Source organism: Apium graveolens, chromosome 11 (genome assembly GCF_009905375.1).
Source record: "Apium graveolens cultivar Ventura chromosome 11, ASM990537v1, whole genome shotgun sequence".
Taxonomy (NCBI): domain Eukaryota; kingdom Viridiplantae; phylum Streptophyta; class Magnoliopsida; order Apiales; family Apiaceae; genus Apium; species Apium graveolens.
In genome coordinates, this window is record NC_133657.1 from 141,609,080 (window position 1) to 141,672,867 (window position 63,788).

A 63,788-nucleotide genomic window follows, 5' to 3' on the forward strand; every position below is an offset into this window, starting at 1 on the left:
ACTTACTCATCTGATTTATCTTGGTCATTTTCACTTGATTTATTTTCTGAATATTAATGTTGCAGTGAAAAATAATTTGAATAAGTGGGAACAGTTTCAATTTTGCATTAAAACTGATTCACCTTGATTAATGGAATATCTGGGTAAGTGGAACGGTTTTTCCTTGAAAAACTGCAAGTGGGTGGTAATTATTGCTTATTTACCGTGCCCATTACTTCTTGCCTTATCTATGTATGATAGTTGTCAAGGTATGCTCCACTACTTTTAAATGCATGTATGCCAGGTGTCCCAACGGTTACTTTTTGTCTATAAGTAACAGAGAGAAAAGATTGTCAAATCTTTTATTTACTTTTCTCTTTTATCTCTCTCTCTTTACTTTTCTCCATTCTCATCTATTGACGATTTTTCATATAGACATTTTCTTAAACACAATACAGGCAACCGCATTTCTCTCAAATTTTAATGGCACCCAAGGACATAATCTTCCATGGAGCAAAGTTTGTTCCTAATAACTTCTCTGTTATACTTAACACGTCAGAGGCACCCTCTGAACTTCATTTCATTCAGGATTTTCTCACTAGTTCTGATATTGGGTATGCTCTAACTGAGCCTGAATCAGTCTCTGGAGTTCAAGTACTGGAGTTCTGGAGGAGTGGAGTATATGATGATGGTGGTGCTCAATGGTCCCCGAGTATTATCTTTTCATCAGGGGGAAATGAGTATGTTGTGACTTTGTCTACGGTTCGACAAGCACTGCAGCTACCTGAGAACTGTGTTTATTCTACTGTTGACGAACCAGTTTTTCAGAACATGATGGCCAGTCTAGGATATGAAGGAATATTGGCAAAGCTTGGCAAGTTGAAGAGATCTTTCATAAGGAGGGAATGGAGTTTCTTCTTTGACTGCATTACCAAGGCTTTTGCCAACAAATGCTCAAATTTCGATGCAATTCCCATATTCAGCCAACAAATCGGGTATGCTCTTATAAATCAAACTGATTTTGATTATGCAAGTGCTGTCTTAGATTTTATTGGGGATAGGATGACAGAAGATCGAAATACTGTATATTTTGCCAGATTTTGTCAGCTTATTCATAGGTTCTGTTATAATCAGCCCCAAAGTTTTGGTGATTTAATTCCATCCTTCAGAATAGCTAAAAGAGTTTTCACTGATTTATTATCTACTGATAATAAGAAGGATGTGTTAAGACCCCTCTTAATACCTTTATCTGTCAAACAAGCCTTAATCACCTATGACCCTGTTAAGTACATTGCACTTTATCCTGTTGTTCAACCATCAGAACTTCATCCCTCAACACCTACTGTGAAGCCTTCATCTTCCAAACCTAAGAGGACAACGACTGTTCCTCAAACACCTCAAAAGAGAAGGAAGATTGCTTTGAGCGATGAATCTGATACTGAGGAACAGGTTCCTTCTTCAGAACCTGTTGTTAAAGAAGTTGAGCAAGTGACTTGTCAGAAGGATTCTGGAATTGGGGGATCTAGGCTTCTCAAGAGGCTTAGAAGAATGACAGTTCCTGAAACTACCAAGAAATCAAAATCTTCCAAGAGATACAAGAAACAGAGGGCAAAAAGACATGTTTCAGATGATGAAGAAGAAGCAACTCAGGAAGGGGATCAGGAATCTCCGATCTCACAAGAAAAGGAATTTCCTAAAATCGCTTCTTCTCCATCAACTCCATCTCAGGATGCTGTTTCTGAAAAGGTCAACACACCATCTATATCTCCTGTTGATCCAGGCACAAGTGCTGATATTGATGTTCAAAACTTGGTTGTGCCTGAAGTAATTTTCTTAGAAGCTCCAATAGCAACTAATCCTTCAACAACACCTGTTACTGATGATGTTCAAACTCCAGAGTTATCTACTACACCTTCTCTGCATCTAGATGTTGATGATCAGAATTTAGGTGAGCATCAGGATATGGCTGTTGATCAGAACTTAGAACCAGATCAGCAATTAGAGGATGCTGAAGCCTCCATTGCTACTCACACTGTTGTTTTATCAGAAGATACTGGTTCTGTGAGTTCTGATGATGCAAATGCTGGAGATACTGGTGATGCTGCTCCAACTACAGATGCTGATGAAGCAGGTCCTTCAGGACTTGCTCCTCAACAAACTATTCTTAAGTCTGAACTTGTTAAGAAGTTTGTTACCAGAGAAGCACCAGTGCCTTGGAGTGAAACTCCTGCAGGACAGGAGTGGACTAAGGAATGGAACTCAGTTTCCTGTGTTCCAAATGAAAAGCATCTTGCTGAGCACTTGACTAAAGCTGATGAAATGTTAAATTCTGATGATTTCAAAACCCAGCTTAGAGTCACTGCATTGAGTACTAAACATCTACAAGGTCTTCATTTAACTACTCATGCAGAGCTATACAAGATTCAGGAAGAATTTATCAAACAGGAACAAGTTCAAAAGATTGATAAGAAAAAGTTCTTCCAACCTACCTTTGACAGGATTGCTTATATTGAGAAGACTCAAGATACTCAACAAGCTCAGATTGATGATATTCTGAAAAATCAAGCTTCTCAGCAATCACAACTTAATGAAATCCAAGCCTCAGTGGAATTGCTTGTCTCTCTTCTACTACCTGCTGATGCCAAAAAGGGGGAGAAAGTAATTAAGTCCAAATACAAGACTGACAAGACACTGAAAGGGAAGGATGATGAAAAGGATGATCAAGGAAACTCTGGAATGGGTAGAGGTCATAGTCAAGGTAAAGGTTTCACATCAAGAAAAGCTGAAATCACAAGTCACAGGACAAGTTCTGATACTGGAAAAAGAATTAGTTCTGCTACTGGTAAAAGGATAAGTTCTGATGAACTTTTAGATTTTGATGAAGAAATGTCAAGACAGTTATTTATTCAGGAAAATCCAGGAATGGACTTGGAGAGTTTAATGGAAGAAGAAGCCAGACTTAAATCAGAAAAAACCATATCTAAATCTGAAGCTTCTGGTAAAAAGATACTTCCAAAACTCAAAGGCATTGTGATAAAAGAAAGGACAAATGCTGAAGCAACATTGTCTAAATCACAACCACAGATAGATCCAAGATCCAAGGGTAAAGAAAAGGTTGGTGAACCTATCAAGGTTTATGTGCCTCCTGAGAATGAAAAAATCACTGATGAAAATGATGATCTTGCTCTGACTTCAAGAAAAGTTCTAAAAACAACCTCTGACATGGCTCAAGTTGTTCAGAGTCAAGATACTGTAAGTTCTGATATTCCAAAGAAGCAAGTAACCTCTGACACAGCTCAAGTTAACTTGATATCAGAAGTTAGACCAAAGACACTCCTACCAGGATTCACTAAAGCAAAACAGACTCAACCTTTGAAGACTGCTGCAAGTGGTTTTGAAGCAAGAGTAGTTACTGGAAAGGAAGCAAGAGATACAACTGGATTGGGAAGTGCTGATGAAAGAAGAATACATAACACTACCAATGATCCAACTTCCTTGAGTGAACCAGGTATTGGAGCAACTCCTGAGAGATTGCCATACCTACTTGAAAGAACACATCTTGTTGTACTTCATGACAGATGGTAGGGTTTATCATATAAGGCAAAATGCCATTCCATTGAAGTATTTTGAAGAATTGGAGCATGTACTGTTCTTACTTCAAGTGGATGACAGATTGACAGGAACTGCTGCAAACTATTTGAAGGATCAGATTCAGAGACAGAAAACGCTTTATTCTGTTAAGTCTGACAGCACATATGTTCCAAAGTACAGAGATCACAAGGGTGATATAGTTGAAATGAAGCCTAATTCTGCTCAAATTATAACTACCTTTCTAGGTTACAGGGCTGTGGAATTCAATCTTGAGTCTGATAAAGCTTATTTGATCAGACTGGATCAGGATATAAGAAAAGCAAAGATTAATGATCTCAGGGCTGCAATCTTTCAAATTGGTGAAGATACTGCAGAGCTTAAAGATGCTAAAAGTACAGAGATCACAAGGGTGATATAGTTGAAATGAAGCTTAATTCTGCTCAAATTATAACTACCTATCTAGGTTACAGGGCTGTGGAATTCAATCTTGAGTCTGATAAAGCTTATTTGATCAGACGGGATCAGGATATAAGAAAAGCAAAGATTAATGATCTCAGGGCTGCAATCTTTCAAATTGGTGAAGATATTGCAGAGCTTAAAGATGCTAAAAGGAGAATGATTGATGAACTTAGATATGCTGAGACATGTTTGTTGAAGAACTATCTCAGAACAACTCCTGACATCAGAGAGATCAGAAGATGAAGCCAAGTCAAGATCTACAACTGCTTAAATTCTGATATTTGTACAGACTGAAGCTGTTATCAGAAGTTAAATGTTGGTAAAGCTTTAAGGACTGTAAGTTGTAGTTATCTAGTCTAATTCTCATGCATTTGTACTTAATGTTTTTGACATCATCAAATATCTGTTAAACTTGTATATTATGCTAATTTACAAGTTGGGGGAGATTGTTAGATATATTTGATAATGTCATGGCTAATATGATTTATGTTTAGTTTTCAGATCTTACTTAAACAGGACAAATCAGTACTTAACTGGGAATCAGTACTTATACTGGAAGTCAGGACTTAAGGATATCAGTACTTATATTATCAGGAGATAATCATCAGAAGATAGATATCAGAACTTAAGTGATGAAGGACGTTCAGATAAGGACAATAGCTGATTAAAGGAAAGAAGATCGAGATAAACATAAGAAGAGATATGCATGAAGAAGAAATTCTATGAAGAATAGAATACTTGGAAGAAAAGATATCTGATTGATATATTTTAGGAAGCAGAATTATATTCCATATCAATTAGCGATTATCTTGTAAATGTGTAGTATATAAACATAGACATAGGGTTTACACTATAAGTGTTATCATATTCGAGAAGATTATTCATTGTAACCCTAGCAACTCTCGTGATATTTGTTCATCACTGAGAGGTAACAGTTCCATACTGTAACAGAGTTTATTGTTTCAATAAAGTTTATTTTCTGTTACTTAAGATATTAAAGTTCGATTTGATTGTATTTTACACTGTATTCACCCCCTCTACAGTGTGTGTGACCTAACATAAAGACATACATTAACTTCAAACGGTTAGATTATAAAGAAATAAAGACAAACACTAGCCTCCAACGACTAGATTACAAAAGAAATAAAGACAAACACTAGCTTCCAACGACTAGATTACAAAAGAAAAATAAAGACAAATACTAATTTCTTGCCATAATCTTCTCAAGCATTTTTGAATGAGCCTTCCGTTGAGCATCAGTCATTTTGGTAGTATCAGCCAAAATGACTTGTAAATCCATCTCACTTTGTTTTGCCTCAATCTCTTTTTGTCGAGTCTCAAGTTCTAGTTGTCGAGTTTCATTTAATTCTTGCATCAGGTTCAACTTTCGGCATGCATTAGCGCGTAACTCCTCATACTCTTCATCTGCTTCTCCTGTTCTTGCCTTCCCTTTTCCCCTCCTTTTAGCTGCTTTTGTACCTTGAGGGTGAACCGGAGATTCAACAACATTCTCATTTGTTGGTGTTTCATTATTTCCCGATGATGAGTAATTTCCGGAATTACTTAATTTAGTTCTTTTCGAACTTTCAGTACTTGAAGGAGTTTTCCAGTTAGGATATCTACGGAGTTCAAACCAGTGTTTGTCAAAGTTAGACTTCTTTTTGTATGTAGTTAAATGATATGCATGAGCTTGGTCAGATATAGTAACCAAATTTGAACCGCTCCCGACTACCTTGACTGCCTTTTCAAAACACGCTCCAAATTTTTGAGCACCTTCGTTTATCCGGCTCCACCATTTTTTCGTCGCCACAACTCCTCTCTTGATAACACCGGGATTATCTTCTTCACAATATTGATGAATTCGTTCCCAAAATGCTTCAGCTTTTTGATCCGTACCAACCAATGGATCAATTGACACATTTAACCATGCACTTATTAAGAGTTGATCTTCAACCCATTTCCACTGACCAGTATTTTCTCGAACATCTTCACTTTCTTCACAATCATCATTTAAATCAATAAAATTCGGGTTATTAAAGGCCGGAACTTGCAAACGTGGAGAATTTTGACTATCGGGGGTTGTTTGTTGGGTTTCAAATTGTGGATTTGAAAACGAAGGAAATGAAAATTGGTACGGGGAATTTTGAGGACATGAAAATGGAAATTGAGAATTATGAGAAAATGGAAATTGGTATTGAGAATTTGGATTTTGAGAATTAAAATTAAAATTTTGTGGGTTTGAGAAATAGGAATTTGGATATGGGTATGGAAATTGTGAGTTTGAATTTTGAGAATTTGAAGGTGGAGGATTGTTGGAATTATTTGGATTCATCTTTTGCTAGATAATATTATTTTGAAAATGTAAAATTATGAATGAGAATTAAGTATTTATAGAAAAAAATATTACCGTTTTTAAGTTTACGTTATAAATATATACGTTAATGTTAACGTTACTGAAGCAAAGCAATAAAGTCAGTACAAAGTTAAAAGAAACACCTGCCTGTTCTGTTTGTTTAGACAAAAAGTAACGAAAAAATTATAAAATAATGAAATGGGATGGAAATGGTCTAGCCCACCACGGTGGGACTGGCCACTTTTGTAAGCTTTCGTCCAGTGCATTTTTTGTACAAGTAACCTGCCCAGCTCCATTTTGCTAGTCCCTAGGTGGAAAGTGACCCCCCACTGGGGGTGCTCTTATACCCATCTCAAATTTCTCCGGACACTTCTCCATTCACACAATATTCACACAATAGCTCTTCTCTTAGGTAGCGTTTTCGAAAAAATTGATTACACTTCAAATTCGGAACTTCAATTCTAAAATTTGAAATTTAAAATTTCAATTTTAAATTTTTTATTTGAAAACTCAAGAAATTGAATTTCAAAACTTTGTTTTTATAATTTTTTTAACTTGAAATAATTTTTTTATTAATTTTTCTGTCGGAGAATTGAAATAAGTTTTCATCTGGAAAAATTTTCGAAAAATTCGACCAATAAACAATTTCATTCGAAAAATGTTTTCACGAATTTCTTTTTTTATTATAGATAACCCACAGCCGCTACCATTCGGGTGCGCACCGGGTAAACTCTACGGGTTCACGCAATAGTCTGCAAACCACGTGAATAAAGGTAAACCGCATTTGAGCGACAGATTTTGACTTAGGAGGCATAATCATAAATTCTCTTCCCATGTGATTCGAACATGTAACCAAGAGAATAGTTATCCCCTTCTTAACTAACTGAGCCAACCCTTCCAGGCACGAAAAAGAATTTGAAAAATATTTCTCGGAAAAAAATTCTCAACAGAAAATATTCCCGAGAAACGTTATCGAGAAATAAATTCCCGAGAAATGTGAAAAGTCTATCCCGAGAAAAAAATTCCCGAGAAAGATTTATCGGGGGAAATTTTTCCAAAAAATGTTAACCGGAAAAAATTTATGAGAAAAAATTCTTCGAAAAAATTTCCGAGAAAACATTCTCAGAAAAAATTTCTCAGGAAAAAATTCTCGAGAAAAAGTTCTTGGGAAAAAATATTTCGAAAAAAAGTTATCGGGAAAAAATTCCGGAAAATAGTTCTCGGAAAAAATTTCTTGAGAAAAAATTCTCGAGATAATTTTCGAAAAAAAGTTTCTCGGGAAAAAAAATTCCGGAGTATTTTTTTTTAAAAAAATAATCCTCAAGGAAAAAGTTCTCAAGAAATGTTTCCCGAAAAAAAAATTCGACAAAAAGTTTCTAATAAAATTTTGGGGAAAAAATTCCCGAGAAAAAGTTCTCGGAAAACATTTTCCGATAATTGTTTCTCTGAAAAAATTTCCCGATAAAAAATTTCTCAGAAAAAAATTCCCAACCGAGAAATTTTTTTCTCAAGAAAAAAAATCTTGGGGAAAATATTTCCGAGAAACGTTATCGAGAAAAAAGTTTCTTAGGAAAAAAATCCTGATAAAAGTTGCTTGAGAAAAAATTTCCCTCTCGAGAAAAAATTTCTGAAATATTTTCTACGAAAAACTTTTTCTGCTATAAAGTTCTTGTGAAAAAATTCCCGAGAAAAGTTTATCGGAAAAAATTTCTGAAATAGAATTCTCAGAATTTTATTTAAAAAAAATTGTAGAAGAAAGTTCAAGAAAATTTTCATTTGAAATGACATGTATTTTACTAGTATTTCAAATTCTAATTTTTAAATTTGTCCTTTGATTGTGTTGGATTTGAACAAATTCCAAATCCAAATTTCAGGTACTTGCCAAACAGGTGATTTGATCAAATTTATGATTTAAAATGAAATTTATGTATCCAAACGGGGCATTATTGTTTCTTAGTTTTCTTTCGATAAACATCCTTATTTTCTTTGTTTCTTCTTTAATAAAATTAATTTTTGTTCTACAAAACTTGACAATTTATTTAAATTCTTCACTTTAGATTTAGATCGACTAAGGTAACAGCTCGAATTTTATAATAAAATTCAATTTTTGAGTTCAAAATCTCTGGTACAACATATTAAAATTTGGTGTTATTTCGAGTTTTTTGAATTTTGGATTTTGTCGTTTAGTTTTATTTGAGTTATTATTTGTGTGTTTGACTGTCTCGGTTTGTGCGATTTTGTCTTTATGTTGAAAATGAATCTTATGGCGTATTGGGATATCTAGATATCTCGTATCAACAATGCTTTTGACATGTATATAACTGGTATTCAACATGTTTATACCTGGTGTACAACGAGTACATAACTTTGATGTATTTGGAACGGTGGTGAAAATCGCTTATGTTCACTTCTCACTGAAAATATATGTTCATAACATTAGGTGCCTAATCTCAGTTTTTGTCACCAAGTCCTTTGAAAATCGCATTATCCATAAAATTAATGTGAGGGTCAATCGTGAAATTACTATTTTCAGGAGATATGCATGATGTATTGCTCGGTAAACCATTATCTTCATTTTTAATTTTCATAATAATGGTATTTAGTTAGTTAAGCAATCTGGTAACAGAAAGTCTAATTATATAATAATCTAATTACATAATCGGTTGGGAGTTTGCCCAGATTGAGTCTCATTTAAATTATTAATAAAATCTACTCTAAATTTGACAAAAAAAGCACTAACGTTTATTTCCCGAGTTAAAATAGGATAGAAAATAGAGAACGAACGGGAAAAAAACTGAAGATAAAATTTTTGAATATTTTTCTTCAAAAATTTCGTCCAAAAAAATGATTGATAAGGAACTTCCACATACATTTGCAAAATATTTCCCTGTCACTTTTTCAAATTTTCTGTCACTTTTGTAAATAAAAATGAGCAAAAATGAGGAGCATGTTTGAGATTTTTTTTTCTTTTTTTATTTCTTTACCGTCTCTTTCATTTTCTTTCCTAAAAAAACTTGAAACCACACGTAATCAACAAATAACATTCGAAATAATTTTGAACGAGGTCAGTAGATAATGGTAGACAAATTATATAAATTATATAGGCATTATTTGATTCATAAATCTACGTGAGCCGTATCCTTAACTTTTGGGGGCCCTTGGTGAAATGATAAATTCGGGCCCTTTTAAAACTATGCTAGCTTTTATTTAGAATAGTTTAATATTTTATCAATAAATTACAAAAAGAGTTCAAAGTTTTCTCCGATTTGAAACTTAATCTAACAATTAATAAAAGTTAGGTTTTACAAGTTTTCTAGATTTCAACATTAGTAGTGATAGACTATTCAACTATAGTCATCTTTATTAAAATTAATAAATCACATTTTCATATTGTTTGGTATTCAAAATTTGAAGGAGTTTTAATATTAATAATTGCTCAATATTTTAAAAAATATTAACTTTTGAATGTGTTTAATGATAAGTGGAGATAATTTTGAGAATTAAGAAAGATTGGATTTAAAAATAGAAATATAAGAAGTGGAAAAAGTAATTATGTTAAAGTTATGAGTGTAAAATGCGTAATAAAGTGAATTATTTTTTTTTCCAATTTCAAAATTGAACAATGATAAAATTTTGAAAAATAGACCCTCATATAAGTCGGGGTCGTAGGCGATTGACCCTTCAAACTCTGAGTATATTCTTCAAACATAATAACGAGCCTTTAGATTGAGTACGACTTTCAGTTAAGCAACTATGTTTGTATATTTTGTGTACAAATATTTAAGAGTATATGACTTTTGGTTTTTCGGAATTTTGTTCATTAATATTATAATTAGATTTATACGCAAACTTTGAGCTGAATTATATATATCAAAATTCAGATAATTGGCAATCAAATTTAATATGATATCAAACACTTAATTGTTTGTGGAAGTCTGAGCTTAATTATGCACATAATCTATATTAGTTGAGAAAGTATTATAGATTTGAGGATACCTATATGGATTGTGTTATTGTATCCTTCCTCGGGCATATGGTCGAAAAATAAAATGTAAACAAAAAGTTGAACTTTAGTACAAGTAAATAAGTTGATTCAAAAATCTTAAACTAATGTTCTTAGGTACGCAAGCATAATGACCTTTTAAGCAAGTTGAAGAGGTGATGACAGAAATAATAAATTATGATTCTCTAAACAAACTTTGTGACTAATACACAGGGACAAAACTGTATTATATCATAAATATAAACTAGGGTTTAAAATAGACCTAAAGATTTATAAAAAGCCGTTCAAAAATATTGGTACCATCAAGGTTTAATCAAAAAACGTCAAAATGTTTAATCATACAATGAAGTAATCTAGTTTGGGTAAAACTAATACTGGTTCCCAATTTGGTACGTAAAAGTAATGGAGCTGAGGGAACAAATTGTTAAACCAAATATAGATGCAAACTTAGACTACAGAGTAAAAACAGTTAAGTATCCTAGTTGTATACACGTGGACAGTTGAAAAATGCAAATATGTATGACGACTTTTCAATTGTACTGAAACATATATATATCCTCGCACTCCAGCTCTACCATTGGCTATTAGTTCCGTATGGCTCAGAAGCTTGATAATGGATAAACCTTAAGTTAGACAATGCGACATGTCTCTGCACATGTGATGTCCCAGTCTTTTAACAAACCTACTGTAGTGTAGGTAGCGCCTGTAACGTGTATCACATTTTGGAGATCCATTTCTTAGAAACAATTCGTAGGTTACTACAAGGTCGAAGGTACGAGTCATGAATGACGATGAAATTATAAGTTCAATTTGATCGATCTTTTATATCACATGTACTTCTCATAATGCGTTCCTGCGAAGTATATCCTTTTCTGCTGTTGAAAAAATATTCTTCAGGATATCCTAAATATTAGAACTCTAAGTTCTTAATTAGTTGTTCTCTTTTAAATTTTGATGAAAATTTCACATACATTTATAAGTATATTATTACTTGAAAAAAAATAAAAAAATATCATCATTAAAAAGCACATTTTATCTATTTTAGTATACTATGAAATTTTCAGTTTTTTTTCAAATTATGTAAAAATAAGTTCAAAACTTCGATAAAAATGATCAATTTGACCACTAAAGAATTAAAGAGAAAAACTATATGGACGAATACCAAAATTTAAGAAACAAAAATTAAGAAATTATTAATAAACGAGAATCGTGTATCTGATCCATATAAAATAAAGATGTTCAAAATAGTATTAAACTAAATCACGTAATATTTTAAAAAAATTAAATTACAAAAAAGACAAAGGAATATTCGCTTGAGACAAAGAAGTTTTGATATTCAAAATTTTGATAACATAATGAATTATTGAATTTTATTATTATTTTATCGTAGTTAACCCGCAGCCGCTACCTTTCGGGTGCGTACTGGGTAAACCCTACGGGCTCACGCAATAACCTGTAAACCACGTGAACCAAGTTAAAGCGCATTTAAGTGACAGACTCTGGCTCATGAGATATAATCATAAATTCTCCTCCCGTGAGATTCGAACCTGTGACCGAGAGAAATAGTTTTCCTCTTTTTAACCAACTGAGTCAACCCTTGTGGGCAAAAAAGGAAAAAATTTGAATATACCGGGGAAGATTTAGTCGAAATGTATATTATCTTAACTGTTTAAATAAATTGTGCCTCTACTAAATTTAAGACATGCAGTTAATTTAAAACTTTGAAGTTTATAAGGGAATTTGGAATTATTTTTATTGATATGCTACACAAATTTTTATTTAACTTATCGGTTGATTCACATCAATGAATGTCATTTAAATTTTATGTTATAGAATTTGGCGAATATTCAAAAAATTGTTAATATTAAGAGATATGTGACCGATTGGATAATTCATATGAGTTTTTATTAATTAACTGATAAAATAAAAATTAATAATACAACCGTTTCAATTTAAGTAGTCGTGCATATATACTTGATATGAACAAAAAACCAAAAACGTCTCTGTCATTTACGTGGAAAATACACATGAAGCAAGAATTATTTTTAAAAAAATACGTCCCCATCAATTTTATGTGGAAAAAATGAGCATCGAACAAGATAGGAAAGCAGAAAGGGAAAGATAATGTAATTTATTACAATATTAAAAAAGTCATGATGAATATTTTAGTTTTTACGGTGTAAACTTAAAATCGACGAGGAGAACGTCGCCGCTTGAGATGGGGACCCACAAATGTCCTATAAATAGGACACGTTATAAGCTAACATTACATCTCATAACTACTCCATTACAATTTACAACACATCACATACACTACTAGTACTTGGTTCTCGATCTCTCCTCTCCCTGCGTCACCCTTTGCCCTTTTCTTTCTTTATATCATCTCTCCCCCATTTCTCTCTCTTTTTCTTGATTTCGGTACCAAAATAATAAATAAAATAATTAAAATTTAATAAATCATGTGTGGAATTTTAGCTGTTTTGGGTTGCTCCGATGATTCTCAGGCCAAAAGGGTTCGTGTTCTCGAGCTCTCTCGCAGGTATCGTCTTCCCACTAATTATTGTCATAAGTTTGTGCATGTCTTATATGTGTTTATATTTTGATTTAAACGAGCCACGACTTCAGTAACCACGACTTTCTCTACTAGGCTAGGATCTCGTTGATTGTTTGCAAGGGCGGAACCAAGAACATAGTATAGAGGGGACCCAAGAATAAAGTTTAGGGGGACCGGACCAAATTATTTCTTAATTTTTACACTAAAATTTGGTATATTTTGACCATCAGCTTGGACCGTGTACCATGGTATCTTAATGGTATATGGTCAGTTGTTATTAACTTAATTTACATTGAAATATGAGTTGTAAAATATTTGACGTTTAATACTGATGCTACTTTGATGTCAGGCTTGCTAATTGCTATAGGAGTTACTCAAATATTTGAAATTAAATTATTGATGTTCAATAATTTAATTTCATGTTGTATGACTTCACTTTCCATATTTTAACTATGTATACCTATAATCAAATTAAGGAAAAATATGTTGGTGTGGAGATGGGTCAATTCCTTATAAAGATGGTACAGTTTGCTTTTGGATCATTTGACTATTTGAGAATAATTCAGTAGCAATAGCGTGTGATTATTGGAGTATCATAGAAAGAGGACAAACGAGGTTGATGGTGATTTGTTAGCCAATTACATAAACCAAATTTTATACAGTAGTGTGTTGATGGTGCATATAATATGCCCCTTACTGGCACACCTATTTGCGAGTTGATGAGTAGATCAAAATCTTTAATTTAGGTAATAATCAACGTTTATGTCCGAATTGAAATTTTGAAAAAATACAGGGTCCTCGATGTATGTTAGATGTAGATCTCGACAAAAACCTTGAAGTGTTACGAGAATGGCTTAAGATTATATCATACTTGACCTTAATAAGGATTAATTATATTAGTTTTGTTGCATGACGAAACAGATTGAAGCACCGTGGTCCTGACTGGAGTGGTCTTTACCAATATGGTGACTGCTATTTGGCTCACCAAAGGCTAGCAATTATTGATCCTGCTTCTGGTGATCAGCCTCTCTACAATGAAGATGAGAAGATTGTGGTCACCGTGAGTCTTATTTGAGTAAATTAAATGAAATACCAGCCCTGTCTACATTTTCTTTTTTATCGAACTTAACTTCTCCATGTACGACTGAAACCAGGTCAATGGAGAGATCTACAACCATGAGGAATTGCGAAAGAGTTTGCCTAACCACAAATTCAAAACCGGAAGTGATTGTGATGTTATTGCTCATCTTGTAAGTTGTTCCATGCGCAAATTTATAATCTAAAAGTGAATGATGTGCAAGGGCTAAATAGAGTTAACAAACAACTCATTTTTACTGAAATATATGATATTTGGATAAACCAAAGCTTTGTTTATAGCTTATAAACAATTACAACAATTTTGGTCTGTAAATAATTAACTTACCTCCTTACATCAGTATGAAGAGCATGGAGAAAACTTTGTGGACATGTTAGATGGAATGTTCTCCTTCGTGTTACTAGATACCCGCGATAATAGCTTCATTGTTGCTCGTGATGCCATTGGGATTACACCCCTATATTTTGGCTGGGGACTTGATGGTAAACTTTCATTATCATTTTCAAATTTTATCTAAAATAATTCTTTGAACTAGTTGTTTCATATGATTTTATATGCTGTCTTCAGGTTCAATATGGATTTCTTCTGAAATGAAAGGCCTGAATGATGACTGCGAACATTTTGAGGCCTTCCCACCAGGGCATTTGTATTCTAGCAAGACAGGAGGCCTGAAAAGATGGTACAATCCTACTTGGTTCTCTGAAGCAATTCCATCAGCCCCGTACGATCCACTCATTCTAAGACGTGCATTTGAAGATGTGAGGATTTTTTATTTTTCTTAAGAATTTACATCACAAATTATGCATACTCTTAACAGCACATGCTTGCAAGGATAACTGATGTAATTTACACATTTTTGTGCAGGCTGTGATTAAAAGACTGATGACTGATGTACCTTTCGGAGTTCTTTTATCCGGTGGTCTTGACTCGTCGTTAGTTGCTTCGATTACAGCTCGTCACTTGGCAGGCACCAAGGCTGCAAAACAATGGGGAGCACAGCTTCATTCTTTCTGTGTTGGCCTTGAGGTAAACTTTTTGCCTTCAATAATAAAAGGCCGTGAAATATCAAATACCTCAACCATGATTTAGCTTTGATATATTTGTCATCATTAATTGAGCGAATATGAATGCGCAGAAATAAAAACCATCTAATTTTTAGTTCATATACATTGTCCATAGGGTTCACCAGATTTGAAGGCTGGAAAAGAAGTTGCTGATTATCTGGGAACTGTGCACCATGAGTTTCACTTCACTGTTCAGGTATTCGATCAACTACAGTCTCCTTTTTTGTCTCTAAAGTCTCTGTTTAATTGACAAGGTATGGCTGCTTCTTATGTGACAGGATGGAATTGACGCGATTGAGGATGTTATTTACCATATTGAAACTTATGATGTCACAACAATCAGAGCTAGCACTCCTATGTTCCTTATGTCACGTAAAATCAAGTCACTAGGAGTTAAAATGGTCATTTCTGGTGAAGGTTCTGATGAAATTTTTGGTGGATATTTGTACTTTCACAAAGCACCCAACAAAGAAGAATTTCATCGTGAAACATGCCACAAGGTAGTAGACTTTTGTTAAAAAAAAGATTTTGTAGTGTATAGGATCTCAACAGAAGAAATTATGTTTTGGCTCTTTTTGTACACAGATAAAGGCTCTCCACCAATATGATTGTTTAAGAGCAAACAAAGCAACATCTGCTTGGGGCTTAGAAGCCCGGGTTCCATTTTTGGACAAGGAATTCATTAATGTTGCAATGAATATTGACCCTGAGTGGAAGATGGTAAGAACAGTTATCATCGCGCTGCTCATGTTTACAATATTACTTGAAAATTCAAAAATAATCACTTGCATAATGCGTCCTTATACTTCAGATTAAGCCAGAGGAAAAACGTATCGAGAAGTGGATCCTTAGAAAGGCTTTTGATGATGAAGAGAATCCATATCTGCCCAAGGTTCGAACTAATGACTTGTGCTTTGTTCATGCAATTGTTCATTCACAAAAAGCTAACATGCATCTCTTATGTCTGGCAGCATATTTTATATAGGCAGAAAGAGCAGTTCAGTGATGGTGTTGGCTACAGTTGGATTGACGGGCTTAAAGCTCATGCTGATATACATGTAATGCATCATTCACGAATCTTTAACAATTTTCTTGTTTTTGCATCTCCGGAAACATTTCAAAATTGATTAATATTTAACTGTCATTCAGGTTAATGATAAGATGATGCTTAATGCTTCTCATATCTTCCCACACAATACCCCTGTCACAAAAGAAGCATATTACTATAGAATGATTTTCGAGAGGTTCTTTCCACAGGTGCTTTTAATGTTCTATGCTTCACATTAGCCAAGCTGATAATCTATCAGTATCTAATCGTACATTCTCTCATTTGTTTAAGCAGAATTCAGCAAGATTGTCCGTCCCAGGTGGAGCAAGTATAGCTTGCAGTACAGCCAAGGCTGTCGAGTGGGATTCTTCCTGGTCAAATAACCTCGACCCCTCTGGCCGGGCTGCCCTTGGGGTTCACAATTCTGCATATGAGAAACAACAGGCGTCTACTGCAAACAAGAATTTGGCTACTAATATTATTGACAATGTTCCTCGGTTGTTGGAAGTAAGTGCACCCCAGCTCACAATTCGAAGTTAGTATTCCCAGCATCGAGCACCAGATTCATTGTGAATCTAAGATGTGTAGAAATCGCAGCATGTTTTTTAGCTGTCACCGTGTGAACTTTGTGTGTGATATGTAAAGTGAATAACTACCTGTTTTTACTTGTAACAGTTGACAGGTATTGTAGATCGTGTGTGTTGTATTGTTCAAGTAGCAAATTCTGTTTTAAGTTTTACTATATTACAATTGTGTATCTTGTTCAAGCTTCATCGACGAAATCCTTGATTTTCACCAAGGATATGCTTCTGTAATTTGTAGTATGTTGGGGTGGTTTTGTAAGACACTGATCTTTTTATATAAACCTAAACTTCGGCTGTGCCAAAACCTAAACTAGTAGGAATCTTGATCGACTAGAATTCAAGATGATCATTTTGGCATAGCATAGAGTATGTTGAAGTTGTGATTATGTGAAGCAATACTGTGCTATTCGACTCATTGCACTATAGTAATTACGTAACTGTTAAGGACAGTTGCCTTGAGAGCAACTGTCCTTGACTTTCTCCCATGCCTCTTGCTTCTTTGATCCATCTCAAGTTCATGAGTCTTGAGCATACCATAAATTTCATCAAGGGTAGTTTCATCAACAGCATAGTTATCTCTTATAGTTGTGGCCTTCAGATCCCAACTTTCAGGAAGAGCTAAAAGGCATTTAAGATTAGTATCTTCAAGATCATAATGCTTATCCACCAGTGACAGATCATTCAAGAGTTTGACAAATCTGTCATATAAACCAGTTAATGACTCATCAGGTTTTGAGTCAAAGTACTCATACTTTTGAGTGAGTATAGTCCTTCTGTTCTTCTTAATTGAATCAGTTCCCTGACATCTTGTCTCCAATGCATCCCATATCTCCTTTGCAGTCTTGCAGTTAATTACCCTGTTTGACATGACATTATCAATGGCACTATGCAGCAAATGTATTACCTTTGCATCCTTTGCAATATATGAGATATCTTCAGCTGTATATTCACTTTTCTCTTTTCTGTACAGTCTGTGATGGCTGATCTGCAACTACAACAGAGAGCTTGGTTGGCTTATGTGGTCCTTCATTAATTCTGTCAAGGTATTTTGGATCTGTAGCTTCCAGAAACATAGACATCCTCACCTTCCATATGGGATACTCAGAAGGTTTAAGTATGGGAACCCTAATAGTCTCATATCGATTATGGATATGAGTCTTTGGAGCTTCTTCAGTTTTGGTGGGCTTGGATGGAGTTTGTGCTTCTTCAGACATGATTGTTTTTGGATCTTTACTGTATGTATGTTAACAGATTGCTCAGATACCACTTGTTAAGTCACACACACTATAGAAGGGGTTGAATACAGTGTTTACTACAATCAAATCGAATATAAGAACCCAAGTAACAAAACACAGATTTTATTCAACACAATAAACTCTGTTACAAAGAACTGTTCTCTCTCAGTGATGAACAAATTATCACGAGAGCTGTTAGGGTTAAAATGAATAATAAACTAGATTAAGATAACACATATAGTGTAAACCCTATGTCTGTGTTTATATACTACACAGTTACAAGATGCACAACTTTCTTTCTAGCTTTTTCTAACACCTGACTGAAACTCCTGGCAACTCGATTCTATAAACAAAAGTACGGGTTTAATAAACTAGACAAAATTCAATCGACGTATGTTAGATATATTTGTGATGTCATGTCTAATATGATTTGTGTTTAATTTTCAGATCTTACTTAACAGGTTAAATCATGACTTAACTGGAAATTAGTACTTATACTGAAGTCAGGACTTAAGTTATCAGAACTTAAGTTATCAGGAGATATTTATCAGTAGATAATATCAGGACTTAAGGAGGCGTTCAGATAAGGAAGACGACTGATTGAAAGGAAAGAACATCGAGACTGAAATAAGAAAAGATATGTATGGAGAAGAATTCTATAAGGAATAGAATACTTGAAAGAAAAGATAACTGATTGATATATATTAGGAAGCAGAATTATATTCGATATCAATTAGAAGATTATCTTGTAACTGTGTAGTATATAAACACAGACATAGGGTTTACACTATATGTGTTATCTTAATCAAGTTTATTATTCATTGTAACCCTAAGAGCTCTCGTGATAATTTGTTCATCACTAAGAGAGAACAGTTCTTTGTAACAGAGTTTATTGTGTTGAATAAAATCTGTGTTTTGTTACGTGAGTTCTTATATTCGATTTGATTATAGTAAACACTGTATTCAACCCCCTTCTATAGTGTGTGTGACTTAACAAGTGGTATCAGAGCAATCTGTTAACATACATACAGTAAAGATCCAAAAACAATCATGTCTGAAGAAGCACAAACTCCAACCAAGCCCACCAAAACTGAAGAAACTCCAAAGACTCAAATCTGAAAGGAATATGTCCTAAGTCCAATCATGTATGAGGATTTAGGAATAACTTTTATGTAATCTGTTTTGATTTCATTGATATTAATAAAAGACTTGTTTTGTTTTTATTACGGGCTCTATCTATTTAAGTGTTTAAATAAGATATACCATAGTTTAGAGTAAAGCTTTTATGGATTATGATGAGATCATAATAGTGAGACCTAAAAGATGATAACTCTAAACTTAAATAGTTCCTGGTCATAGGATTACTAACTGGTAATTAATAATCCGCAAAGAACGGTACATACTATGCTTGCTTCATTTTGAAGGATGTCTGTTCTCATAGATATTTGTGTGGTGACACTATAGCTAGTATGTAGGTGCTTATTATAGAATAAGTTCACTGAACATGACTCGCACAACTGAACAACTGATGGAGTTCACTCACGTGTCAGCAGTTATTCACATAGTGATAGTTGTACAAGTATCCTTAGACTTGAGGTCATCATAGTCATCTTGTGTACACTGAACTATGCTTTGGTTTAGTTCTTAGTCTCCAGGGACAATTATTAGGGCTCTACTGGGTATAGAAATTTGTACACGAAGATAGTGTATGATCAATAAAGGATCTACCCCTTCCAGTGAAGGAAGAGAATGTTCAAGGTTGATCCACTTATGCTAGTTCAGGAATCTCTGGCCAGAGTGAATGAAATTAGAAAGTAGTTTCTAATTTACATAGAACTGAGCATAGTGAATGGCAAAGCAAATAATTAAATTAGATAGGCTTGACACAAGATCCATGCCTTGTATATAATCAGGACATTGTAGGATAGAAGGAGTTTATTGTACGGTAACTATTCACTGAATAGGTTCTTGGTATTCTAAGCAGTGAATTCGTATTATCCGGATAGTCGCGATATGCTGAGAAGTATCCCTCACGATGTAGAATAAATATGATTAATTATTTAATCATATTTAATAAATTAGAGAATTTATATAAATAATGTTAAAATAGTTTTATTATTATTTATTTCTACTACGTGCTTAATATTGAACCTACAGGGCCACACCATAAAAAGAGAATGATTTAATGGTGGAGGAATTAATTAATAATGGCTGATAATTATTTATTTATGAAATAAATAATTAATTGGCAAATTTAATAATTGATTAAATGAGATTTAATTGATTATAAATTAATTAAGAAAAGTTCTTAATATTATAATTAAGAATTTAATTTTTGGAAATTAAATCAAGAGAGAGAATTATTTCTAAAGTGTTTAGAAAAAGGAATAATAATTAAAAGGTGTTTTAATTATTAATGAGAATAATAAATGGGTTAATAATAATAATATTTTATGGGAAAATTTCAGCTGAAAATTTTGCCTATAAATATACTATTATAAACCCTATTTTCATTCTAACCCTAACCCAAAAGTTTTTAGAAAACCTAATTCTCTCCACCTCCTCCTCCTTAACGTCGTTTTCTTGGTGGATACCGGTGGAGTGCTTCACGTTTGAGGAGCAGCTGCTAAGGATCTCCAATCGTTGCTTTTGGATCGCTATTAAAGGTTAGTAATCGATTCTTATGTTTTAATCACGATTTATATGCTTTTATTTGGATTTTGTATGTGTAAAAGTGTTTTACCATGCCTCCGCTTAAAAGTGAATATACAGCTGAAGATATCTCATCTATTACAAAGGATGCAAAGGTAAGACATTTGATGCATAGTGTCATTGATAATGTCATGTCAAACAGGGTAATTAACTGCAAAACTACAAAGGAGATATGGGATGCATTGGAGACAAGATGCCAGGGAACTGATTCAATTAAGAAGAATAGAAGGACTATACTCACTCAAAAGTATGAACACTTTGACTCAAAACCTGATGAGTCATTAACTGGTTTATATGAAAGATTTGTCAAACTCTTGAATGATCTGTCACTGGTGGATAAGGAATATGATCTTGAAGATACTAATCTTAAATTCCTTTTAGTTCTTCCTGAAAGTTGGGATCTGAAGGGCACAACTATAAGAGACAACTATGCTCTTGATGAAACTACTCTTGATGAAATTTATGGTATGCTCAAGACTCATGAACTTGAGATGGATCAAAGAAGCAAGAGGCATGGGAGAAAGTCAAGGACAGTTGCTCTTAAGGTTAAATAAAAGTTTATTTAACCTTCGCGCATTTTTATAAAATCATCTGAGCAAGATAACTGCATGAGATTTGTTTGTTATCTTCGTAATAATCCTTTAGACTTTCTAAAAATGATGGTCGGATTTATTTGTTGGTCGTTGCATTTTAAATTAATTTTTATGTGATAAAGTGTTATTATTAGCACAAACTTGTAAAAATCATATAAAATCAACCGTACGCTCAAAATCTTCTTATGAGTAATGGTTGGAAATCTAATTTCGAGATTCATGTTTTAAAATTATCATTCGTATCAAATTCATCTTTTCTGAGAGAGATATTTGCAGATTAAATTCGTTTTCTTTTAAGAATAAAAATTGAATCAGAATTGAGATACCTAATTACGATACTACCCCTCCCTTGGTAGTATATAATCACACCCACCTCCTCTCTTCTTTCTTTTTCACCCGATCTTCTCTTTTCTCTCTCTTTTTCTCTCATTTTTTTCATCCCTCTCGGGATTTGTCTCTCTCTCACTCTCGGTACACTCTCTCTTCAACCTCTCACTTGTTCTTCACTCTTTTTCGGTTATAGAACCATGATTGTGTGAGATTTTGTGTTATCTACCTATATACATACATGCATGTCACTATCTTCAAGTTTTTGAGAAAATCCAAAGTTGGATTTGGTGGTTTTGAATTCGGTTTTCGTGAAAACAAAAGGGTTTGTGTTTTTAAATGACTTAGAGTGAAGATATGTGTTTGCATGTGTGTATTACTTGAGAAAATTGGTTAATGATAAGATGATGCTCAATGCTTCTCATATCTTCCCACACAATACCCCTGTCACAAAAGAAGCATATTACTATAGAATGATTTTCGAGAGGTTCTTTTCATAGGTGCTTTTAATGTTCTATGCTTCACATTAGCCAAACTGATAATCTATCAGTATCTAATCATACATTCTCTCATTTGTTTAAGCATAATTCAGCAAGATTGTCCGTCCCAGGTGGAGCAAGTATAGCTTTCAGTACAGCCAAGGCTGTCGAGTGGGATTCTTCCTGGTCAAATAACCTCGACCCCTCTGGCCGGGCTGCCCTTGGGGTTCACAATTCTGCATATGAGAAACAACAGGCGTCTACTGCAAACAAGAATTTGGCTACTAATATTATTGACAATGTTCCTCGATTGATGGAAGTAAGTGCACCCCAGCTCACAATTCGAAGTTAGTATTCCCAGCATCGAGCACCAGATTCATTGTGAATCTAAGATGTGTAGAAATCGCAGCATGTTTTTTAGCTGTCACGGTGTGAACTTTGTGTGTGATATGTAAAGTGAATAACTACCTGTTTTTACTTGTAACAGTTGACAGGTATTGTAGATCGTGTGTGTTGTATTGTTCAAGTAACAAATTCTGTTTTAAGTTTTACTATATTACAATTGTGTATCTTGTTCAAGCTTCATCGACGAAATCCTTGATTTTCACCAAGGACATGCTTCTGTAATTTGTAGTATGTTGGGGTGGTTTTGTAAGATACTGATCTTTTTATATAAACCTAAACTTCGGCTGTGCCAAAACCTAAACTAGTAGGAATCTTGATCGACTAGAATTCAAGATGATCATTTTGGCATAGCATAGAGTATGTTGAAGTTGTGATTATGTGAAACAATACTGTGCTATTCGACTCATTGCACAATAGTAATTACGTAACTTTTAAGGACAGTTGCCTTGAGAGCAACTGTCCTTGACTTTCTCCCATGCCTCTTGCTTCTTTGATCCATCTCAAGTTCATGAGTCTTGAGCATACCATAAATTTCATCAAGACTAGTTTCATCAAGAGCATAGTTATCTCTTATAGTTGTGGCCTTCAGATCCCAACTTTCAGAAAGAGCTAAAAGGAATTTAAGATTAGTATCTTCAAGATCATATTCCTTATCCACCAGTGACAGATCATTCAAGAGTTTGACAAATCTGTCATATAAACCAGTTAATGACTCATCAGGTTTTGAGTCAAAATGCTCATACTTTTGAGTGAGTATAGTCCTTCTGTTCTTCTTAATTGAATCAGTTCCCTGGCATCTTGTCTCCAATGCATCCCATATCTCCTTTGCAGTCTTGCAGTTAATTACCCTGTTTGACATGACATTATCAATGGCACTATACAGCAAATGTCTTACCTTTGCATCCTTTGCAATAGATGAGATATCTTCAGCTGTATATTCACTTTTCTCTTTTGGTACAGTCTGTGATGGCTGATCTGCAACTACAACAGAGAGCTTGGTTAGCTTATGTGGTCCTTCATTAATTCTGTCAAGGCATTCTGGATCTGTAGCTTCCAGAAACATAGACATCCTCACCTTCCATATGGGATACTCAGAAGGTTTAAGTATGGGAACCCTAATAGTCTCATATCGATTATGGATTTGAGTCTTTGGAGCTTCTTCAGTTTTGGTGGGCTTGGTTGGAGTTTGTGCTTCTTCAGACATAATTGTTTTTGGATCTTTACTGTATGTATGTTAACAGATTGCTCTGATACCACTTGTTAAGTCACACACACTGTAGAAGGGGGTTGAATACAGTGTTTACTACAATCAAATCGAATATAAGAACTCAAGTAACAAAACACAGATTTTATTCAACACAATAAACTCTGTTACAAAGAACTGTTCTCTCTCAGTGATGAACAAATTATCACGAGAGGTGTTAGGGTTACAATGAATAATAAACTCGATTAAGATAACACATATAGTGTAAACCCTATGTCTGTGTTTATATACTACACAGTTACAAGATGCACAACTTGCTTTCTAGATTTTTCTAACACCTGACTGAAACTCTTGGCAAGTCGATTCTATAAACAAAAGTACGGGTTTAATAAACTAGACAAAATTCAATCGACGTATGTTAGATATATTTGTGATGTCATGTCTAATATGATATGTGTTTAGTTTTCAGATCTTAGTTAACAGGACAAATCATGACTTAACTGGAAATCAGTACTTATACTGAAGTCAGGACTTAAGTTATCAGAACTTAAGTTATCAGGAGATATTTATCAGTAGATAATATCAGGACTTAAGGAGGCGTTCAGATAAGGAAGACGGCTGATTGAAAGGAAAGAACATCGAGACTGAAATAAGAAAAGATATGCATGGAGAAGAATTCTATAAGGAATAGAATACTTGAAAGAAAAGATAACTGATTGATATATATTAGGAAGCATAATTATATTCGATATCAATTAGAAGATTATCTTGTAACTGTGTAGTATATAAACACAGACATAGGGTTTACACTATATGTGTTATCTTAATCGAGTTTATTATTCATTGTAACCCTAACAGCTCTCATGATTATTTGTTCATTACTAAGAGAGAACAGTTCTTTATAACAGAGTTTATTGTGTTGAATAAAATCTGTGTTTTGTTACTTGAGTTCTTATATTCGATTTGATTGTAGTAAACACTGTATTAAATCCCCTTTTATAGTGTGTGTGACTTAACAAGTGGTATCAGAGCAATATGTTAACATACATACAGTAAAGATCCAAAAACAATCATGTCTGAAGAAGCACAAACTCCAACCAAGCCCACCAAAACTGAAGAAACTCCAAAGACTCAAATCCATAATCGATATGAGACTATTAGGGTTCCCATACTTAAACCTTCTGAGTATCCCATATGGAAGGTGAGGATGTCTATGTTTCTGGAAGCTACAGATCCAGAATACCTTGACAGAATTAATGAAGGACCACATAAGTCAACCAAGCTCTCTGTTGTAGTTGCAGATCAGCCATCACAGACTGTACCAAAGGAGAAAAGTGAATATACAGCTGAAGATATCTCATCTATTGCAAAGGATGCAAAGGTAAGACATTTGTTGCATAGTGTCATTGATAATGTAATGTCAAACAGGGTAATTAACTGCAAGACTGCAAAGGAGATATGGGATGCATTGGAGACAAGATGACAGGGAACTGATTCAATTAAGAAGAACAGAAGGACTATACTCACTCAAAAGTATGAGCACTTTGACTCAAAACCTGATGAGTCATTAACTGGTTTATATGACAGATTTGTCAAACTCTTGAATGATCTGTCACTGGTGGATAAGGAATATGATCTTGAAGATACTAATCTTAAATTCCTTTTAGTTCTTCCTGAAAGTTGGGATCTGAAGGGCACAACTATAAGAGACAACTATGCTCTTGATGAAACTACTCTTGATGAAATTTATGGTATGCTCAAGACTCATGAACTTGAGATGGATCAAAGAAGCAAGAGGCATGGGAGAAAGTCAAGGACAGTTGCTCTTAAGGTTAAATAAAGGTTTATTTAACCTTCGCGCATTTTTATAAAATCATCTGAGCAAGATAACTGCATGAGATTTGTTTTGTTATCTTCGTAATAATCCTGTAGACTTTCTAAAAATGATGGTCGGATTTATTTGTTGGTCGTTGCATTTTAAATTGATTTTTATGTGATAAAGTGTTATTATTAGCACAAACTTGTAAAAATCATATAAAATCAACCGTACGCTCAAAATCTTCTTATGAGTAATGGTTGGAAATCTAATTTCGAGATTCATGTTTTAAAATTATCATTCATATCAAATTCATCTTTTCTGAGAGAGATATTTGCAGATTAAATTCGTTTTCTTTTAAGAATAAAAATTGAATCAGAATTGAGATACCTAATTACGATACTACCCCTCCCTTGGTAGTATATAATCACACCCACCTCCTCTCTTCTTTCTTTTTCACCCGAGCTTCTCTCTTCTCTTTTTTTCTCTCATTTCTTCATCCCTCTCGGGATTTCTCTCTCTCTCACTCTCGGTACACTCTCTCTTCAATCTATCACTTGTTCTTCACTCTTTTTCGGTTATAGAACCATGATTGTGTGAGATTTTGTGTTATCTACCTATATATATACATGCATGTCACTATCTTCAAGTTTTTGAGAAAATCTAAAGTTGGATTTGGTGGTTTTGAATTCGGTTTTCATGAAAACAAAAGGGTTTGTGTTTTTAAATGATTTAGAGTGAAGATATGTGTTTGCATGTGTGTATTACTTAGAAAATTGGTTAATGATAAGATGATGCTCAATGCTTCTCATATCTTCCCACACAATACCCCTGTCACAAAAGAAGCATATTACTATAGAATGATTTTCGAGAGGTTCTTTCCACAGGTGCTTTTAATGTTCTATGCTTCACATTAGCCAAGCTGATAATCTATCAGTATCTAATCGTACATTCTCTCATTTGTTTAAGCAGAATTCAGCAAGATTGTCCGTCCCAGGTGGAGCAAGTATAGCTTGCAGTACAGCCAAGGCTGTCGAGTGGGATTCTTCCTGGTCAAATAATCTCGACCCCTCTGGCCGGGCTGCCCTTGGGGTTCACAATTCTGCATATGAGAAACAACAGGCGTCTACTGCAAACAAGAATTTGGCTACTAATATTATTGACAATGTTCCTCGGTTGTTGGAAGTAAGTGCACCCCAGCTCACAATTCGAAGTTAGTATTCCCAGCATCGAGCACCAGATTCATTGTGAATCTAAGATGTGTAGAAATCGCAGCATGTTTTTTAGCTGTCACCGTGTGAACTTTGTGTGTGATATGTAAAGTGAATAACTACCTGTTTTTACTTGTAACAGTTGACAGGTATTGTAGATCGTGTGTGTTGTATTGTTCAAGTAGCAAATTCTGTTTTAAGTTTTACTATATTACAATTGTGTATCTTGTTCAAGCTTCATCGACGAAATCCTTGATTTTCACCAAGGATATGCTTCTGTAATTTGTAGTATGTTGGGGTGGTTTTGTAAGACACTGATCTTTTTATATAAACCTAAACTTCGGCTGTGCCAAAACCTAAACTAGTAGGAATCTTGATCGACTAGAATTCAAGATGATCATTTTGGCATAGCATAGAGTATGTTGAAGTTGTGATTATGTGAAGCAATGCTGTGCTATTCGACTCATTGCACTATAGTAATCACGTAACTATGTTATTGGACATGTGACAGAAACTGACCAAACACGTTTTCTAGTAAACAGACAGACCATCTGTTGGATTCTACAGAAGCAATTTAAACATTTGGTGGGTTATGTCAAAATCTTCATGACAATATTTTGCCACCACATTCCCGCGTCCTCCCTTAAGCAAGGCGGTAGGAGTGGGACGAGGGGCTGGAACTTTCATAGAGAAGACGGAAGAGAAGGAAGGGACTAGGGAGGGGGTTTGTAAATAATAGCTTATTAAAAAATGAACTGCGTAATTCAACGTATTGGGTCCATGAAACTAATATTTGATGTAATAAATGAGCAGAACTTTGTGATGCTCCCTAAAATCAACCAGATCGTCTGAATCTTTGGAGGCCAACTTTGTAGCCAACAGTTTTGAGATCTTGTTGAACTTGAGTCCGAAAATCAGAATACGAAAAGGGCTTATAACCTGGGCTTTGTATCACTGTATTGTCGTCTGGGAACACAAAGTAGCCTATTGATAATCTTTCTTTGTGCTTGTTCAACCTTACTCTGTGTTTCACACTCTTGTACTCGTCATCACTTATAGCCTGTTCAACACATTTGTAACGCTCAATTACACACAGTTTAATTATTGTAATTTTTGGTCATATATCAAAAGCAAAATACAACTCTTGAATCTTTTGGTTAACATAAACACAAATCTTAGTATAACTTTTTATGCAAACTGGTAGATGCTATATTTTTGTTTCTGGCTATGTCAGATAAACAATTTGTTTGACTATCTCTGTAGTGTACTCTGTCAATTTGACATTAGAACCTACGTAAATCTAAAATATGTTGCTTATTCATGCTAATAAGATGATTCTTTGGTTTTGCTGCATTCGGCCCTTCATATGGGGTAAAGCCTTGTCAAAGGCAAAGTAGATGAATGTGAGTGTACAAATTTAATCTACATAAGAGGAAAACCTCGAATCCACTCTTAATAAATCAGATAGAAACGTGCAAGCAGAAATTGTTGGAAAGCCAACTACATGCAAGTATTAATAATGAAACAAGAGTTTGGAGGGAAAACCTGCATCATATCGCCAACATTGACAATGAATGTGTTTGGAATAGGACGAACATGCAACCACTGACCCTGTCGGTAAAATTGAAGGCCACCAACAAGATCTTGATTTAATATGGAAATGAGGGAGCTATCAGTGTGGGCATCCATGCCCCATGATGATTCAGTGAGCTGTGACACTGCTGGGTACCTATAGACCCGTATAAATCCGGTTGATATTGAAAGGTACGGTGACCAATCTTCCAGCGCCTCATTTTGCTTCTCTGTAATTGATTTATAAATTGTTTCTGCTAGTCTCGACTGGTGCTTTCCATATTCTTGTATCAAATATCTGCAAACAGAGACGCAAACTTATGCAACACTGCAGTATCTCCTGCACGTGACTTGGACGCATTAAGAAAACACAGGTCACAACCACTATGTCTAGTGTCTACAACTTCATTATATATCATTTGATTTTCAGATGGAGTTGGAATATAATGATCTTTTCAACCAGCACTAAAACGAGGAAATTTCAGATATCATATCAAGCTTTTCATGTCAATTAGGTGGATATCAGTTATTCCACTTAGTTAAACGCAACCTTTATAGGGCCCATGACAACAATGTTCTAATTAAAATTTTGAGGATCAAAGGATAAGAACTGGAGACCTGGTCAGGAGAGTCCTAATAACAATTAATATTTCACATGTCACATTACAGACTCACTCGTAATTACTGTATTTCGATAATCTAAAGTTGAATGTTCAGGCCTTAACCTTAACAAAAGTACAATAAATTGTAGAAGAGATCTAACAACCCCTCTATTATTGCTGGGAAAAGTTATGGCTTTTAGTTCCATGGGATCTGTTTCTTACTGTCATATATTTCCAGCATATATTGCCACGAGAATATACAGAATTCATGGCCCTTTCTTTCACAGTATTCTTTTGTTTTCAGGACTAGGCTACTAGCTAATATCTGAAAATTTTGTCTTCAAATTTGACGCAACATTTCTACAACTACACAAAGTCACATATTTGGCAACGTCTGCTAACTGTCACTCATGCAAAAGTAGCTTAAAAAAGTCAAGAATGTCCTAACTGGACAAGAGAAACAGAAATAAATGATAAGAATGTCCTATGCCAAAGGTAAAAAACTTGAGCCTTGTTTATTTGGGCGTATAATATTTTATGTTGAATGGGTATTGTAAATATCGGTCAACTGGTATGAGTATTTGATTGAGTATATGGAGACCAGCCGAATTGAGTTAAATATCCGGTCCTTGTAAAATTTTATGGTCTCGGAGAAGGCTATCCCCTACTATTGAACAAATAAATAATACACATATGACCAACATATATCACCAAACACACAAATATAACATATACCTATATCTAATACAACTTTAATTATTGAGTAACCAACCCATCCAAAATCATAAGCAATTTAAAAAAGGGCTTAACATGATCTTATACTATTCAACATAATAAAATACTCATAGTCCCGGATGAGTACTCAGGTCGTCCAACGAGTACTATATAGGCTTTGTGAAAATTGATCGCTTAATAAAATTAACTCAAGCAAGCTAAAGAATCTATTGGATATTTGGATGCCATATAGGAGGTTTAAAAGTATGCCTAATAAACGTGAGTATGCCAATCTCAATCTAGCACAGTAGCAGTATCTGCAACTTATATATCATATACTTGGATTTATTTACCGAACGAAAAAAGTACCTGAAAGAAGCAGGCAATGAATCATCGACATCTTCGTCGACATGCGTATGCAAAGGAAGTTGAGAAAGAGGAACATTAAAACCTTCCATGCAGTCGACATTTTGTGGTTGTTGTAAAGCCAATCCTTTTGAGTTAAGTGCAGGTGTTCCCCGAAAATAAGTAATAGGGGTGCTGCTAAATAGCTTTTGTTTTGAATCAAAGCTGAACTCAAAGATCTGTTTGGAAGTTTCATGCAGTTGGTTCAACAGACTAGTTGGAATCCCATGGTTAACCAAACGAAATATACCCCAATCTGCACAAGCTTCATGCAACTTCTCTTTCTCTTCATTCATACACTGAAAATCAATAACAGGAAGAGTGTCTGCAGCATCAGTATCCTCTTCATGTTCATGATATAAGGGGCTGTTTGGCAAGTGAAATCTGGGAGGATAGGAATCAAAGGAATATGAGTGAGACATGTTTTTTTATTAGTAAAGAAACCATGTGTGGCCTTAGTATTGTAACTTGTTTCTGCACGGAGAGAAAGACCAGCTGAAAGCTTGGTTTTTGTCTTAATATTTGTTTGTTTCTGCGGAATATATGCAGTCTCTTTATAGTACTGTAATTTTTATTTGTTAACTATATATAGAACAAATTTGGCACCACTTGCTTCCAATAAAAGATATTGTAGTTTATATACTTTGTTTTCGGGTCCCCGTCTTGAGAATCTAGAGCTCTCTAAATTCAAGTTATGGGTGCTGAACACACATAACTAACAAATCTTATCAAAAGAAAAAGAGAAAACACATATAGTAAAGTTGTAGTTGAAAATATGGCCAAATATATGGCCAAATTTTTGGATTTTAAAAAATGAAATAATTTCGTTTCCATCTTTTAAAACAGTGAATACAACCAACTCCCGTAATATATTAATTATAATTTTTTTTGAAAAATACCTTTTTTTTTGCAAAAATACGATTTTGCAATCAGATTTAACCAAATACAACCTCAAATACAATTCGATGCAACTTCAAATATACCTAAAGATTTTAGTGTTTTTTAGAATATATATAAAAAAAATTACATGTGTGGTTACTTTTGGTGGCAACTTATATTTTTGCAATTATTTGTAAAAAATAGTAAAATTGTAAATAAATTTAATAAAATTAGTATTTTTTTAATTTATTTGTATAATATTTGTAACGCCCTCAAATCCGGGGTCGAGATTTGGGAGTCACTAACTGAAAAACAATAACCTGATATGCACAACGGAATAAAATAATAATTATGACCACTTAATGCAACTGGATCGATCACAGGTTATAGTATGAAACAGACACTACTACAAACCTTAAGTTATTACAAACTAAAAGTCTATTTAGTTTTACAAACTATTTCAAATTTTATTACAACACATAACTATACTAGTTCAAACGTCTCAGAAACCTCTACCTGTACAAGCATAACAAAACTAAAGATCTTCAGACAGTCTTGGTTCACAACTTTCCTTAGGTTGGTGGATAAGCCTGTTCTGGTCTAGCTGAATAATCAGAATAATAAAACAAGTATGAGCCAATGAAACGCTCAGTAGGTATATAATCTCGTAAACAAGCAACAATGATATAACTATAAATCAATATGAGATATCAAAAAGAATCTTTATCACAAATTTGTAACCGAATTCAGTTTAAGAATTAAGAACTAAAATTTCATTTAGTCTTTTATGATTATCAATAAATTAGATTATAAATCCTCAAGACGATGTGCTGTCTCCGATGATCAGTCGCGAAACAACATCGTTATGCCGAAGCATATACAAAAATAGGGGTACCCAAAAAAATAACACATTGGCCTATAATAATAAATATATATAAATTACAGTATGTCGTAATATATTCATATGTTGGACCGGCGCCACGGCCTCCTACGCAACCATCCAATCTAGAATATAAGAATTCAGAGTAATGGGAATTCTTATACAACAATAACTATTATTCCTATTTATAGCCATAAAATCAACTTTAATATTAAACAGTGTATCTCACTGTTCAACAAACAACAAAGGAAACACAGTTTGAAAATAGTGTAGGAATCTGGATTCTAGCAGAATAATTACTAGAGTTGTATCTCAATCTGTATCACAATGAAAGATGTACTGAAATAATATTGAAATGCGATTGCTAAAATATCGAGTCAAGGTAGAAATACTTGCATAATAGGATTTAAAGAAAACATCACGTGAACAATAAGTGAAGATAGTGATACTTGCCTGGTATACACAACTTGCTTTCTAGCTTTTTCTAACACCTGACTGAAACTCCTGGCAACTCGATTCTATAAACAAAAGTACGGGTTTAATAAACTAGACAAAATTCAGTCGACGTAACTATACTGTTAGGTCACACAACACTGTAGAAGGGGGTTGAATACAGTGTAGAATACAATCAAATCGATTTCGAACACAAGTAACAGTAAACAGATATATTCGATATAATAAACTCTGTTACAATGGAACTGTTCTCTCTCAGTGATGAACAAATATCACGAGAGCTGCTAGGTTATAATGTATGATCTTCTCGATAATGATAACACATATAGTGTAAACATATGCCTGTGTTTATATAGTACATAGTTATAAGATAACTTCTAATTGATATAGAATATAATTCGGTCTCCTAAAATATATCAATCAGATATCTTATATAATTCTTTAAGTCCTCTAACTCTTTCTATGCATATCTTCTTTTTGTATTAGTCTCGATCTTCTTTCCTGTAAATCAGCTTCCTTCCTTAACTGTTAGTCCTCCAGTACTTAAGTTCTGATATCCATTATCTGATATTTATCTTCTGATAATCTAAGTCCTGATATCCTTAAGTTCTGACTTCCAGTATAAGTACTGATATTTCCTGTTTGTTAAGATCTGAAAACTAAACATGAAACATATTAGACATAACATCTCAAATATATCTAACAATCTCCCCCAATTTGTAAGTTGTGCAAAATATACAAGTTAATAGATTTGATGATGTTAAAAACATTTAAGTTCAAATGCAATAAGAGTTTAATAAGACTATTAACTACAACTTACAGTCCTTTTAGCTTTACCAACTTCACTGGATCAATCTGAATCCATAATGATTGTTAACAAAATCTCTTACCAGCTTGTCTTTAGCTTTCCTCAGAATTTCAGCTAACTGTGCTTTGACCTGTATCAGTTCTTCATCTTTACTATCATCAATCTGATAAACGGAAGTTCTGAGAGCTTGAATTGATGTTCTTTCAAGTCCATCACCAAGTCTGATAACTCTAGGATGTGAAGAGTTTTCATTATAACATAAGCATTTTCCTTTCAGAATAACTTCCACCTTAGCAGAATTCTTCAGCATAGGAATTTCTCTTCCATCATCTTCAGTAATCATTTGTATATACTGAGAAGTCTTTGTACCAGAGATTCTGAATAGATCTCTTATAGCCTTCAAAATGTATTCTGGCAATCTTCTTGTAACATCAGATTTTACTTCCAAAAGATAATGAATATGTTGAAGTTCTCTGACAGACTTTTTTAGCATATCAGTATCAGCTAGTCTGTAAGTTAATCCATCATAGAGAAATAAAATCAATTTCTCCTTTAGATTTTCCTTATCATGAACATCTATCATGATTTGAGCAGACAACACCTTGTCAAGGTGCTTTTGTTTGATTTGTTCATATGGTTTGTCTGTCAACATGAAAGGATCTCTTAGAGTAACTTCTACTCATGTTTGTATTTTCTCTTCATCAGAACCTAATCCATCTTTATCTCTAGGTTTCTTGGATCTCAACCCAAATGTTGCAAGTTGATTCATTAAGAGATTGGATTTTGGTTCAACTGGAGTAGCTTTCTTCCATAACAGCTTCTTCTTATCAGCAATTGTCATCTTTTCCAAATTAACTTGATCAGAATTTGATGCTTCTTCTGTAGCTTGCTGTTCTTCATTCTGAACAACTTGAGCAGGGTCAGAGGTTATTTTAGATTCTTCAATTATCTTTCTTTTCTTCAAAATTTGAACAGTTTCATCTTCTATCAAATCATCATCATGCATTGTAGTTTGATAGACTGGAATGGAAGAACTTATCTTTTTCTCAATCTTTAAAGGTTCACCAACCTTTTCTTTCCCTTTTGATTTAGGATCAATCCCAGTTTGTGATCTAGTCTTGGACTTTGAAGTCTCAGAATTTGACTTTTCCATGATCACAATGCCTTTTTCCTTAGGTCTTGAAGGTTTCTTTGCATCAAAAACTTTAGACTTAAGATTTGTCTTCTCAGCAGTAAATCTAGCTTCTTCCTCCTTGAGAGTTTCCAAATCCATTCCTGGATTTTGTTTCAAAAATAATCTTCTAGCTATCTCTTCATCAAGTGTCTGGATTTTAGGATTTTTGTAATAAACAGTAGTTTGCTTCCCCTTTAGCTTCAGAGTTTGTAAAAACTTCTGAGAGTCTTTAGATCCTGACTGAATCAGAATATCAGAACTTGACATCAGACTTTGTTTATCAGAACTTGACTTCAGTCTTTTAGCATTCACAGCATCAGAACTTGACTTGTTCTGTGTAGAAGATTTTCCTTGAACTTTTCCTTGACCTCTACTCTTATCAGAATTTCCCTGGTCATCACTTTTATCATCCTTTTTCTTCAGTATTTCAGTAGGTGAGCATTTGGACTTAACTACCTTCTCCCCCTTTTTAGCATCATCAGGAAGTAAGAGAGAAAGAAGAAGTTCAACTGAAGATCGGATTACTTCCAATTGAGCTTTCTGAGAAACTTGGTTAGCCAAGACCTCATCAATTTGGGCCTGTTACTTCTCTTGAATCTTTTCAATGGCTTCAAATTTCTCAAGAGTAGGTCTGATATATCTGTTCTTGTCAAGCTTAAGCTTTAGATCTAGCTTATCAGCATGTTCCTTTAGTGTATCAACCTTCTCAAGAGTAGAAGAATGTAGACCTTGAAGATGTTTGGTAGATAGAGCAGTGATCTTGAGTTGTGTCTTTAAATCAGCATTTGTGAGCAACTCATCAGCTTTAGCAATATGCTCTGTCAGAATGTTAGAACTTGGAATGAAATCAGTGTCATTCCACTTCTTGGTCCACTCCACACCTCTGTGAGTATCCTCCCAAGGAATAGGTGCTTCCTTTTCAACAAATTTCTTCACCAATTCTTCCTTTCCTATTATTGGAACTGGAGTCTCAGCAGAAACACTGTCTTGAGAACTTGAGGAAGACTCATTATGTTCTGACAACACAACAGTGTGTGAAGCAACTGGAGATTCAGGAACAGCTTCATTTAAATTCTGAACATCAGAATTTATCTCCAGAGCTGGTGTGGTTGATGTAGATGGTATCTCAGCATTTAAAATTGGAAATTGAGTTGGAAAGTGCCGAGCTTCTGTAGATGGAGCTTCCAGATAAAGAACATTTGGTATATTCAAATTATGAATATCTATTTCAGAATTTTCAGTGTGTTCTTCAGTATCATCTGTAGCTTTAATAGGTGAGACAGGAGGGGTTACAACTGTATCAGTAGCAGTGTCTTTGGCTTGAGCTGGAAGGGCTTCAATGATAATCAGTTCTTGTGAGATCAGAGATTCCTGATCCCCTTCCTCTGCTTCTTCAGTATCTTCTGATGGAGCCTTAGCCAAATACCTCCTAGCCTTCATTTTCTTCAATCTCCTTGCCAATGAAGGAGTTATTTTAGCAGCTTCAGAACTTACAGATTTCTTCTTCAAAGTATCAGAACTTTGAGCTGCAGTTTCTTTCCGAGAAGTAACATTCTCAGCTTCAACTATCACAGGTTCTGATACATGAACTCGTGCTTCAACTGTTTCCTCTTAATCACTATCAGATTCATCTCTGAGAATTATCTTCCTTCTCTTTTGTGGAGGTTGAGGAACAGACTTTGTCCTCTTTGGCCTGGAAGATGAAGATCTGATGGTATGTGCTGATGATTCAGGTTGAGATGATTGAGGTGATGGTTTAACAAATTTCCTGATGGTAGATTTTGGTTGTGGTTGAGAAGTTTGAGGTGTTTGGGTAGTGGTGGTAGGTGCTGATGGTTGAGGTTCAGATGGTTGGACATTAGGATATAATGCGGTGTATGTAACTGGATCATAGATTATTAAGGCTTGTTTGACAGATAAAGGAATTCGGAGGGGTCTTAACACAGCCTTCTTATTATCAGTAGATAATAAGTCATTAAAAGCTCTTTTAGCTAGTCTAAATGATGGAAGTAATTCACTGGCTAATTGGGGCTTATCAGCACAACAAAAACTATAGATAAGCTGACAGAATCTAGCAAAATAGACAGTATTCCTATCTTCTGTCATCCTATCCCTAATAAATCCTAAAATAACACTTGCATAATCAAATTAGTTTGATTAATGAGAGCATACCCGATTTGTTGACTGAGTATGGGGATTGCATCAAAATTAGAACATTTGTTGGCGAAGGTCTTTGTAATACAGTCAAAGAAGAAACTCCATTCCCTCCTTATGTTGGATCTCTTCAATTGACCCAACTTTGCAAATGTCTTTTCATACCTCAGACTGGCCATCATATTTTGAAGAACTGGCTCCTCAACAATTGTATAAGCACAGTTCTCAGGCAACTGCAATGCTTGGCATCTTGTAGCCAAAGTCACGACATGCTCATCCTCCCCTGTTGTAAAAATAATACTTTGGGGACCCTTGAGCACCACCATCATCATAGATTCCACTTCTCCAGAACTCCAGCACTTGGGTGCCAGAGAATTCTTCAGGTTGGGTCAAAGCATACCCAATATCAGAATTAGTAAGGAAATCCTCAATAAAGTGAAGTTCTGATGGAGCATCAGCCTTGTTAAGAATAGACGAGTAGTTGTTAGGAACAAACTTAGCTCCATTCAAAATCAAGTCTTTTGGTGCGATCTCTGTAGAAATTAAGTGAGAAAGATAGTGTTTGCAAGATGTTTGATAAAAGTCCTGAAAGAAAACGCTTCAGAGAATATTAGAGAGAGAGAGAATAAAAGAGATTAAGAATAGAAAAGTAAGTAAAAGATTAGAAAATCTTTTAACCCCTATATATATACTCTCTCCACTCAAAAGTTATATTTTGGAAGCATGGGATACACTTTACACCTGGTAATGTGTGAACAGTTTTGTTTCTGAACACCCATTTTGTGCCAACAACTGATCTGTTCTTTGGTCTTGGCACTAGGGTCCAGACTTTATTGTTAGATATATTTGATAATGTCATGTCTAATATGATTTATGTTTAAGTTTTAGATCTTAACTAACAGGACAAATCAGTACTTAACTGGAAAATAGTACTTATACTGAAGTCAGGACTTAAGATTGTTAGGTCACACTTTCACTGTAGAGGGGGTGAATACAGTGTTTATTACAATCAAATCAAACTTCAAGAACTTATGTAACAGAAAACAAACTTTATTTAAACAATAAACTCTGTTACAATCTGGAACTGTTATCTCTCAGTGATGAACAAAATATCACGAGAGCTTCTAGAGTTATAATAAATAATATTCTCGATAATGATAACACCTCTAGTGTAAACTCTATTTCTGTGTTTATATACTACACAGTTACAAGATATTCGCTAATTGATATGGAATATAATTCTGCTTCCTAAAATATATCAATCAGATATCTTCTATTCCAAGTATTCCATTCTTCACGGAATTCCTTCTTCATGCATATCTCTTCTTATGTTTATCTTGATCTTCTTAACTTTAATCAGCTACTGTCCTTATCTGATCGTCCTTCAGCACTTAAGTTCTGATATCTATCTCCTGATAACATAAGTACTGATATCCCTTAAGTTCTGACTTCCAGTACCTTAAGTTCTGACTTCCAGTATAAGTACTGATCAGTTAAGTACTGATTTGTTCTGTTCAAATAAGATCTGAAATCTAAACATAAAACATATTAGCCATGACATTATCAAATATATCTAACAATCTCCCCCAACTTGTAAATTAACAAAATATACAAGTTTAACAGATATTTGATGATGTCAAAAACATTAAGTACAAATGCATGAGAAATAGACAAGATAACTACAACTTACAGTCCTTAAAGTTTTTACCAATTCAACTTCTGATAACAACTTCAACCTGTATAAATATCAGAATTTAAGCAGTTGTAGATCTTCGACTTGGCTTCATCATTTTCATGATCTCTCTGATGTCAGAAGTTGTTCTGAGATAATTCTTCAACAAACATTTCTCAGCATATCTGAGTTCATCAATCATTCTCCGTTTGACATCTTTAAGCTCTGCAGTATCTTCACCAGTTTGAAATATTGCAGCTCTGAGATCATTAATCTTTGCTTTTCTCAACTCCCGATCTAGTCTTATGACATAAGCTTTGTTAGACTCTAGATTGAATTCAAGCCCCTTAATACCAAGATATGTTCTGATCTGTGCAGTATTAGGCTTCATATCAACAATATCACCATTGTGATTTCTGTACTTTGGAACATATCTGCTGTCAGACTTAACAGAATAAAGTCTTTTCTGTCTCTGAATCTGTTCCTTTAAGTAGTTTGCAGCAGTCTCTGTTATTCTGTCATCCACTTGAAGTAAGAATAATACATGCTCCAATTCTTCAAAATACTTCAATGGAATGGCATTTTGTCTTATATGATAAACCCTACCATCTGTCATGAAATACAACATGATGTATTCTTTCAAGTAGGTATGGTAAACCATCTGTACAGATTCTAGTTGATTCAATCTCTCAGGAGTTGCTCCAATACCTGGTTCACTCAAGGAAGTTGGATCATCAGTAGTGTTGTGTACTCTTCTTTCATCAGCACTTCCCAATCCAGTTTTATCTCTAGCTTCCTTTCCAGTAACTACTCTTGCTTCAAAACCACTTAAAGTAGTCTTCAAAGATTGAGTCTGTTTTGCTTTAGTGAATCCTGGTAGGAGTGTTTTAGATTTATCTTCTGATATCAAGTTAACTTGAGCACTGTCAGAGGTTACTTGCTTCTTCTGAATATCAGAACTTACAATTTCTTGACTCTGAACAACTTGAGCCATGTCAGAGGTTGTTTTAAGAATTTTTCTTGAAGTCAGAGCAAGATTATGTTTTCCATCAGTAATTTCTTCTTCCTCAGGAGGTACATAAGGCTTGATAGGTTCACCAACCTTTTCTTTACCCTTGGATCTTGGATCTATCTGTGGTTGTGATCTAGCCAAAGTTTCTTCAGTATGTATCCTCTCTTTGATCACAATGCCTTTAGGTTTTGGAAGTAACTTTTTACCAGAAGCTTCAGATTTAGATGTGACTTTCTCTGATTTAAGTCTGGCTTCTTCTTCCTTTAAACTTTCCAAGTCCATCCCTGGATTTTCTTGAAGAAATAACTGTCTTGACATTTCCTCATCAAGATCTAGAAGTTCATCAGAACTTATCCTTTTACCAGCAGCAGAACTTATTCTTTTCCCAGTATCAGAACTTGTTCTGTGACTAGCTTGTCTTGATGTAAATCTTCTACCTTGACTATGACCACTACCCATTCCAGAGTTTCCTTGGTCATCTTTTCCATCATCCTGTCCTTGCAGTGACTTGTTGGTTTTGCATTTGGACTTAATTACCTTCTCCCCCTTTTTGGCATCAGCAGGTAATAAAAGAGAGATAAGTAGTTCCACTGAGGTCTGGATTTCAGTAAGTTGCGATTGCTGAGAAGCTTGATTTGTCAGAATTTGATCAATCTGAGCTTGTTGCTTCTCTTGAGTTTTCTCAATATAAGCAACCCTGTCAATGGTAGGTTGGAAGAACTTTTTCTTATCAAGTTTCCAAACTTGTTCCTGTTTAATAAAGTTCTCCTGAATCTTGTGTAGCTCTGCATGAGTGTTGGAATGAAGACCTTGTAGATGTTTAGTACTCAATGCAGTGACTCTAAGCTGGGTTTTAAAATCATCAGAATTTAACATTTCATCAGCTTTAGTCAAGTGCTCAGCAAGATGTAAAGCATTTGGAACACATGAAACTGAGTTCCATTCCTTAGTCCACTCCTGTCCTGCAGGAGTTTCACTCCAAGGTACTGGTGCATCCCTGATAACAAACTCCTTTAGCAGTTCAGACTTAGGAAGAGTCAGTGGAGGAGTATGTCCTGAAGGACCTGCTGCATCAGCATCTACAGTTGTAGCAGCTTCACCAGTATCTCCAACATTTGCAGCATCAGAACTTAAAGAATCAGTATCTTCTGATAAGACAACTGTATGAGTAGCAATGGAGGCTTCAACATCCTCTAATTGCTGATCTGATACTAAGTTCTGATCAACAGCCATATCCTGATGCTCACCTAAAATCTGATCATCATCTTGATGCAGAGAAGGTGTTAGTGATAACTCAGGAGTTTGAACAGCATCAGTAACAGGTGTTGTGGAAGGATTATTTGCTGTTGGAGCTTCTAAGAAAAGTATTTCAGGCACAACCAAGTTCTGAATATCAATTTCAGCACTTGTGCCTGGATCAACAAGAGATAAAGAAGGTAAATTAGCCTTGTCAGATACAGGTTCCTGAAATGGAGTTGATGGAGAAGAAGTGACTGGAGCAAATTCCTTGTCTTGTGAGATCAGAGATTCCTGATCCCCTTCCTTAGCTGCTTCCTCCTCATCATCTGAAACTGGCCTCTGTGCCCTCTGTTTCTTGTACTTCCTTGTTGATTTGGATTCCTTGGGAGTTGCAGGAACAGTCATACGTCTAAGCCTCTTGAGAAGCCTAGAACCCCCAATTGCAGAATCCTTCTGAGAAGTTGCCTTCTCAGCTTCATTAATCATAGGTTCTGAAGAAGGAACCTGATCTTCAGAATCTGTTTCATCTCTCAAAGTAATCCTCCTCTTCTTCTGAGATGTTTGAGGAACAGTCTTTGTTCTCTTTGGCTTAGAGGATGTAGGCTTCACAGTAGGTGCTGAAGAAGAAGGTTGAGCAGTCTGTGAAGTGGAGAGATATGATTTGAGATAAGTTCTGAGGGTAGGTTGAGTAGAATGAGAGGTAGGGACTGAGGTTGATGGATTTTGGTTATGGTGAGTTGGTTGAACATTTGAGTAAACAGATTTGTAAGTAGCTGGATCAGCATTTACCAGAATCTGTTTCACAGACTGAGGAATCTGTAATTGTCTCACCATTGATTTCTTTGTGTCAGCATTTATCAGGTCGTTAAAGTACCTTTTTGCAACCTTAAAAGGTGGGGTTTGAGTGCTGACTAACTGGGGTTCAGCAGTACAATACGTATAAATAAGTTGACAGAATCTAGCAAAATAAACAACATCTCGATCCTCTGTCATCCTATCCCCAATAAAACCAATTATTCCAGTTGCAAAATCAAAATGAGTTTGATGGATAATAGCATACCCGATGTGCTGACTCAGAATTGGGATAGCATCATAATTAGAACATTTGTTCCCAAAAGCCTTGGTGATGCAATCGAAGAAGAAACTCCATTCTCTTCTGATATGAGCCCGTTTCAACTGTCCAAGTTTCGTCAGACTCTGTTCATATCCCAAATCAGTCATTAACCCCCGAAGTTCTGATTCCTCTGGTATAGAGAAGGTACAATCTTCTGGAAGATGTAATGCTCTTCGTACTGTACCAGGAGTGACTACATAGGAAGAATCACCCACTTGGAAGATAATACTGGGAGTTCCTCGTTTACCACCATCATCAAAAATTCCAGTCCTCCAGAACCGCAGAACTTGTTGACTTGAAAATAATTCAGGCTGAGTTAAGGCGTACCCAACCTCACTATGTGCAAGAAGATCTTGCACAAAATGCAATTCAGATGGAGCGTCAGCATGATCAAGAATTGCAGCATAGTTGTTTGGAACAAACTTTGCTCCATCAATGATTAAATCCTTTGGTGCCATGTGAAAAATATTGAAATTCAAGTATGCCTGTTAGGTGTTTGAGATAATATCTGTATGAAAACAACGGAAATAGTAAAGTGAAGGAGAGTAAAAGTAAGAAGAGAGATAGAAGATGAAGAAATTAAAAAGATTAAAGAAATCTTCTCTCTGCTGTACTTATACAAAAGAAATATTACCGTTGGACACCTGTCAGACATGCAGTAATAACGGATAGTTACTGGGCTCGAGAAAACAGTAATCAATACTTACCCATTTGCCGAGTTTCAAGGAAAAACTGTTCCATTTATCAAGGGAAACAATTCAAATTTTAACCCGTTATCACTGATTGGTTATTTTGCACTGCAACATTAATATTCTGAAAATGAATCATGTTAAAAATGACCGAGATAATTTCGATGAATAAGTGCTGACAAAGAATCAGAACTTAAATCAGAACTTAAGACAAAATTTAAATGGTCATCAGAATATCAAGCAGGATTTAACAACACAAGATAAAATAACTCAGAGACAAAATCTTGAAGTAAAAACAGTTTTCATTAATATATCAAGTCAATACATAAATGAAATAGAAATTACATCAATACAAGATTTTCCCTAAGCTTCTAATCCTAACGTCAACAGCTTTAGTCCTAGCTAAGAAGCCTGACAAAGCTGAGGATGAAGAAGAACAGGAAGAAGACGAGATTAAGTCATCTTCCTCTTCCTATCTTCGACAAACAAGATGGCGAGTCGTATGATTCGCTCTTGCTGACGGATACGACGAAGGTGAAGGTCTCTTCGAACGGCCACCAGATCACGTTTGATAACCTCTGGAAATTGAATCCAGAGATTGTGAGGGATGTTGGTGATAGGGTAGGGAGTTGGAATTCCATTCAAAAAGACATGCACAGTCTCATCACCGTAATTGTAGAACCAGCCAAATTCAGCCATTTGTGATAGTAAATGAAAAACAAGACTGAATTTGTGATACAAGTGTGATGAAAAGACTAATGTGAAGTGGCTGTGTATATAGGCAAGAGAATGCAAGGAGACGCGAAGATATTGAATGCAGACAGGTAGAATTAAATCTACCTCGTCTCCCTAGACTTTGAAAAAGAATAACAGTCATTGGAAAAGGAATGTGCACATGGAACAAGAGTGAACTGTTCAAGGACGAGTGCCATTATGTTTTAACCATAGACTATTAATCTTCCACTTCAACATTTCGAAATTAATCTGAGACTGTTACCAAATTTTACTCACAGATAAGTTAAGTAAAGGGTTAGACTGAAAAATCAGAACTTAGACCTATACCAGAACTTAACAGTCATCAGAACATAATGTCTTAACTCGAACAAGGAATATCTATCTTAGTAAATACTCATACAAGTTCTTAGTTATGAACGTCAGAAATTAATCATCAGAACGTGTAACTAGAACTTGTCCTCAGAATTTGTGCAGAAGTGACACAATGACTGTTTATCTAAAATAACATAGACCACCACAGAAATTTCATCATTCATATGGAGTGATGTGTGTGTGCATTAAGCTAAATAACAGACAAAGAGTAAAGTCTGATCTACTTCAGTACATCTTAGAAATAAGTCATAATTAAAATTTTGCTAAAGATCTGTCATTATCCTGAAACCTACTGATAAATGAGTTCATGCATGAGTTCACCTCTACTGTTTTTGTGCTAATTTTATGCATCTTTTGAAATTCTATTTTACAGAGGCTTCTCAGTGTAAGTGAGTCACGACTGTTTATTAGAATTTATGCTATTATCAGAGTATTTCTCCAGTAATCATAGAGTGTGAAAAGTCACCAAGAAAATATTTTGCTTTTCTAATGCATATTTACTTAATACCAGCAATGCACTTGGGTCGTCCCTTTCACATTTTTACTCTAGATCTCAAAGGAGTACCTGATATTATTCTTTGATTATTGTTCTTCTTCTTTTGATAAGTGAGGTTTATCAGCACTTAGTACATTCAGCAGTTTTACTAGAATCAGAACTTAAACAGATGAGTAGCATTATTCTAATTTGTGACTTAGTAATAAGATATACAAAGTAAACTTAACTAAGCTCAGTTATCAGAATTTGCTTGTGTCATAAGATTTCCACAGAAATAACTACTTCTTTCATGGGATCATTTGTTTATTGAAGACTAGTAGGTCAGTATCTAGCACAGTTATCCTCATAGGATAGAAGAGTTACTGAAACAGACATATCACTTATCAGAGTTTAGACACATATATCAGACAACAGTCAGTACTTGAAGACATTTATCAATTAATGCACAGAATATACAAAGAGATTAATTCTGTAAATACTGATCATAAAGTCTGATAACATAGAACAAGTTTAAGCAGATTTAGAGAAAGAACCTGAAATCATTCCAAGTTCATTTACCAATTTTGAAAAGGTAGCTTCACACAGTGGTTTTGTGAAGATATCTGCTACTTGTTGATCTGTGGGAACAAAATGCAATTCCACTGTACCTTCATCCACATGTTCCCTGATGAAATGGTACCTGATGCTGATGTGCTTTGTCATAGAGTGTTGAACTGGATTACCTGTCATAGCAATAGCACTTTGATTATCACAGTAAATAGGGATTTTGAAATATGTTAACCCATAATCCAGTAACTGATTCTTCATCCAGAGAATCTGTGCACAGCAGCTTCCTGCAGCAATATACTCTGCTTCTGCAGTTGATGTGGAAATTGACTTTTGTTTCTTGCTATACCAAGAAACCAATCTGCCTCCAAGAAATTGGCAGCTTCCACTTGTGCTTTTCCTGTCAATTTTGCAACCTGCAAAATCTGCATCTGAGTAACCTATTAATTTAAAATCTGATTCTCTAGGATACCATAATCCTAGATCAGCTGTTCCTTTAAGATACTTAAAGATTCTTTTTACAGCTGTTAAGTGAGGTTCTCTTGGATCTGCTTGAAATCTTGCACAAAGACAGGTAGCAAACATGATATCTGGTCTACTAGCAGTTAGATAGAGAAGTGAGCCAATCATACCTCTGTAATCAGTAATATCTACTGAATTACCAGTATCCTTATCCAGTTTTGTTGCAGTGGCCATGGGAGTGGATGCACTTGAACAGTCTTGCATTCCAAATTTTTTTCAGCAAGTTTCTGGTGTACTTAGATTGACAAATAAAAGTTCCTTCTTCACTCTGCTTGACTTGAAGGCCCAGAAAATAACTAAGTTCTCCCATCATACTCATCTGATATCTTGACTGCATTAGATTGGCAAACTTTTTGCAAAGTTTGTCATTTGGAGACCCAAAAATGATATCATCAACATAAATCTGGATCAAAAGTAAGTCCTTGCCATGGTTGAGATAGAACAATGTTTTGTCAATAGTTCCTCTGTTGAATCCACTTTCCAGAAGAAACTGAGCTAAAGTCTCATACCATGCTCTAGGAGCTTGCTTAAGTCCATAAAGTGCTTTATCAAGCCTGTAGACATAATCTGGATGTTTGGAATCTACAAAGCCTGGAGGTTGTTCAACATATACTTCCTCTTCCAATTCTCCATTGAGAAAAGCACTTTTCACATCCATTTGAAAGACAGTAAACTTTTTGTGAGCAGCATAAGCCATGAATATCCTTATGGCTTCTAACCTAGCAACTGGAGCAAATGTTTCATCATAGTCAATTCCCTCCTGTTGAGAATATCCTTTTGCAACCAGCCTTGCCTTGTTCCTTACAATTATGCTATCACTGTCAGTTTTGTTTCTGAATACCCACTTTGTACCAACAACCGATCTATTCTTGGGTCTTGGCACTAAGGTCCAGACTTTGTTTCTTTCAAATTCATTCAACTCTTCCTGCATTGCTTGCACCCAATCAGCATCTTGAAGAGCTTCTTTCCACTTTCTTTGGCTCAGACTGAGAGAGAAAAGAATTGTAAAGACATTCATTCGAAGTACCTGTTCTAGTTCTGACACCTGCCTCAGGATTTCCAATTATTAAATCAGGTGTATGTGATTTTGTCCACTTCCTTGCAGATGGAAGATTTTCTCTAGAACTGGATGCTCCCCCATAATTCATGTTGTCTTCGATTTCATTTTCTGATGCTCCCCCTGAAACTATGCTCTCTGAGTTGGATCCTTCAGTATTTAGATTTTCAGCACTGTCAGTACTTGGCTTATCAGAACTTGACGAATCAGAATTTGACGAGCCAGATGTATGTTCTGATGCTTCTTGAGATGTGATAAAATCTTGAGTATGCTCCCCCTGCAATGGTGCATCTTCCTTTGACGTAGTCACCACAGTTTCAATAACATCAGAGTTTAATCCATCAGAATTTACAGTATCAGGACTTAGACTGTCAGGACTTGAGGTATCAGAATATGAATCTTCATTTTCAAATCTCAGCTTATTATGATCAATGCAATCTTCAAGTCCAGTGATCTTCTTGTCATCAAAAGAGACATTGATAGATTCCATGACCACTTTTGTTCTCAAATTATAGACTCTGAAGGCTTTTGTAGAAAGTGGATATCCTACAAAGATTCCCTCATCAGCTTTTAGATCAAACTTGGATAGTTGTTCAGGATGAGTCTTGAGAACAAAACACTTACATCCAAATACATGAAAGTATTTGAGATTTGGCTTCTTGTTCTTCACCATCTCATATGGTGTTTTTCCATGCTTGTTAATGAGTGTTGCATTTTGAGTAAAACAAGCAGTCTGCACAGCTTCAGCCCAGAAATAGGTTGGAAGCTTTGCTTCTTCAAGCATTGTTCGTGCAGCTTCAATTAGAGTTCTATTCTTCCTTTCAACAACTCCATTTTGCTGTGGAGTTCCAGGAGCAGAAAATTCCTGCTTTATTCCATGATTTTTGCAGAACTCTTCCATTATCAAATTCTTGAATTCAGTGCCATTATCACTCCTCAAAATTTTCACAGAATCTTTGATCAATTTATCCAGATGTTTGACATGATCAATCAGGATAGATGCAGTTTCACTTTTTGTGTGCAAGAAATACACCCATGTGTATCTGGTGAACTCATCTACTATGACCAACGCATATTTCTTCTTTGCAATAGACATGACATTCACTGGACCAAATAGATCAACATGAAGTAGATAGTAAGGCTCAAGAATTGATGATTCAGTCTTGCTCTTGAACGAAGATTTTCTTTGTTTAGCCTTCTGACATGAGTCACAAAGACCATCAGGAACAAACACTGATTTTGGCAGTCCTCTCACAAGATCTTTCTTGATCAGTTCATTTATCTTGTTGAAGTTTAAATGAGAGAGTTTCTTGTGCCAATTCCAGCTTTCTTTAGTTGAGGCTCTACTCACTAAACAGATTGCAGAACCATCAGAACTTGTTGAAAGCTTAGCTTCATAAATGTTACCACGCCTGAATCCCTTCAGAACAATTTTTCCTTTAGATTTACTAACTATTTCACAATGTTCTGCAAAGAAATCAACATGATAACCTCTGTCACAGATTTGACTTATACTCAGTAAGTTGTGTTTAAGTCCTGAGACCAGAGCTACATCTTTAATAATGACATTCCCAAGATTGATATTGCCATATCCCAAGGTTTTTCCAATGTTGCCATCTCCATAAGAAACACTTGGGCCAGCTTTCTCCACAAAGTCTGATAGCAGGGCCTTATTTCCAGTCATATGTCCTGAACATCCACTGTCCAGAACTAGAATATTTTTCCTGTTGCCCTGCAATCAAAAAGACCACTAATTATTAGTTTTAAGGACCCAGACTTGCTTGGATCCTTTGGCCTTTTTAGGTTTGTTAACATTTGCAGCGGATTTAACATCAGATTTTATGTTAATAGTTTTCTTATCAGACCTTATACTAGAAGGAACAACAGAAACTTTCTTTAAAGAAGGTTTTATTTGATAATAATCATAGTACAAACTATGATATTCCTTACAAGTATAAATGGAATGCCATAAACTACCACAATGAAAACAAGGATTTTGTGGTTTGTATCTAACAGACTGACTCTTAACTCCTGACTTTGTAGATAAGGAGTTAATATTCTTATTCTTCCTGCAAAAAGAAGCCAGATGGTTAGAACTTCCACAGTTATGACATGCTTTCCTAGGAGCATCAGGAACAGATTTATAGTTATTGCTTTTATTCACACCTTCCTTTCCATTCCTGTTTTTCCTAGGTGATTTTACCTTGTTTGCATCCTTAACATCTTTCAGCTTATGCTTAAGCTGCTTCTTCGTCATTAAGCCTATGTTAACTTCAGCTGTCTTTTCCTGTTTTAGTTTGTCAGAAGCTAATTCCTTTTTAACTTCTGATTTCTCATTTTCGGATTTTTCAGTTACAAACTTAACAGGTTTTAACTTCGGCTTTTGCTTATCAACAGGCTTAATTTCTACAGTTCCTTTTTCATTTACTCCATAGCCTAAACCCTCTTTCCAGTTTCCACTGCTTAGCAAATTTTGAGTTGTTTTGCCAGAGTTAGTCCAAGTTCTGATAATCTCTCTCTCCTTTTCTAACTCAGTTTTTAGAGATTCATTCATTTTTAGCACTTCATCCCTAATATAAAAAGCATTATCTCTATCCTGCTGAGTTTGATGAAACATGACTAACTCTTTTTCTAAGAAATCATTTCTTTTCTTAAGAGCAAGATTTTCAGAAGTTAATCTTTCACATGTTAAAGTTTGATCTCTATAACTAACAAACATGGTTTTAAGATATCTTCTCAACTCATCAATATCATCAGTATGAAAAGCATAAGTAGTCTGAGGTACCTTTGTTTCAGCAGCTTCAGAACTGCTCTCAGAACTTGATTTATCAGCATTTGCCATCAATGCATAGTTCTCCTCACTTTCAGAGTCTGAGGTGTCTGTCCAGCTTTTCTGCTTTGTGACAAGAGCTTTGCCTTTGTCATTCTTGGTCTTCTTGCAATCAGGAGATATGTGGCCTTTCTCACCACAATTATAACATTTAACATTAGCGTAATCTCCTCTGTCAGACTTTCCTCCTTTTCCTTCAGATCTTCTGAAATTCTTCTTATCAGAACTTATGCCTTTCCTGGAAAACATCTTTCCATTCCTGAACTTCCTGTATGCAATCTTTGTGATTCCTTTCACCATAAGAGCACACAGCTTCATCATCTCCTCATCAGCATCAGTTTCAGGCAAGCTTTCAGAATCTGAGTCATCATCACTCTCAGAACTTGATGACTCAGTATCAGATTTTATGATAAGAGCTTTACCCTTATCTTTCTTTGAGGAAGGTGGTTTGGGGGATTCCTCTTCAACCTTGAGAGCAACTGTCCTTGACTTTCCTCCTTTTCTCTTGCTTCTTTGTTCCATCTCAAGTTCATGGGTCTTGAGCATTCCATAGATTTCATCAAGAGTTGTTTCATCAAGATTGTAGCTGTCTCTTATTGTTGTTGCCTTCAAATCCCAACATTCAGGAAGAGCTAACAGGAATTTGAGGTTTGTATCTTCAAGATCATACTCCTTATTTACTAATGACAAGTCATTCAAGAGTTTGACAAATCTATCATATACATCAGTCAATGACTCATTAGTCCTAGAGTCAAAGTGTTCATACTCTTGAGTGAGTATTGTCTTCCTGTTCTTCTTAACTGTTTCAGTTCCTTGACACCTTGTCTCCAGTGCATCCCATATCTCCTTAGCAGTCTTGCAGTTGATTACCCTGTTTGACATTACATTATCAATGGCACTATGCAATAAGTGACGTACCTTGGCATCCTTAGCAATAGATGCTATATCTTCAGCAGTGTAATCAGTCTTTTCCTTTGGTACGGTCATTGCTGCTTCACCTGCAACTACAACAGCGAGCTTGGTAGGTTTGTGAGGCCCTTCCCTGATTCTATCAAGGTATTCTGGATCTGTTGCTTCCAGAAACATGGTCATCCTTACCTTCCATATGGGATATTCAGATGGTCTCAATATGGGAACTCTGATAGTCTCATATCGACTCTGAGTTGATATCTTTGATGATTCCTCAGTTTTGGTAGGCTTAGTTGGAGTTTCTGTGTCAGACATGATTGTGTTTGGATCTTTAACTGTATGTGTGTTAACAGATAGCTCTGATACCACTTGTTAGGTCACACTTTCACTGTAGAGGGGGTGAATACAGTGTTTATTACAATCAAATCAAACTTCAAGAACTTATGTAACAGAAAACAAACTTTATTTAAACAATAAACTCTGTTACAATCTGGAACTGTTATCTCTCAGTGATGAACAAAATATCACGAGAGCTTCTAGAGTTATAATAAATAATATTCTCGATAATGATAACACCTCTAGTGTAAACTCTATTTCTGTGTTTATATACTACACAGTTACAAGATATTCGCTAATTGATATGGAATATAATTCTGCTTCCTAAAATATATCAATCAGATATCTTCTATTCCAAGTATTCCATTCTTCACGGAATTCCTTCTTCATGCATATCTCTTCTTATGTTTATCTTGATCTTCTTAACTTTAATCAGCTACTGTCCTTATCTGATCGTCCTTCAGCACTTAAGTTCTGATATCTATCTCCTGATAACATAAGTACTGATATCCCTTAAGTTCTGACTTCCAGTACCTTAAGTTCTGACTTCCAGTATAAGTACTGATCAGTTACGTACTGATTTGTTCTGTTCAAATAAGATCTGAAATCTAAACATAAAACATATTAGCCATGACATTATCAAATATATCTAACAAAGATATCAAAACTTAAGTTATCAGAACTTAAGATATCTGAAGATATTTATCAGGAGATAATATCAGGACTTAAGGAGACTTTCAGATAAGGCAGGCGGCTGATTGAAAGGAAAGAAGATCAAGACAAACGCAAGAAAAAATATGCATGAAGAAGGAATTCTATGAAGAATATAATACATGGAAGAAAAGATAACTAATTGATATATTTTAGGAAGCAGAATTATATTCCATATCAATTAGAACATTATCTTATAACTGTGTAGTATATAAACACAGACATAGGGTTTACACTATAAGTGTTATCATTATCGAAGTTATTATTCATTGTAACCCTAGCAGCTCTCGTGATAATTTGTTCATCATTGAGAGAGAACAGTTCCATATTGTAACAGAGTTTATTGTGTTGAATAAAATCTGTGTTCTGTTACTTATGTTCTTTAATTCGATTTGATTGTAGTAAACACTGTATTCAACCCCCTTCTACAGTGTGTGTGACCTAACAAGTAGTATCAGAGCAGTCTGTTAACACAAAAATAGTTTAAGATCCAAAAACAATCATGTCTGAAGAAGAACAAACTCCAACCAAGCCCACCAAAACTGAAGAACCTCCAAAGACTCAAATCCATAATCGATATGAGACTATTCGAGTTCCCATACTGAAACCATCTGAATATCCCATATGGAAGGTGAGGATGTCTATGTTTCTGGAAGCTACAGATCCAGAATACCTTGACAGAATCAATGAAGGACCACACGAGCCAACCAAGCTCTCAGTTGTAGTTGCAGGTGAACCAGCAAAGTCTGTACCAAAGGAGAAAAGTGATTACACTGCTGAAGATATCTCATCTATTGCTAAGGATGTAAAGGTACGACACTTGCTGCATAGTGCCATTGATAATGTCATGTCAAACAGGGTAATCAACTGCAAAACTGCAAAGGAGATATGGGATGCCTTGGAAACAAGATATCAGGGAACTGATTCAATTAAGAAGAACAGGAAGACTATACTCACTCAAGAGTATGAGCACTTTGACTCAAAACCTGATGAGTCATTGACTGGTTTATATGATAGATTTGTCAAACTCTTGAATGATTTATCCCCTAGTTGACAAGGAATATGATCTTGAAGATATAAATCTTAAATTCCTGTTAGCTCTTCCTGAAAGTTGGGATTTGAAGGCCACCACTATAAGAGACAACTATAATCTTGATGAAACAACTCTTGGTGAAATTTATGGGATGCTCAAGACTTATGAACTTGAGATGGAACAAAGAAGCAAGAGGCATGGAAGAAAGTTAGGGACAATTGCTCTTAAGGCTGAGGAGGAATCCCCCAAAGCAGCTGCCTCAAGAAAAGGCAAGGGAAAAGCTCTCATCACAAAGTCCGATACTGAGTCATCAAGTTCTGATAATGATGATGACTCAGAAACTGAAAGCTTACCTGAGATGGATCCTGATGAAGAGATGATGAAGTTGTGTGCTCTTATGGTGAAAGGAATCACAAGGATTGAATACAGGAAATTCAGAAAGGGAAAGAAATTTTCCAGGAAAGGTGCAAGTTCTGATAAGAAGAATTTCAGGAAATCTGAAGGCAAAGGAGGAAAGTCTGACAGAGGAGATTACTCAAATGTCAAATGCTACAACTGTGGTGAGAAAGGCCACATATCTCTTGATTGCAAGAAAGTGAAAAGTGACAAAGGCAAGGCTCTTGTCACAAAGAAGGAAAGCTGGACAGACACTTCAGATTCTGAAAGTGAGGTGAACTATGCCTTAATGGCAAATGCTGATAGCAGTTCTGGTGCTGCTGAGTTAAAGGTACCTCAAACTACTTATACCTTTCATACTGATGATATTACTGAGTTTAGAAGATATCTTAAAACCATGTTCATTAGTTATAGAAATCAAAATTTAACATGTGAAAGATTAACTTATGAAAATCTTGCTTATAAAAAGAGGAATGATTATTTAGAAAAAGAGTTAGTCATATTCCATCAAACTCAGAAAGATAGAGATGATGCCTTTTATGTTAGGGATGAAGTGCTAAAAATGAATGAATCTCTAAAAATTGAGTTAGAAAAGGAACTGTAGAAATTGAGCCTATAGTTGTTAAACAAAAGCCCAAGGTAAATCCTGTTAAGTTTGTAGCTGTAAAGTCTGATATTAAGAAATCAGAAGTTAAAGAGAAATTAACTTCTGACAAACCAAAACAGGATAAGCCAACTGAAGTTAACATAGGCTTAATGATAAAGAAGCAGCTTAAGCATAAGATGAAAGATGTTAAGAATGTAAACAAGGTAAAGCCACCTAGGAAAAATAGGAATGAAAAGGAAGGTGTGAATAAAATCAATGATTATAAGCCTGTTCCTAATGCTCCTAGAAAGAAATGTTATAACTGTGGAAATTTTAACCATCTGGCTTCTTTTTGCAGGAAGAATAAGAACATAAACTCCTTACCTTCAAAGTCAGGAGTTAAGAGTCAGTCTGTTAGATATAGGCCACAAAATCCTTGTTTTCATTGTGGTAGTTTATGGCATTCCATTTATACTTGTAAGGAATATCATAGTTTGTACTATGATTATTATCAAATAAAACCTTCTTTAAAGAAAGTTAGCATTATTCCTTCTAGTGTAAGTTCTGATGCAAAGTCTGATATTGTAAATGCTGATAAGAAAAATGTTAACATAAACTCTGATGCTAAATCCGCTGTAAATGTTAACAAACTTAATAAGGCTAAAGGATCCAAGCAAGTCTGGGTCCTTAAAACTAATAATTAGTGGTCTTTGTGATTGCAGGGCAACAGGAAAAACATCCTAGTTCTGGACAGTGGATGTTGAGGACATATGACTGGAAATAAAGCCCTGCTATCAGACTTTGTGGAGAAAGCTGGCCCAGGTGAATCTTATGGAGATGACAACATTGGAAAAACTCTGGGATATGGCAATATCAATCTTTGGAATGTCATCATTGAAAAAGTAGCTCTGGTCTCAGGACTTAAACACAATTTGCTGAGTGTTAGTCAAATCTGTGACAGAGGTTATCATGTGGATTTCTTTGAAGAACACTGTGAAGTTGTAAGCAAATCTACAGGCAAAGTTGTTCTGAAAGGATACATGCATGGTAACATTTATAAAGCCAAGCTTTCAACAAGTACTGATGGTTCTACAATCTGTCTGTTGAGTAGAGCATCAATTGAAGAAAGCTGGGATTGGCACAAGAAACTCTCTCATTTAAATTTCAACAATATAAATGAACTAGTCAAGAAAGATCTTGTGAGAGAACTTCCAAGGTCAGTATTTGCTCCTGATGGCCTTTGTGATTCATGTCAAAAGGCAAAATAAAGAAAATCTTCATTCAAGAGCAAGACTGAATCATCAACTCTTGAGCCTTATCACCTACTACATGTTGATCTATTTGGTCAAGTGAATGTCATGTCTATTGCAAAGAAGAAATATGCTATGGTCATAGTGGATAAGTTCACCAGATACACATGGGTGTATTTCTTGCACACAAAAAGTGAAACTGCATCTATCTTGATTGATCATGTCAAACATCTGGATAAATTGGTCAAATACTCTGTGAAAATCATAAGAAGTGATAATGGCACTGAGTTCAAGAATTTGATTATGGAAGAGTTCTGCAAAAACCATGAAATAAAGCAGGAATTTTCTGCTCCTGGAACTCCATAGCAAAATGGAATTGTTGAAAGAAAGAATAGAACTCTTATTGAAGCTGCACGAACTATGCTTGATGAAGCAAAGTTACCAACCTACTTTTGGGCTGAAGCTGTGCAGACTGCTTGTTTTACTCAGAATGCAACACTTATCAACAAGCATAGAAAGACACCATGTGAGATGGTGAAGAAAAATAAGCCAAATCTGAAGTACTTTCATGTATTTGGATGCAAGTGTTTTGTTCTTAAGACTCATCCCGAACAGCTATCCAAATTTGATCTAAAAGCTGATGAAGGAATTTTTGTTGGATATCCACTTTCCACAAAAGCCTTCAGAGTCTACAATTTAAGAACAGGGGTAGTCATGGTATCTATAAATGTCTATTTTGATGATAAGAAGATTACTGGACTTGAAGATTTCAATGATCATGATCAGCTGAGATTCGAAAATGAAGTTTTAAATTCTGATTATGTAAATCCTGACAGTCTAAATCCTGATACTGCAAACTCTGATGGATTAAACTATGATGTTATTGAAACTGTGGTGACTACGCCAAAGGAAAATGCACCAGTGTAGGGGGCATATTGAAGATCCAACCACATCTCAAGAAGCATCAGAATCTACAACAGGCTCTTCAAGTTCTGATGGGCCAAGTTCTGATAATTCTGGAAACTCAGATTCTGATATTTCTGGAAACTCAAATACTGAAGGATCCAACTCATAGAGCATAATTTCAGGGAGAGCATCAGAAAATGTTGATGAAGACATCATGGATCATGGGGGAGCATCCAGTTCTAGAGATAACCTTCCATCTGCAAGGAAGTGGACTAAAGCACATACACCTGACTTAATTATTGGTAATCTTGATGCATGTACCAGAACTAGAACAACTACATCAAATGAATGTCTCTATCATTCTTTTCTTTCTCAGACTGAACCAAAGAAAGTGGAAGAAGCTCTTCAAGATGCTGATTGGGTGCAAGCAATGTAGGAAGAGTTAAATGAATTTGAAAGAAATAAATTATGAACCCTAGTGCCAAGACCAAAGAACAGGTCTGTTGTTGGTACAAAGTGGGTCTTCAGAAATAAAACTAACAGCGATGGCATAATTACAAGGAATAAAGCAAGGCTGGTTGCAAAAGGATACTCTCAACATGAGGGAATTGATTATGATGAAACATTTGCACCAGTTGCTAGATTGGAAGCCATAAGGATATTTCTGGCTTATGCTGCTCACAAGAAGTTTAAAGTCTTTCAAATGGATTTGAAAAGTGCTTTTCTCAATGGAGAATTAGAAGAGGAAGTATATATTGAACAACCTCCAGGCTTTGTAAATCCCAAATTTCCTAATCATGTCTACAGGCTTGATAAGCAATTTATGGCCTTAAGCAAGCTCCAAGAGCATGATATGAGACATTAGCTCAGTTTCTTCTGGAAAGTGGATTTAACAGAGGGACTATTGACAAAACCTTATTCTATCTCAACCATGGAAATGACTTACTTTTGGTGCAGATATATGTTGATGATATCATTTTTGGTTCTACAAATGACAGACTTTGTAAGAAGTTTGCCAAGCTGATGCAGTCAAGATATCAAATGAGTATGATGGGAGAACTTAACTATTTTATGGGCCTTCAAGTCAAGCAGAATGAAGAAGGAACTTTTATTTATCAATCTAAGTATACCAGAAATTTGTTGAAGAAGTTTGGAATGCAAGATTGTTCAAGTGCATCCACTCCTATGACCACTGCAACTAAATTGGATAAAGATACTGGTAAATCAGTAGATATTACTGATTACAGAGGTATGATTGGCTCTCTACTCTATACAACTGCAAGTAGACCTGATATCATGTATGCCACCTGTCTTTGTGCAAGATTTCAAGCAGATCCAAGAGAACCTCACTTAACAGCTGTGAAAAGAATTTTCAAGTACCTTAAGGGTACAGCTGATCTGGGATTGTGGTATCCTAGAGAATCAGACTTTAAGCTAATAGGTTACTCAGATACAGATTTTGCAGGATGCAAAATTGACAGGAAAAGCACAAGTGGAAGCTGCCAATTTCTTGGAGGCGGATTGGTTTCTTGGTTTAGCAAGAAACAGAAGTCAATTTCCACATCAACTGCAGAAGCAGAATACATTGCTGCAGGAAGCTGTTGTGCACAGATTCTTTGGATGAAGAATCAGTTACTGGATTATGGGTTAGAATTTCTAAAATCCCTATTTACTGTGATAATCAAAGTGATATTGCTCTGACAGGTAATCCAGTTCAACACTCAATGACAAAGCACATCAGCACAAGGTACCACTTCATAAGGGAACATGTGGATGAAGGTACAGTGGAATTGCATTTTGTTCCAACCGATCAACAACTAGCAGATATCTTCACAAAACCACTATGTGAAGCTACTTTTACAAGACTGGTAAATGAACTTGGAATGGTTTCAGGTTCTTTCTCTAAATCTGCCTAGTTTATGTTCTGATACATCAGATTTTATGATCAGTATTTACAGATATTACTATCTTTGTATTATGTGCTTAAATTGAAATTTTCTAAGTACTGATTGTTGTCTGATGTGAATTTCTAAACTCTGATAGTGATATAAATGTTTCTGTGACTATTCAATCCTATGAGGATAACTGTGCTAGATACTGACCTAGTAGTCTTTAATATACTGAAGATCCCATGTATGAAGTAATTGTTTATGTGGAAATCTTTTAACATAAGCAAATTCTGATATTGAGCTCAGTTAAGTTTACTTTGTGTATCTTATTACTAAGTCAAAAACTAGAATAGTGCTTCTTATCTGTTAAGTTCTGATGTTAGTAAATCTGATGGATGTACTAAGTGCTGATAAGCGTCACTTATCAAAAGAAAAAGAAAAGAGAAGAAATAAAAATCAGGTACTCCTTTGAGATCTAGAGTAAAAATGTGGAAGGGAAGACCCAAGTGCATTGCTGGTATTAAGTAATATGCATTAGAAAAGCAAAATAAAATTTTCTGGTGACTTTTCACACTCTGTGATTACTAGAGAAATACTCTGATAACAGCATAAATTCTGATAAGCAGTCGTGACTCACTTACACTGAGAAGCCACTGTAAAATGGAATTTCAAAAGATGCATAAAATGAGCACAAAACAGTTGAGGTGGACTCATGCATGAACTCATTCTAAGGTAGACTTCAGAATAATGACAGATTTTGAGCAAAGTTCTTAGTTATGCCTTATTTCTAAGATGTACTGAAGTGAATCAGACTTTACTCTTTGTCTGATATTTAGCTTAATGCACACACATACACTCCATATAAATGATGAAAATTACTGTGGTGATAAATATTGTTTTAGATGAACAGTTTAAGTGTCCGTTGTATAAATTCTGAGGACAAGTTCTGATGGAAGTTATGATGATTAAGTTCTGATGAAACCATATCAGTATTTGTGTGAAGAATTACAGGAATAAACATTCACTTTTCGAGTTAAGAAGCCATATTCTGATGACTTTTAAATTCTGATAATAATCAAGTTCTGATGCTGACGTGGCAGTATTTATTTACTTGATTTATTTTTTGTCATTACTTGAACGATCATATTTTTACAGAATATTGGTTTTATGTGAGATAAAATAGTCATAATCATTATGGGTTAGTGATTAACGTGTATGTCCTGAAAAACTACATGTGCATGGTAATTATTGCTTATTTTACGTGCCCATTAACTCTTGTTCTAACCGTTTACTGACTGTTCACATGGTGCCAGGTGTAATGTGTATCCCATGCTTCAAAAATACAACTGTTGAGTGCAGAGAGTATATATATGAGAGATAAAAGATTTTCTAATCTTTTACTTACTTTTCTATTCTAAATCTCTTTTACTTTCTCTCTCTCTCTCTTATTTTCTGAAGTTATTTTTCTCTCATGACTTTTTACAAACACTTTGCAAACATTCTCTTACTCACTTAATTTCTTACAGAGATGGCACCAAAAGACGTAATTTTTAATGGGGCTAAGTTTGTTCCTAATAACTTCTCCGCTATTCTTAGCAAGTCAGAAGCCCCATCAGAACTTCACTTCATTCAGGACTTTCTTGCTAGTTCTGATATTGGGTACGCTCTGACCGAACCTGATGTAGTCTCTGGTACTCAAGTGCTGGAGTTCTGGAGAAGCGGAGTATATGATGATGGTGGTGCTCAAGGGTCCCTAAGTATTATTTTTTCATCAGGGGAGGATGAGCATGTCGTGACATTGGCCACGGTTAGACAAGCACTGCAGTTGCCTGAGAACTGTGTTTATTCTACTGTTGAGAAGCCAGTTCTTCAAAACATGATGGCCAGTCTGGGGTATGAGAGGACATTGGCAAAGCCGGGTCAGTTGAAGAGATCTTACATAAGGAGGGAATGGAGTTTCTTCTTTGACTGCATAAATAAGGCTTTTGTAAACAAATGTTCTAATTTCGATGCAATCCCCATATTCAGCCAACAAATCGGGTATGCTCTCATTAACCAAACTGATTTTGATTATGCAAGTGATGTCTTAGGTTTCATTGGGGACAGAATGAGAGAAGACAGAAATACTGTTTACTTTGCTAGATTCTGTCAGCTTATTTATAGTTTTTGCTGTGATGATAAGTCCCAATCAGCTAGTGAATTAATTCCCTCATTCAGACTAGCTAAAAGAACTTTTAATGACTTATTATCTACTGATAATAAGAAGGTTGTGTTAAGACCCCTCCAAATTCCTTTATCTGTCAAACAAGCCTTAATCACCTATGATCCAGTTAAATACACTGAACTATATTATGATGTCCAACCATCAGAACCTCAACCTTCAGCTCCTACAGTGAAGCCTTCGTCTTCCAAACCCAAGAGGACTAAGAAAGTATCTCCGACTCAACAGAAGAGAAGGAGAATTATTTTGCAAGATGAATCAGATACTGAGGAACAGGTTCCCATATCAGAACCTGTTGTTGTAGAAGCTGAGAAGATCTCTTCTCAGAAAGATACTGTAACTGGGAGTTCTAGGCCTCTCAAAAGGCTTAGAAAGTTAAATTCTAATGATAAAGCTCCTACAGTGTCTCCACCTTTGAAGATATTGAAGAAACAGAGAGCTCACAGGGACATAGTTGAGTCAGATTCAGAAGATGTGGAAGCAGCTAAGGATGGGGGTCAGGAATCTCTGATCCCAATGAAACCAGTTGTTATTGAATCACTTCCTTCTGCAAAACCATAAACTGCTCAAGACAGAGTGCCTACACCTCCTATATCACCTATAATTGAACAAGTACATACTGAAGAACCAGGTACAAGTGCTGAAATTGATATTCATAACTTGATTGTGCCTGAGGTTCTGTACTTGGAAGCTCCACAACTCACTCCACCAACAACACCAATTTTGGATGTTGATCAGAACCTGGCTGCAGATCAGAATTTAGAGGATGATGTTGAAGCCTCTATAGCCTCACATACTGCTATTTTATCAGAGAATGCTGATACTGCAGGATCTATAAGTTCTGATATTGCTACTAATTTAGATGCTGATGCAGCTGGTCCATCAGGACATGCACCTCAACAAACAATTAACAAAGCTAATTTGATAAAGAAGTTTGTTAGAGCGACACCAGTACCTTGGAGTGAAACTTATAGAGTAAAGGAGTGGACTAAAGAATGGAACTCAGTTAGTTTTGTTCCTAATAAAAAGATTCTTGCTGAACATCTGGCAAAAGCTGATGAAATGCTGATAAATGATGATTTGAAGGCACAGCTGAGAGTTACTGCATTGAGTACTAGGCACCTTCAAGGTCAACACTCAACAACTCATGCCAAGGTGAATAAAATTCAAGAAATCTTGATCCAGCAAGATATGAAAGTGAAACTTGAAAAGAACATATTTTTCAAGCCTACCTTTGACAGAATTGACAACATTGAGAAAACTCAGGAGAAGCAACAAACTCAGATTGATGAAATTTTAAAGAATCAAGCTTCTTAGCAAACTCAACTCAATGAGATCCAATCCTTAGTGGAATTGCTTGTCTCTCTTCTTTTACCTGCTGATGCCAAAAAGGGGGAGAAAGTTATTAAGTCCAAATGCAAATCTACTCAAGCACTGAAGGGAAAGGATGATGGAAAAGATGACCAGGGAAACTCTGGAATGGGTAGAGGTCATGGTCAAGGTAAAGGTTCTTCATCAAGGACAACTGAAATTTCTGCACAAAGAACAAGTTCTGATACTGGGAGAAGAATAAGTTCTGATACTGGTAAAAGGATAAGTTCTGGTGAACATTTGGAACTTGATGAAGAAATTTCAAAGAAGTTATTTCTTAAAGAAAATCCAGGAATGGAATTTGAGAGTCTAAAGAAAGAAGAAGCTAGACTCAAAGTAGAAAAAGTCAACTCCAAGTTTAAAGCTTCTGTTGTTGAAAAGAAACCACCAAAGCCTAAGGGCATTGTGATAAAAGAAAGGTCAATTTCTGAGGCAACCAAAGCCAAATCACAGGTGGAGATAGATCCAAGGTCCAAGGGCAAAGAAAAAGTTGATGAACCTGTAAAGGTTTATATGCCAGTCATGGATGAAGAAATAATTGATGATGAAGATGCTAATCTTACTCTGATTTCAAAGAAGATTTCTCAAACAACCTCTGACATGGCTCATGTTGTTCAGAGTCAAGATGTAGTAAATTCTGATATGACAGTGAAGCAAGCAACCTCTGACATAGCTCAAGTTGACTTGATATCAGAAGTTAAGGAAAAGGAAACCTCTGACATTGCTCATGTTAAACCTTCAAAGATACTCCTACCAGGATTCACCAAAGCTCAACAGACTCAACCTTTGAAGACTACAACAAGTGGTTTTGAAGCAAGAGTTGTTACAGGAAAGAAAGCAAGAGATAAATCTGGATTGGGTAGTTCAAAAGAGAAAATAGTACACAACACTACCAATGATCCAACTTCCTTAAATGAACCAGGTATAGGAGCAACTCCTGAAAGATTGAATCAACTAGAATCTGTACAAATGGTTTACCATTCTGTTTTGAAAGAACACATCATGTTATATTTTATGACAGATGATGGTGCTGCAGGTTATTTAAAGTCACAAATTCAAAGATGGAAGAAGCTTTACTCTGTAAATTCTGACAACCCATATTGTCCTAAGTACAGAGATCACAAGGGTGATATAGTTGAAATGAAGCCTAACACTGCTAAGATTATAACTACTTTTTTGGGTTATAAAACTGTGGAATTCAATCTAGAGTCTGACAAGGCATATCTTATCAGACTAGATCTAGACATAAGAAAAGCTATGATAAATGATCTCAGAGCAACTATTTTTCAAACTGGTGAAGAAACAGCTGAATTGATAAATGTTAAAAGGAGGATGGTCAATGAACTTGAATATGCTGAGAGATGTTTGTTGAAGAACTATCTCAGAACAACTCCTGACATCAAAGAGATCAGAAATTGAAGCCAAGTTGAAGATCTACAACTACTTAAATTTTGAAGTGTATACAGACTGAAGCTGTTATCATAAGTCAAAGATGGTAAAGCTGAAAGGACTGTAAGTTGTAGTAATCTAGTCAAATTCTCATGCATTTGTACTTAATATTTTTGACATCATCAAATATCTGTTAAACTTGTATATTATGCTAATTTACAAGTTGGGGGAGATTGTTAGATATATTTGATAATGTCATGTCTAATATGATTTGTGTTTAAGTTTTCAGATCTTAACTAACAGGACAAATCAGTACTTAACTGGAAAATAGTACTTATACTGAAGTCAGGACTTAAGATATCAAAACTTAAGTTATCAGAACTTAAGATATCAGAAGATATTTATCAGGAGATAATATCAGGACTTAAGGAGACTTTCAGATAAGGCAGGCGGTTGATTGAAAGGAAAGAAGATCAAGATAAACACAAGAAGAAATATGCATGAAGAAGGAATTCTATGAAGAATAGAATACTTGGAAGAAAAGATAACTAGTTGGTATATTTTAGGAAGCAGAATTATATTACATATCAATTAGAACATTATCTTGTAACTGTGTAGTATATAAACACAGACATAGGGTTTACACTATAAGTGTTATCATTATCGAAGTTATTATTCATTGTAACCCTAGCAGCTCTCATGATAATTTGTTCATCACTGAGAGAGAATAGTTTCATATTGTAACAGAGTTTATTGTGTTGAATAAAATCTGTGTTTTGTTACTTGTGTTCTTTAATTCGATTTGATTGTAGTAAACACTGTACTCAACCCTTTCTACAGTGTGTGTGACCTAACATTTATTTCTTTCAAATTCATTTAACTCTTCCTGCATTGCTTACACCCAATCAGCATCTTGAAGAGCTTCTTCCACTTTCTTTGGTTCAGTCTGAGATAGAAAAGAATGATAGAGACATTCATTTGAAGTTGCAGTTCTAGTTCTGACACCTGCTTCAGGATATCCAATAATTAAGTCAGGTGTATGTGATTTGGTCCACTTCCTTGCAGATTGAAGTTGGCTTCTAGAACTGGATCCTCCCCCATGATCCATGCTATCTCCATCAGCATTTTCTGATGCTCCCCCTATAGTTATGCTCTCTGAGACTTCAGAGTTTGACTTGGATCCTTCAGGATTTGAAGTATCAGAGCTTCCAGAATTATCAGAATTTGGCTCATCACAACTAGATGAATCAGCACATGAAGAGCCAGTGACAGGTTCTGATGCTTCTTGAGAGTCTTGAGATGTGGTAGGATCTTTAGCTTGCTCCCCCTGGACAGGTGCATTTTCCTTTGGAGTTGTTACCACAGATTCAATGATATCAGTACTTACAGGTTCAGAGTTTAAGTCATCAGAATTTAAGTCTTCATTTTCAAATCTCAGCTGATCGTGATCATTGAAATTTTCAAGTCCAGTAATCTTCTTGTCATCAAAAGATACATTGATAGATTCCATGACAACTCTTGTTCTTAAATTGTAGACTCTGAAGGCTTTTGTGGAAAGTGGATATCCAACAAAAATTCCTTCATCGGCTTTTAGATCAAATTTTGACAGTTGTTCAGGATGAGTCTTAAGAACAAAACACTTGCAACCAAATACATGAAAGTATTTCAAATTTGGCTTCTTTTTCTTCACCATCTCATATGGTGTTTTTCCATGCTTGTTTATGAGTGTTGCATTCTGTGTAAAACAAGCAGTCTGTACAGCTTCAGCCCAAAAGTAGGTTGGCAGCTTTGCTTCATCAAGCATAGTTCGTGCAGCTTCAATGAGAGTCCTGTTTTTCTTTCTACAACTCCATTTTGTTGTGGAGTTCCAGGTACAGAAAATTCCTGTTTGATTCCATGCTCTTTGCAGAACTCTTCCATGACTGAATTCTTGAACTCAGTGCCATTATCACTTCTTATAATTTTAACAGAATCTTTGACCAACTTATCCAGCTGTCTGACATGATCAGTTAGAGTAAATGCAGTTTCATTCTTCTTGTGCAAGAAGTACACCCAGGTGTACCTTGTGAACTCATCCACTATAACCATAGCATATTTCTTCTTTGCAATAGATATGACATTGACTGGACCAAATAGATCAACATGCAGTAGGT

At 35.2% G+C, this 63,788-nt stretch overlaps 2 protein-coding genes across 2 annotated transcripts; one reads left to right on the top strand and one right to left on the bottom strand.

Moving 5' to 3' along the window:
- The first annotated feature begins 12,650 nt into the window (after positions 1 to 12,650).
- LOC141696901 (asparagine synthetase [glutamine-hydrolyzing]) lies at positions 12,651 to 16,889 on the top strand. The gene is made up of 13 exons (XM_074501040.1): positions 12,651 to 12,924; positions 13,861 to 13,999; positions 14,094 to 14,189; positions 14,376 to 14,517; positions 14,603 to 14,793; positions 14,900 to 15,061; positions 15,215 to 15,295; positions 15,378 to 15,599; positions 15,685 to 15,819; positions 15,911 to 15,991; positions 16,071 to 16,157; positions 16,249 to 16,356; positions 16,442 to 16,889. Exons 1-13 carry the CDS (start codon positions 12,845 to 12,847, stop codon positions 16,685 to 16,687), a joined length of 1,770 nt encoding a protein of 589 aa, XP_074357141.1. The 5' UTR covers positions 12,651 to 12,844; the 3' UTR covers positions 16,688 to 16,889.
- Positions 16,890 to 26,650: 9,761 nt separating this feature from the next.
- LOC141698027 (gibberellin 2-beta-dioxygenase 8-like) lies at positions 26,651 to 30,565 on the bottom strand. The gene is made up of 3 exons (XM_074502623.1): positions 29,971 to 30,565; positions 28,259 to 28,583; positions 26,651 to 27,773 (listed from the first exon to the last, which is right to left on the bottom strand). The coding sequence occupies exons 1-3, from the start codon at positions 30,426 to 30,428 to the stop codon at positions 27,549 to 27,551; spliced, it is 1,008 nt and encodes a 335-aa protein (XP_074358724.1). The 5' UTR covers positions 30,429 to 30,565; the 3' UTR covers positions 26,651 to 27,548.
- Between the last annotated feature and the right edge of the window lie 33,223 nt (positions 30,566 to 63,788).

Coding starts and splice junctions, on each gene's coding strand:
- LOC141696901 (XM_074501040.1), top strand. CDS start 12,845: ATGTGTGGAATTTTAGCTGTTTTGGGTTGCTCCGATGATTCTCAGGCC. Junction 15,062..15,214: donor CTTTCTGTGTTGGCCTTGAG/GTAAACTTTTTG, acceptor CATTGTCCATAG/GGTTCACCAGATTTGAAGGC. Junction 16,158..16,248: donor AAGCTCATGCTGATATACAT/GTAATGCATCAT, acceptor ACTGTCATTCAG/GTTAATGATAAGATGATGCT.
- LOC141698027 (XM_074502623.1), bottom strand. CDS start 30,428: ATGTCTCACTCATATTCCTTTGATTCCTATCCTCCCAGATTTCACTTG. Junction 28,584..29,970: donor TCATTGCCTGCTTCTTTCAG/GTACTTTTTTCG, acceptor CTCTGTTTGCAG/ATATTTGATACAAGAATATG. Junction 27,774..28,258: donor ATGTTGGCGATATGATGCAG/GTTTTCCCTCCA, acceptor TGTGTTGAACAG/GCTATAAGTGATGACGAGTA.